The sequence below is a fragment of the Quercus lobata genome, chromosome 5 (genome assembly GCF_001633185.2).
Source record: "Quercus lobata isolate SW786 chromosome 5, ValleyOak3.0 Primary Assembly, whole genome shotgun sequence".
Classification (NCBI taxonomy): Eukaryota; Viridiplantae; Streptophyta; class Magnoliopsida; order Fagales; family Fagaceae; genus Quercus; species Quercus lobata.
Genome location: NC_044908.1, coordinates 63,694,466 through 63,766,554, shown reverse-complemented (window position 1 = coordinate 63,766,554; position 72,089 = coordinate 63,694,466). Strand labels below are relative to the sequence as shown.

Here is a 72,089-nt window from a genome sequence, read left to right as displayed (position 1 = left end):
CAGGTGTTATTGATCAACTTTGCTCTTTAATGAAATTGGTGGCATCTCCAGAATCAGTTTTTGTTAGGGGTTCTGCAATGAGAAAAATGGCAGGATCAATTAGCAGGATTCTTACTTATGGTCCACAATCTGTTGTTGACCATGTTTACAAGTCCATTACTGGTGATGACAGATCTCAATTATCATCAGTTATGTGTGTAGCCCTGTTCATGGAAGGCTTTCCACTGAATTTGCTTTCAGATAGGATGAGAAGTATTGCTACTCAGAGAATCTTTACTGATTACTTTGGCTTCTTAGAGGGTTTTGATGACAAATCAATGAGAGCTTGTAATTCTGGTGTATATGGGGTTCCAGTCTTTGCTCTTTCTGCCTCCTTGCAGTCTCTGTAAGTAATCAAATTCCTAGAAGCTTGAGCATGAGCTGTTTTAGTCCAGTGATAATAACCAAGTACCATTTGGGAATTTTGACTTTATTAGCAAGACTTTTTTAAAGGCCCCAAATTTTAGGACTACCAGTTTCGGTGTTCAAACTTTTTATAATTCATGAATAGTATTAGTATTTGAATAGATTTTCCAGAAGCTTTGAGATGATGTGTATAAATTCTGGGTCACTAAGTCATTATTTTCTCCTGCATGCATTGCTTTGAGTTCCATTACTTTTTTGCTTGGGATGGATTCTTTTAACTTAATTTCAGATTTCTTTCATTAATTAATGATTCTTTTTTCATGTCCTGTAGCCAGGTCAGTATGCCTAATATTGACGCAAAGATGCTGAAATTTCTAGGTTCTATTATTCATAACTACAGAAATACCTTGGATCAACTAACAAAGGACCATTACTGTAAACTCTTAAGTGAAACATTAGGAATCATCTCAAATATGAAGCATCTATATGCAGCTGTTGAGATGGAAGAAGTCATCTTGGGGCTTAAAAGCTTATTTATCTCAGGGTCAACAGCCTTAGATACTCAATTGTATCAGTGCAAACCAAATCTAGCTCTTTTCATGGCAGGACTCGGTCACATGGAAATTACTGAAAGTGATGAAAGTGCGAAGTGTTCCGCCATCTGGGAATTGTATCACATGCTACTAAGAGAGCAGCATTGGGCATTAATTCATTTGGCAATAACAGCATTTGGATATTTTGCTGCCCGCACTTCTTGCAATCAACTATGGAGATTTGTGCCCCAGACTGCAGCTCTTTCATATGATCTATCAGGAGATGAGGCAAATGAAGAGAGATTTATGTCTGAATTGAAGGCATTTCTTGAGAAGGAAACGGCTCTTCTTACAATTACACCAAGCTCTGAGCAGCTTGGGTTGCTCGTAAGGGATGGTCTAATGCTGAAAGAAGTGGTTCGAAAGTTTTCAGAAATTGATGCAAAGGCTATGGGATGTGAAAGCATGGTGATTGATGAGGAGAAGCAACTCAACAAGAAAAGGAAGCTTCCAGATGGCATTAGTGAGGGAGTGGAATTGCTGCAGAGCGGATTAAAGGTTATTGATGATGGTCTTTTCGAGTGGCAGCAAAATCACAGTGCCATTGCACTTAATGCCAAGTTCTTGACTCACATTTCTCGCCTTAAAGATGCAGTCGCTCAGTTAGTGGGCTTGGCTGGTAGTGGTTAACTTCCTGCGATTACAGTCGTCTTCTGGAAAATTGATGGTGGCCGAATAACCAAGGTACCGAATTCAAATTTGTGTAGTAAGTGGAGGAATAGAGACAAGTACAATTGAATGGTAAGCTGGGAGTAGTTCTTTTTTCACTGGTTTTGAGGCATGCTTGAGGTTTCATGTATCGAAATAAACAATTGACTTCTCTCGAGAAGATACTATTACAGTATTATGTACATACATAGCTTGTAGTTGTAACATCAGCCGATCACTAGAAATTTCTGAACTGTATCTTGCTTATTCTAGGATTTCTTCCATTGTGATTAATTTACCTTGTACCACATAGTGATAAAAATCTTAATTCATTTTCACTTGAATTTTTTGTTTCCTTTTGAAGAAGTGAACTTCTGATGATGACAGTCAATATATATACTCTGATTTAAAAAAAAAACAAAAGGAAAAGAAATTATAATAAATTATGAAAAATATTATTTAAAATAAACTATAAAATTTGTATTTGGAATTTTAATAATAGAGTATAATCATAATAGTCTTTGGATGAGTGTCATTGAGGCAAAATGTGGGGACGAATTGGGTGGTTGGTGTACAAAATTGGTGTCAAAGACCTATGGTGTTGGTATGTGGAAATCAATTAAAAGTAGTTAGTTGGATTTTTCAAAAAATTTTCAGTATGATGCGGGTGATGGTACTAGTGTGAAGGTTTGGGAGGATGTATGGTGTAGCCGTGTAGGGATTGTTCTCTTAAAGAACTGTTTCCAGCATTGTATAGTACTAGGTGGGTAAGGGAGTCTTCTGTGTCAGAAGTTATGTGTTTCTCTAATTGGAGGCTTCATTGTTACATTCTATTCTGTTGTTCAGTGCAAGATTGGGAGTTAGAAGCGTTGGCTTTGTTTTTGGATATGCTTTATTCCTTGGATGTGTGGGGTGTTGGTGCTGGCAAAGTTTGTTGGAAGCTAGCAATGAAAAGAGATTTTGAGGTTCGAGGTTTTTATCACTTTTTATATTATATCCTTCTTCTGCCCATTCTTTTCCTTTAGAAAATGGTGTGGGAATCGAAGATTCCTCCTAGAGTAGTGTTCTTTTTTTGGATTGCTACTTTAAGTAATATTTTAACTACAGATAACGTTTAGAAAAGGCATATTGTAGTGCTAGATTGGTGCTATATGTGCAAAAGGTGTTGGAGTCAGTAGATCACCTTCTTCTTCATTGTCTTATAGCATATGAGATGTATTGTATGATATTCTGTTTGTTTAATATCCATTGGGTTATGTTGTGTAAAGTTATTGAACTATTAGCTTCTTGGGAGGGCAAATTTGGTAGACACTGAAATATAGATTTCTGGAAGTTTGTGATGCATTGGTAATTGTTTTGGTGCTTATGGTAGGAGCAGAATGCTAGATGCTTTAAGAATTACAATAGAATATTTTACTTAAACATATTTTTATACATTAACATGTTGTTAAACATAGATTTTTTTATACAAATGACAATTTTTTAAGATAAAGATGGCATCTATTTGTTTTTTATATTTACCTGTTAATCTTCAATTTTGTATATTATTGTTTGTCCTTCATATGCAACCTCATTCTTCGGGCATCAACTTTGCATATTCATGTAATGATGTGAAAGACTGCAACCTCGATGAGATTGTGGTAATCCCCCTCAATAGTAGAAAGCCCACACAAAACTTATTTTCCCCCTAAATTGAGAGTGTACAATGGAGTTGTCACTTATTCTATTTACAACCAAAAAAAAAAAAAATCAAAATTGAATTAAACACTTGAATTTCATTGAATAATTGGACAAACATATGTTTAAATGCAAATACAACAATAAAATTATTAATATAATTTTAAGCACTTCAATGGAATGAATTGATAATTCAATTCCACTATTTTTTTTCAAAAGAAAAAAATTTATTAACATTTATTAATTAAAGTATCAAATTGAGTTAGAACATAATAAAAAAAAAAAAAAAATTGTGATTAAGGGTATCTATTCATATATCTTATTTATCCTGAAAATAGAAAGTCCACATAGATCGAAATTGCGTGACGTTATCCGATAATTATTCCTAATACTGTAATCAGTATAACGCTTAGATGCTGTTATCATGATCTATGAAGATATATAGTGATGAGTATATAAAATGTCTGTTGTTACCAATCTTTAAGAAAAAGAAGATTGTTTGTATTTAATTCCAAAATTACAAATTAAATTTGTGAGACAAAGTACTTTGTATCATAAATTCTTTCGTAAATGTTTTGTTTATTTCTTTAAGAGAGAGGATTTATGATACATACGCCAACATTTTTTAAATTATATAATTATTAATAACTTCTTAAATTTATATTAGATGATTAGAATTTTGGAATGTCACGATTGAACCTAATTACTTTCATTTTTGTGTTATAAATGCAGATACTAAAAAGAGTCCTATAAGTAATTGGCTAAATTAATCTTTGCCTAAGTTATATTAATTGTATCTAGTGTTCTTTCCATACACAATAAAAAAAAAAAAAAAAAAAACTATAAAAATGTTAAATATATAACGTTTAGAATTATGTTTCTAAGATCTAAGGTTCTATCCTCATTTACATCAAAAACCAATTAGTGTCTTAGTCTAATGATAAATAGCTATTATCAAGAGCAGATTCCATAGGTTGAAACTCTCATAATTTTTTTTTTTTTAATGGATAACATTTAAATAAAATAACATAAACATAAACATAACGATATACAAGTTAATAAATTTTTACTCATAAACATTTTTTTAAGTAAAAAAATACAAACATTAGACAATATGGAATTTATTCTATCAATATTTGAATTTATTAGGGGTTTTACAAATCATTTTATTGCTTACTTGATCACAATATGATAACTTTCTCCTACATATTGAACAAACCTAGAGTATGGTGTTGGATGCTCAAGATAGGATTTTTGTCAAATTTTCTTTAATTTGTTATATTGAAAGGATGTTCAGAATCGGAATGGTAGTTTTCAATTATAATTTATAATAATAGAAAATATAAATAAGAAGCCAAAAATTCAAAGGTATATATATATATATATATATATATATATATAGAATATATTAAGGTACAGTACCTAAATTTTATTCTATATTAATCATTTTACTTCTTTTGATATTTCATTTAACTGTATATATATATATATATATATATATATATTGTGTGTGTCTTCCAGCTCAAAAATCAATTTTATTATTCGAAATTTTCCTGTAATTGTTTTGTAAAATTTAATATAATATACAGAATCATTTATATTTGAAATGCTATCTTGCGTTGTTACGTCGACTATTTTGAAGGAGTGGAATGATCAGACCTTTAATGCCTAATGGGGTCGACTTTTCTTGGACCGGGCTAAAATCACTATCCCCAGTGTCATTGTTTGATTGGATGATTGGCATCTTTCTTCTTTTTTAGATTTTTCTGTGTATCGTATCTCTAGATGGAGACCATGTTTCATTTGATTTTTTAAACTTTACCAAGTCCTGTCATTACTCATTGGTTTGATAAACTCTCAGTTGATGTTATGTGCCAACTACCTTCTTGCTACGAAACATTGACATTGCAGCTGCTTTTGGATTTGTTGAGCTTCTCTGCTGCTAGCTTGGGTTATTGCTCGTTAGGGACGATTTAATGCTGTAAGAAGTGGTACGAAAGTTGCCAGAAATTGATGTGAAGGCTATGGGATGTGAAAGTAAAAGCTTGGAGATTGATGAGGAGAAACTCAACAAGAAAAGGAAGTTTTTAGATGGCATTGGTGAGAGAGTGGAGTTGCTGCGGAGTGGATTAAAGGTTAATCACAATGCCATTGAACTTAATACCAAGTTCTTGACTCACATTCATAACATTGCTCTGACAAAGTACAATTGAATGGTAAGCTCGGAATAGTTCTTTTTTCACTGATTTTGAGGCATGTTTTAGGTTTCATGTATTGAAAATAAACAGTCGACTTCTCTTGAGGAGATACATACGTGCATGAAAATTTTGTGCATACATAGCTTGTAGTCAACTTCTCTTGTAGTTCACTTGAAATTTTTGTTTCCTTTTGAAGAATTGGATATGTAATGATGGCAATCGATATCTATACTCTGATTTTTTATAATTAATAAAAAGGAAAAAAAATTATAATAAAATATTACTATAAAATATTTTTAAAAATGAACTAGAAAATTTGTATTTGGAAATTTTAATAACAGAGTTTATTCATAATAGCCTTTTAAATTAAATAGAATTTTTAGTCATAGGTATCATCTAAAGAAAATATTTCAATAAATTTGGGGGTGGGTAGTATATATGGTGGTAAATAAAACACCAATAATGTTTAGAATGAGATAGTATCAACGGGAGGCTCTACTATGGCCACCCTAACTTGAAATTTTTTTATATACCTTAGAAAAATTTAATTTTAAATTAATATGGGTTGTTGACCACCTTATAAAAAAATCTTGACCACCATAAAAAATAAAATTAATCACCCTAAATAAAAATTTGAGCCCATTAAAAATAAAATTTGACTTTTCTAAAATTTTGGTTCATTGAAGGTTGAACCAAAAAATTGAGAAATGTTTTGTTCACAACATTTTCACTAATTAATCCTAAGTGGTAAGTTGTTACTGGCTATTATTAATAGACAAAAAAATAATTTCAGTTATAGGTTCAAATTAGAACTAGTGACAACTTACCATTTAGGATTTATTATGAAACACTTTAATAATAAATCCTAAATGGTAAGTTGTCACCGTTTCTAATTTGAATCTATCACTGAAATTATTTTTTTGTGGACATAACACTTCTAAAAAATTTCCCAAACAAATACAAATTAGCCCAAAAACCAAATCAAATGTTTAAATGTGATTATTTTAAAATTGTGTTTTCAAAAAGCATATTTTAAAATCGCTATTTTTTTTCCTTCTAATAAACACACATTTTCAAATAACTACCATTGAAATTATTTTTTTGTGGACATAACACTTCTCAAAAATTGCCCAAACAAATACAAATTAGCCCAAAAACCAAATCAAATGTTTAAATGTGATTATTTTAAAATTGTGTTTTCAAAAAGCATATTTTAAACTCGCTATTTTTTTTTCTTCTAATAAACACACATTTTCAAATAACTAGTCTGTTAGTGCTTGCCTTAATCTTTTGCAGACTTTGATGGATTTATGTGATGCATTTTGTACATTCGCATAAGCACTAAAGTCATGTCTAACTACTTTATTGAACATGATTAATGTAACGATTGAATGCCTAAGTTGAAAATATTGAATGAATTTATAGTTTACCCTTTATTTTTTTGCTAGACTATGGACAAATTTCTTATAAGGAAATCACTTGTATTGCAAAATTCATCTTCTAAGCACATTCGTATTGACTTGAATAATATTCTTTTAGATACTAAGCTATGAAATAATTTCTCATCTTTTAATCCAAATGATTAGGATGAAATAAGAATAGCATATTTACAAAAAGGTTCTTGTCAGCCTCTTAACCATGATTTACCTAAAAAAGAAATTAGTAGAGCATTGCATCAATTTAATCCAAATTAGTTTAAAGAATACAAAAATTGGTTGAAACGAGCCATAAAAAATGATAATACATTTTATTTATATTACTACTTATTTAGACAAGATGTTGGTAATTTAATTGGAGATCAGTAGTTTAATGATTGCTTTGTTTTGTACGTTGAAAAAGATGTAACTAATAGTATTGATAATAAAGTTATTGTATAATAATTTCAAAATATGAAAGACTCATAAAAGAAAATTTTAAAATTTAATGTATTTGTATTTTTTTTTTGGTGATGTCAGCATATTCAAGTTTTATTTTTATTAAATTTTGTTTAATTCAAATTTTTTAATGAACACCTTAAAATAAATTCTTGGAGCCTTTGGTACGCGGAACATGGGGCCACAACATTAATGAAAGCGATTCTGTTCAGATATTCATTTGTTTTTTCCTTTTTTGAGAATCTGTTCAGATTTTCTATGTATAGTATAGCACTGCGTGACTTCACTTTATATCCAATATCTAGTCGCAACTTGCTCTATACTGTGAGTATAAAACTACACTTTACAGGCTCAAAATTGCACTATCAGAGAGTATGAAGATTTCTATCAGACTTTTGCTTACTCTCTCTGTAGCCATTGTATTGTTAGTTATTTTTATGTCAATGTTACGACCTGCAGAGCCCTTAAATGGTGGTTCTGAATATGAAGTTCGCGTGGTCAATGGGTTCACAAACAACTCCTCATTGCCTCTGGTCATTTGGTGTGCTTCAAAAGACAGTGAATTGGGAGGACGTGCACTTCAAGAGCATGACGATTTCAGCTGGAGACTCAAGACCAACATATGGGGCACCACTCATTTTTGGTGCACCATGAAATGGGACCAAATGAGGAAGAGTTTTGATGCGTTTAAGGCTTCCAGAGATGCTTATCGATGTGGGACTGCTAGGAAGTGCTCTTGGTTGGTCAAAGAGGATGGGTTTTATTTCAGCAACGATGAAGTGAATTGGCAAAAGGACTTTCCATGGTACTAGGTTTTGCAATGGTACTTTGTTCATGAGAATGTAGCAAGAAGTTATGGTTTCAGAGACTGTAGCGGCTAACTGAGGACTTAATATTGAAATAGAGAAGAAATGGCATTCGTACTTCTTTGCTACCTGTACTTGTTTTTAGATATGATATTATAATTATAATATAGAATAAAGGACTTGTTGGAAAGCTTTTCTACAATCCCTGTATTGGATTGTGAGTGAGTGTGAGAAGCACTATATTTCATAGGCACAGAATCAATTTTTTTTCGGCTGAATGAGGCACAAAGTCAATAGAATTAATATTCAACTAAGAGCCTGAGAATCTGAGAAATCAAAAAGATTATGTAAAGGTAGAGTTCTTTTTCCCCTGTTTATGATAAGATAGTGTTTCTTAAGCATGCATATGATTAGAAAACTTGATAAGATAATCCTAAATTCATAATGTCCAATTATTTGAAAGATTGATGTTACGTATTTATTGTGGGTCAATCATATCTAGCTTTATCAAAAAAAAAAAAAAATTGTGGGCTAAGCACTTGAATATGATCTACGTGATTTGACAATTGCAATAATTTTGTTTCCCTAAAAAAATTCAGTAATTATATTAAAATTTTAATAAATAAATAGTAAACAAAATATTTTTTTCCTTCGAAAAAATAGAATTACATAAAAAAAAAAATATATATATATTTTAAATAGAGTTGTGTAAAGAAAATTATCTTATTAGATGATCTCATGAGACCTCCTCTTATAACATGTATGAATCTCATATATTGTGAGTGACACTATCTCATTAAATACTTATATTTATAAGAATAATCTAATTTAAAAGATATTGTATTTTACAATATTCATTACTATCAATGTTGTATTTATCTACAATAATGTAGTGAAAATTTCAATTTAGAAGATCGAAAGGGGAATACTCTAACCAGGCAATTTGAAAACTCAATATTTACAAACATCAGTTTGTTATTATAGAATGAATCACAAATGTGTTGTCCAATTTATATATATATATGTATATAATTTAAATTCGATAGTTACAACAAAGATCAAAGAATAGGGATTTGAATTACCTTAGTTATCTTAGAAACATCAGAAAATACCAAGTTAAGGTACAAAGTTCTTAGTACTCAACTCATTAATTTGACAACCCTTCGCACATGACATGATGATATGAGCTTCAATATCCCTTATAAGTCAAGTTCTTTTTTGCTTATAACAATGAGGAAGGATTTTTTTTCCCTTTTTTTGAGAGAGGAGAGAGGAAGGATGAACTTGAATCCAAAATCTCAAGATCTAGAAAGTGTCACCATGAATTTTTACTGCGAGCCAAATTCTTCACTCACTACTTATGTTCCTCGATCTAAAATCAGCTACAACTAGAGAATAATAAGAAGAGAGAATATTTACTTGGTAACTGACTTTTTGTATGTTCTATGAAACGATGGCCTATTTGGCCTCTTAGCCACGAATTGATAGTGTCTTTGAATTTTTTATTTTTTATTCTTTATTTGCCAACTACCCTCAGCACCTCCCCCAAATGGAAAAAGTGGACCTCTATTGAGTCTTGTCCCTATCTAGCCTGCCCCAGACAAATCAACTCGTTCCATTCCTTCCTTTTTTGTGTGAAGATTATATTATTATGTTATCTCCATGAGAGAGTATTTTAATATATTTTTTGAGGAACTAATATTACTTTTAATAGATTTTTTTTAAAAGAGTATTTCTTTTAAAAATTAACAAATCTATCAATTAGTAATGTTAATAAGTTATTATTCTCTTGTCAACTCACTATACAACATGTTAATCTTTCTTTCCAGAATTATGTAATTTAATTTTATTCATACTTTATCAATTACAGTTCCTTCTCTTTTTTCTTACTTATTTATGTCTAAATATGAAATTGATAATTATGATAGTTATTGATTGACATTAATTTATTACTACTTTTTTTATATATGAACTATCTATTCTAACATTTAATATAGAGTTTTAAAAGAATTTGAACTCAGTTATATATATATATATATGAGATAGGTTCAAGTTACACCTAATATAACTTCATAAGAGTTACACATTTTTTGAACCATTGTTTTGTATTAGATCTAAGGGTGGAAAAAAAAAAAAAAAACTCATGGTCATGTCATTATTGTTCTCTAGAAATTAGTAATTAAATCATTAACTCTTCTTATTAAAAATAGAAAAATAAAAAACAACATTAACTCTCTACTCTCCATCATTAGCATCATCCTCTCTCCCTCTCTCACACGGTCTTTGTGTTTTATGTACTTTCAGGCAACCTTTAATTATACAATTGTTAAATTGTATACCCAACTAAGATCTAACCCCAAATATCTTTACATAAACTGCATATAAAGCAGTAGAAGCACTCCAAAAAGGTATCAGGTTCAATGAATTTGTTTTATTTAATAGATCAATCACCATCTCAACCATAGAGCTAGAGCATATATGCTACCTTTAAGAACTTATTTCTAATTAAAATCAAAGGAATTTCACTAATTTCGTATACAAGCTACAATTATATAAGAAATAAAGGTTAAAAACAAAAGATTTGTCATACTAATTATTTTATAAGATCTGAAATTGACAAGAGGCTTATATCTATAAGAGTGGGAGGAAGGGAAGAATGGATATAATATAATAATAAATGAATGAAGCAATCAAACACTATGTCACTGGTGGTGCAACACGGAAAGCATCGCCCCATGAAAGAACAGCTTCATAGGTGGTAGCAAATGAACGAAGCAATCAAACACTCCAAAACATAATCCAATAATTAAAATTTCACCTGTTTCCTAAACTTGCCCTTAATTTCCATTGTTGAGGGTGAAAGCACATAGAACACGAGACCATGTGAGAGAGGGAGAAAAGATGAAGATGATGATGGAGAGTAGAGAGTTAATGCTATTTTTTATTTTTCTATTTTTGATAAGAAGAATTAATGACTTAGTTAATAGTTTCTAGGGAACAAAAATAACATGACTATGAGTGTTTTTTTCACCCTTGGATCTGATAAAAATCAATGGTCCAAAAAAGGTATAACTCTTGTGAAATTATACCAAGTATAACTTAAACCCATCTCTCTCTCTCTCTCTCTCTCTCTCTCTCTCTCTCTCTCTCTCTCTCTCTCTCTCTCTCTCTCTCTCTCTCTCTCTCTATGTGTGTGTGTGTGTGTATATATATATATGTTAAATCAATGACATAAAATTGTAATGCCTAAAAAACTTATGCGGTCAAAAGTCTTGTAACTTAGTCGACACATCCTTATATGTATTTCCAATAGAAATGTCCATCATTTAAATCTGTCATATTTTATTATAACTAAAAAAAAAAAAAAAAACTGACGTGGCAAGAAATTATACGATCAACAAATACTTAAATATCTTCTGTCTTTTATATAATATAGCTTATAGATTAGGTAGCAACCTATGCAATGTACATGAGAGTTCAATATGATTTTATCTAAAATAAGTGATTTTCTCTCTTTTGTTTGTATATAAATATGAAATTTGATATTTAAGATAGTTATTAATAGATATTTATTATAATTGTGTTTTAAAATAAATATAAAATCTGAAATATGAAATTTGATAATTATGATAGTTATTAATATGTATTTATTATGATTGTGTTTTTTAAATGAAATATTAAATATGAAATTTGATAATTATGATAGTCATTAAAAAGTATTTATTATGATTGTTTTCTTAAAGAATAATGCTAGAGATACAAAGTACAAACTGCTGATGTGGTGAGTGAATATTGGTAAATCAAAAAGTGATATTAATGGTAATATTAAATATATAATTTTGGTAATCATTAATAGATATTTATTGTGATTGTGTTTATATATGGAATTATCTATTCTATCATTTAAAAAATATATGATGTGGCAAAATTATAATCGAGGATTTAAATATAGAATGGATTTAAACTAAATTATATATATATATATATATATATAGAGAGAGAGAGAGAGAGAGAGAGAGAGAGAGAGAGAGAGAGAGAGAGAGAGAGAGAGAGAGAGAAGCAATTCCAAATTACAATGAATGAAAATTATTAACCTTTACAAATAAATAGAAGAGCCTCAAAACAGGCGCATGAGTGTATGCTCAGAGGTAATAAATAATTATTTTTCTTGTATTAGAAAAATAGATGTTCTAATTTTAAGGTATTAACGTATAATTAGAGCTTATAGGACAGGAAGCTTAAAGATTTTTTAAAATATAAACAATTATAGATTAATAATAAAAGTTAAAACAAAAGTAAAGAACTAATTCATATCACAAAAACTATCACTATATATGATTTAAGTTGCCATTTATTGCAATGAACTATAATTGATAATTTTTTTTTTCGAGGGGGAACTATAATTGATAAATTAGTTAGGTGATATCTACAAAACCAAAGTTATCAAATCATAATTATTTATTTAATTTTTAATTTTCAATTGAAAAGATATGTTAGCTTACTTTGTAGAAATTATTAGAATCACCAAGTTATGAATAGAATTGTGAAGTGAAGCCTTAATCATCATCAAATTATTAACTTGGAGGAGTAACGAAAGTTACATTTTTTTTTTTTCAGTATATATATACTTAAATTATTTTATTAGATTACTAAAATATGTTATTAATTTTTTATGGGGAAATATGTTATATATTAATATTCAATTTTATCCTTCAAAATTGAAATGAAGTGAAATCTTAATAATAAATCTATATTATTAGTTTTTATCAATATTGTCTGTTGGTAGCTTGAGTCCGGTACTCTTGTACATTGGACCCAATCTTTGTTCTCGTATAGTTTGACTCTGGTCTTGAGGCTCTTGGGTGAGCTCTTCCATCTATTGTTCCAATGTGGTTATCCACTTGCTATTTGGATTTAGGGGTGGCAAAGTAAGCTCAAACCCATTTGCCCACCCAAACCTGCCCACTTTAATTGAATCCAAACTCACCCAATTATTAGTTGGGTTAAATGGGCATCAACCTAATTAGACCCAGTGATTATTGGGTTTTAACTAAAAACCCATTGAACCCCATTTAACCCAAAAACAACATACCCAAATTCAACCTAGCCCTTCCCATAAAAAATAATAATAATTTCTCAATTTTAAAATCCATTCATTTTCCTGTCCTTTCTTGCCTTTTCTCGAAAACCACAAAGAAAATTTGTCATTTCCTTTCCCCTCACTTTCCTAGCAACCAAACAACAGCACTCAAATACTCTCTCTAAAAATCTAGAAAAATTCCCAGCAAAATAGAGTAAATGTCTTAGAAAATCTCGATACATCTTTTTATATTCAACCTCAAGCTAAAATCTAAAACTCCTCTGTAAACCCATACCCACATCAAGCACTCTCTAAAATACTGTCAAAGAATTCATTGCTCGCATCGTCATCAAGTGTACCCACCTTCCCAACACCAATCAGTTCAGCCCGAAGGTCTCCCCTCTCTCTTGATTTCTTAATTTCTTCTTTATTTCAATTAATCTCTATCTCTTTGTCCTGTTTCAATGGCAATGGTAGACAAATCAGTGATACCCACTTTCCAACACCAAATCCTCCAATCCTGCAGCGGCAACTGGCAAAGCCGGTTACCCGTTTCCATTGAAGCAAGCCGTCACGGCTCGCTCGCTCGCTCTCGCCGAAGACACCATCGCTTAGCTTGGGGAGCTATGGACTAAGTGAGAGCCCTTGAACTCTAATTCCAATGCTCTCACTAAGGTCAATGGAAACTCAAAGCTGCTCCTTTTTCTTCGTTTCCCCTTCTTCTTCTTTTTGTTATGCTATGTTTGGTTGCTGAGAAAATGAGGGGAAAAAGAAGTGTGAAGTTTGACAGTTTTGAGAGTTATGTGTTTGTTGTCCTCTGTTTGGGTGCCAATGGAAGTGTTTATCTGAAAGTAGAAATAATTAACAATTTTCTGAATTTTTATTAATTGAATTTTTTTTTGTTTGGAGTTCTCTTTGCCCTTTTGGTAATTTTGATAATTGGGTAATTTGGTGGGTTGGGGTTTACCCATTATAATTGGGTTGGGTTAGATTTTGGTTAGAAACAATTAGTTAAATAGGTTTTAATGGGTGAATGGGTTTTATATACCCAACCCAATTATACTCACCCCAAACCCACCCATTTGACACCCCTATCTGGATTAGAAGGACCCTATTTGGCTACCTAGTCCATGGAAGCGAAAGGAACTGCCAGCAGAACTATGCCAACTGTTGGTACCACTAGTAATATAGATTATAGACTTGACTCTAGTCCTAAAATGCTTGCGCAAAGATAAAGATGAAGTGAAGAGTCGTCATGTTGAGCCAACATGGGGGATTCTCTAATACTTAAGTTAATCAAGATTGGATTTAGCTAGATTCTTATTTCCCATAGTAACGGCTAGAATTTCTCTTTAATTTGTTTTTACCCTCAATTAATATCAATATGATCCTTATGCATGGAGTTCATACACAAATTAGGTTCCACAATGTTTGTATACCATTAAAATTTGAATCGGGAAGAGGTTTTCAGAAATTTTGAGGCTTTTTCTTTATATTAATCTTGAGATTCATAGGATTGCCTTCCAACATAAGAGCCCGACTTACTTGACCTCGATCTTCATTGAAGTCAAACTAGAAGATGAGTCCAAGCTCATCCATTTCGTTCTTAATATAAAATTAAAGTGTATGGACAAGGATTGATACTCTCCAATTGAATTCTCCCCATTTTCATATAGATAAAAAATACACATAAGAGGCCTGCTAATAAATAATATTCATATTGAACCTTATATTTGAATGCTATACAAAATTGTAGTGGTACTCAATTAGTCCATTCACTATCAATGAACACGACAAAACACTTCATCAAATTTGTATGTCACGCATGCCTAATTTACTCCTGCATATGATTAAGGATAAGAATTAGAAAAGGGGAAACTACGTCAGGTGACAAGTGAACTTGCCATAAAAGCAGAAGGGCCACATGCACTACAAAACCAAGAGACATGTTCAATCTAAAAAGCACCTTTGCACTATAGCAATTAGCACTTAGCAGCTAGTCTCTTTTTTTTTTGTTAGAGATATATTACACATATTATCCTAATTTAATAGGCCCAATCTTACTCCTACTTGTACTAGTAGTCTCTTTTTTGTTAGAGATATATTAGACATATTATCCTAATTTAATAGGCCCAATCTTACTTTTACTTGTACTAGTAGCCTAAGGTTTAGTTGTCTATATATACAATGTTACGGTTCATTGTAACACAGGTTATTGTATTACACTCTTATACAATAAGGATATAGTCCTTAAGGGATTCCTCTGTGGACGTAGGCCGACAAGGTTGAACCATGTGACCCTTTTGTTCCTATTCTATGCTTCTCTTTCCACATCCACTCTAGCATATACAAAATGGTATAACACATCTCGTTGCTATATTTAATATTTCTATTGCCAATAAAGAACGAAAATGGAGTCTGGGAAAGAGTTCCTTATTATGAGATAGATCCATTAACACAAAGCATACCAATATTTTCTAAGATATCTTTTTATCTTTGCACTGTTTCCTTAACAGTGTTCTTCCTTCTTGACATGGTTAGAGTCTGCCATTTACTCATTTAAAATAGCGTTAGTGCCCTTCCGACCCTAGTGTATTTGATTGGGCCAACTTAGTGCATCAATTATATTTGCATGTTTTCATTGCCACAAAAGTTTGCTCAAATGTTGAGAATTTCAAATTTTGAGATCAATAAATATAATTCTTGATAGTTTAAATTTTCATGAAAATTAAAATTCCTAAAAGTTGATATTTATGTTGTTTGGATATAATTAGAATTTAAATTCATATCATATTATAAAACCTATATTTAAAAATATAAATTTAGTTGTTTAAAATAATCGCACATATTCTTTCATTCACCAAAGAATAGTTTTTTAACTATTAATATTATTTATTTAAATAAAAAAATGCTTTAAACATTAATAAATATCAAATTTGAAAAATACATACTTTGGTTGTATAATTAAATAAACTGAATTAGTATTTTTTTTTTAAGTTGAATTTAAGTGTCACGTTATTAATTCTTAAAATTTGCTAGAAATAACATATTTTTTACATAAGTGGTGATCGAGAGTTATAATTATCACATTTCTTAGGAATTGAAATATCCAAACAAATTATAATTCTTGAGATTATTTTTCAAGCGAACCACATTTTTTAAAATTAACAATTTCATCTCAAATTCCTACAAAACGAATATGCCCAGAAAGAAATACAAAAGTATTATCGTTTGTGTTCATACTATCGTTTATATTTTGTTTGGATGAGAAAGGATTTTACTTTGAGTTGTAATCTACGAATTTATTCAAATATTAATTTCCTTGGAGATTCTATAATATCTTTGTGTTTTTTGAAGATATGGCAAATATTATGATCATAATAATGTATTTTTCAAGTGTTTTTAGCTCCACCATTCCTCCATGAGTATAATAAAATGTTAAGATCAAAAAAAATTGAAATTAACAATTCTGGTCATAGTGGGTAGGGTACCATATCCAAAGGCACCATAAAAGAATTTCCCATGTTTGGTTTAACTTCTTCTTCTTTTTTTTTTTTCATGGAATTTTAACTTAGATATTTTGAGCATTTTGAGTCATAAAATTAAATTATATAGGGAAAGTAACATTTACAAATTTTACTAGCATTATTATTCCCATACTCACTATTATCATTTTTCATATTGTCACTACCACGTCTGTAGCCATCTTGATGTCACCACAACCACACCACATTGTTATTGCTACAATTTCCATCAACAATAACACTATTTGGCACCGTTGTTATGATGATTGTCATCACCACAACCTCCTACAAAACCACCACCACCACTTCCATCACTGCTACTACCTCTACCACTAGGGGTGTGTTGTGTCCATTCAACCTACTAATTCGACGCCTCAAGTTGATTTTTGTGATTTGGTGAGTTAGGTTCAGTTGTTTTTTTAGACTTAGTTTAGGTTAAGTTCAGATGGTTAGTATTTTAAACTCATCTAGCTCAACATATATATAAGTATTTTATCACCCTTATTTACTTATTTATTTTTAGTTTTTTGAGAATTAGTTGTGATGCATTTAGATATTTGAAATATAATTTAGACATATTATGTGAATTGTAATAATTTATTGAGGAAAAAAGTACTTAAATGATACACTATATAATAAAAGTTGGTCCTAGATAATTAAATGGTATTTATGTCTATCTTTGTTGATAGATAATTACACTTGATTTATTATTTTTTTGATACAAGATAAAATTCTACTCTAATCTAATTTAAAAATATATGTATGTAAATTTCTTTCCTGGATACTTGAACCCTTGGCCTTTGCCCCCATCACTTCATAAGCACTTATACTTATGGAGTGACTATCACACCAAAAGTGCATAGTGATTTCACTTGATTTATTTGAAATGTTATTAGAAATGAAAGGATTGTTTTGTAGATTTCTAAAAAAGAGGGGGGCTTAGAAGAAGAATAAAAAGAAAAGAAGCAGTTGAGACCTTTGTAAATCTTTGAAAAATTAATTAGCTCACCACTAGTAGTTTTCGTTGCATATTGACATTTGACAAAGCCACTGCTTGTTCTCAGTTCTCAGTTTCCCACCGCACGCACGTTCTTCTCCTTTTTTTCTTTTTCTGTTTCACCTTTTGGCTTTTGCTTTCGGCCTATTTTCCTAGATTTATCTGCCATGAATCTCTATGCAAATTTTGAAATCTGTGGACTGTGATCAGTAATCAGTAATGGGAAGTGAAATAGACTAATCTTTATGTTCACTTTTCACCCATCTACAAGTCATGTGACCACAGTGATAGCTCCAGGAATTTTTTTCAGGATGTTCATCAACAAGTTTAAATTATACAATCTAATAAAAAGAAAATTTTGTATATTGACAACAACAACAATCAAAAAACACGCAAATACATAAAGTTTACAATTGTTTTCTACGAGTTTTTATATTTTGAAATCGTTGCATGATAGTCTCATTATCAATGCTATAAGCTACATCTCTTTCAAATATTTGTCCATAATATTAGCAAAAGAATAAACAATAAACTATAAGTTCATTTGAAATATTAATAAAATTATTAATTATTGTTGTTTAGTTGTTTCATTAATTTGTTTGTCTTTTATAAACTATAATTTGTTATATTATTGTTTCATTAATTATAAAATTATTAATTGTTGTTTAGCCTGACATAATTTAATTTGTTTGTCTTTTATAATGTATTATTTAATTAAATTATTAATTATTGTTTATTAGTTGCTCCCCCCAATTAATTATTGGTTAATTAAATTATTATTTATTAGTTGCACTAGCTCACACCCCATGTGCATTTACTTCCTCCAATTCAAATATCCCATCCCAGCCCTATATCCCCATCTACCCCCCACTCAACAGACAAGCCCCATGGCCCCCAATCACAAGACCCAATCAAATAAATTCACAATCACAAATCACAATACACTAAATGCACTAAAAGAAAATTAATTGTATCTCACCAACACCAATACCAATAGTCACCAACACCAATGGATAAAGCCAAAAATAGGGGCAAATATTAATAAAGTGATAAGGTAAAGGCTTACGGATAGAGCCAAAAACAGGGGCAAATATTAAACAGGTGTAAATGCACTAAGCAATCAGATAAAGTCTCAAAGAGAGAGAGTGACTCTCATTTGCTTCCTTTCAGTCTTCGGATAAAGAGAGAGAGACAGAGAGTCTAAGAGAGAAACCCATACCCATTAACCCATTGATTAACCCATATATGTAAGAGACTAAAGAGAGAAAAAGATGAAATACCTTGATGTTGAGGGAGTAGGGAGGCCTGAGGCTGAGGGGCCGACGCTGTCAGGTAGCACGTCGAGGCGAGGAAGATTGATCTCCGATGCCCGATGTGTTCTGGTTTTGAAGCTCGAGTTTGAGGCCCGATGTGATGACCGATGTGCTCTGTTGCAGCGTTGATTGAGGCAGAGGCACCGTCCGTTGGTTGTTGTCGTTGATGTGCTCTGTTCTGGTTTTGCTTTACTTGATGAATTTGTTGCTCTTTTTTTTTTTTTTTTTTTTTTTTTTTTGAGAAACAATATGTTGCTCTAGGTTGGTTAAGTTGTAATTGCGTATATTGAAATTTGGTTTTTTTTTTTTTTTTTTTGTTTTGTGAATCGTGAGTTTGCTACCATGTTGGGTTTGCTTTACCTTTTTTTTTTTTTCTTTAGATTGGATTTGTAATCTGTTGTTTAGGATTGATGTGGCTTTTTTTCCCTGTGGCTTGCTCTGTTACATTTTTTTTTTTTTTTTGCTTGAAAGTAGAACAAATAAATTTTTTTTTTTTGAGGGTGTTCCTAAATTTTTTTTAAGGGCAAACAAATAATTTTTTTTAATTATTATATATAAATTTTGTTTTTTTTAGGTCAGGGTGTTCCTGAGAACACCCTGGACTAAACATGGCACCGCTGTTGCGTGACCTCTTGTGTTGTATTTTTATTTATTTTTTCTTTAACTAGATGCAAACTGCAAATTATACTATTACTACAATTTATCTTCAACTCAAAAAAAAAAAAAACAATAGTATATATATATAGTAATTATACTATATATTCTGCACATTTGTCCAGTAATATAGTACTTTTTGTTCATCCAAAAAAAAAATATATATATATATATATAGTACTTTTTATTTTTTAAATGTACACTTATCATGGTGAGTATTATTATTATTATTATTATTATTATTTTTGGGACTGAATTTTATATAAACAATTAGGGGTCCCTTGATTGTAATGCATTATGAAATAATCATTTTTGTATCTTTATCTTTGTTGATAGTTTCTTAATACTAGAAGGTTGTTTATTTGGAATTTCACAATTTTTTTTTTAATTTATACTCATCCCCCTAACTCGAAATCTTGGGTCCATCCCTCTTAGCAACAATGATAAAATTGAAATGACCCAATAGAATATTGTTGGACTAGGGATCATGTTTTGTGTTAATCACTTTATCTCAATTAAGAGTGAAAGTTCAAAAACGTGTACAAAAACACCTTTGAACGTTTAGACCCCCAAATTACAACTTAATCAATTCAAGCAATATGTCAAACAACTAGTGTGCGGAAACTTAACATATGCTATCATACGAAATTGATTAAACACTATCTAAGCCATAACAGATTAAAATCCACAGCAGATAAATAAAAAGGCAAAGATAGAGAGGAAGGAAGATGCAAGCACAAAGACAACACGCGATGTGTTATCGAAGAGGAAACCGAAGCCCTCGGCGAAAAACCTCTCCGCCGCCCTCCAAGCGGTAATCAATCCACTAGAAAAGATAGTTGGGATACAAGGACAGCAATAGACCCTCCAAGCCTAATCTACCCAGTGCACCTAAGCCCTCCAAGCTTCTTGCTCCAACGAGGTTGCGCTGAACCTTTTTCTTTTCTAGCTTTCCGGATTCCGCTACTAGACCGTAGCATCAACCAATGTAGATTGGCTCCTTCCTAACTGCTTCCCAGAAATCCAAACAGCAGTCTCACAATGATGATGATGGTGAGAACCTGGTTTGGTATAAAGCCTCTCAAGGATTTGACAATGGAGAGGAAGAGAGTTGAGGAATTTGAAGAGTCTCTAAGGTATAGATTGTGTGTGAATCAATCTAGTTTTTCTCTAGGGTTTCTCTCTCAAAATTCTCTCTGGAAGCTCTCTTTCAATCGTGGGTAATAGGGGTATTTATACTGGAGTAGAGAGGAATATGAAACGTCAGGTTTTTACAAAACAGGGGTGGCTCGCAGCTTGACCTCGCGGCTTGACCAAGTCGCGAGATCCAGTCGCGAGATAACCGTATAGCCAGTTATCCTATTTTGTCCTGTAGTGCTCCAGCTAGCATGACTGTTCATCTTCCAGCATGCTTGGCACGTGTGCAGCTTCTGGCGGCTTGCAGCCGCGAGTCACCCGCGAGTCCCAGCCGCGACACTCTGTTTTCTTGCACACTCTTGAGCAAACTTCACTCTAACTCACTCACTACCCTTACATCAAACCCACCTAAATACAGGGTTACTAAATGCTGAATTACAAGCAAATTTGGCACGGAATAAAGCCAATAAGATGGTTGAATAAATTCAACCTTACAGAGAGAGAAATAATATAAGAAACTTTTGTTACTCACAAAAAACATATATATAAGGTTTTTTTTCCCTTCTGTTTGACTTTATATCTAGCTCCACTTCTTGGGGAGAATCTGAATAACCTTGCAACCATATAGCACACGAATATGCACATTTTTTTTGGGGATGGATTTTGGTGCACAAGTATATTTATAATTTGTTTTTATTTTTATTTTTTATTGAGGTTTAAGATTAGGATTTCAATTCTATAAATGTAATTATCTGACACAACAATTTTTTTTTTTTTTTTTGAATGCAGGTAGATTTATACTAAACATAGTCGTAACATAGTCCTAATTAATACTTATTGGATAATTGGATAGTAAAGGAACGGTGCCTTATAATAACTCCTAATATAAATTGATGAATCGCTAGAAAATTAGGGAATATAATTTGACCTATAATAGATTATCTTAAAATTAATAAATCACTTATTATTTTGATAATAGATTTTCATATAAACTAAATTATTTTAAGAAACATTGCAAAAGATAAATTATTTTAATAAACATCACAAAAATAACGACGTCTAATACATACATAGACACCCTTGATGCAATCACAGCTTTTTATTATCTATACTATATATTAGGACATATGTGAATCATGTTAGGAACATATGTCAATATAGAATTGGCTAATCCTTTGACAAAACGTACGTTACTTGTAATTGGTTAGTTCTAGGATGTGTTTAATACTTCAAGGAACAATGTTTCAAGTTCAAGTGTTAAAACCATGCAAGTCTGTCCAAGAATCAAGTGAAGAAGTGCTAGATTTTAAAGCTCGACAGCTAGCTCGATAACTAGTATCTATCGAGATTTAAAAGGCTATTTAAACCCGATGCTCAACAGCTGCTCAATAGATAGGGTATCTATTGAGATTTAAGAAAATCAAATTTTCAGTTTTGATTTTCATTCAATCCATGTATAGATGTTTGGATTTTCTTTTCTCACAACCCTAAACATATATAAGGATTGTTTTAAGAGCCGTCACAGCTGATGCACCTCGATGCAAAAGTTTTTCACAAGCATATTGTGAATCGGAGACATATGCCCTAGTTTATTTTTCTCTCCAAGAAGTTGCTGTGTTAAGGAGTTACAAAACTAAGGAGTTTCACGACCTTCATCATGTCATCCTTCTCAAGTTGGTGAGTAAGTCGTGTACTGGGATCAGCGCATCGAATGGGTTAGTCACGTACTGAGAACCGTGCATTGAAAGGAGAGATTGTCACTATAGAACAAGTCTAATTGCGTATTGGGGTAAGGGTTCAACTGTACGTTGGTATAAGGTACTGAGATTCTTTTACTTGTAACTGTTTGTTGTGATAATAGTGGATTCTCAGGAGTGGTGACCTTAAAATCACCTGGTGGGATTTTTGCTGTGTAGATTTTTCCCATTCATAAACAAATTACCATGTCAATTTATTTTCCACTGCATATTAACTTAGTTGGTAATTTGTTTGTGTTACCACGCTTATTGCATACAAATTGAATTAATTAATTAACTTGGCTAATTAATTGGTTAATTCATCACAATGGGTCAATACATTCTTAGTCTATCACTATATATAAGAGGATTCCCTTCTTTTGAACTGAACTTTTATATGGTTCAAAAATACTCTTATTAATGAAAGGTAATTTTTTTTAGAAATAGGGTCATAAATGTCAAGTAACAAATTTCAGTTTGAATTCAAAAAGAAAACTCCTAATTCATAAAATAAAAAAAATAAAAACTCCTAAAATTTAGGATTTTTTCCCCTTCACGTTCATCTTTTTATTCCCCAAATTTAGTTTTTTTGTATTTCTTTTTTATAATAGATGCAAATTTTTAATCTTTACCCAAAAAAATGGAAGAGCCTCAACGTGCGTACTTAGAGGTTAGTTATTGATAAAAGGATAGCATAATTTAATTGATAATACCAAAAAAATTATACATTCGATACATCATAAAATACAAGGGCGACAATGAAGGATGGAGGAGATTAGGGGTGTGTATGGGTTGGGTTGAGAGATTTTTTCAACTGAACCCACCATGGTAGGTTAGAAAAAATTCAACCCATCACAAGGGTCCAACCCAACCCACATGGATTGGGTTGGACCCATAGGTGGGTTGGGTCGTGTTAGGCGGGTCTATGAAACTTATGACTCGAACGCAACCCAACCCACTGTAAAAACAAATTTCACAACTAACCCAACCCACCAACCCCTAAAAACTGACCCAACTCGGCATGTTGAGTTAGATCAGATCGGTTTTAGCAGGTTGGCTAAACACCCCTACAAGAGACAATGAAAGATGTAGTTTCCTCCATCCATACATCTTTTGTAACATGACTCAAACCAAATCTTGCCAAAGAAAGAGCTATCCTATTATATCTTTCATCTGGAGGGAAAAAAAAAGGATAAATTCCAGAAACCTCCCCTAAGGTTTGAGGAAATACCAAATACGTCCAAAAGTTGTTTAAAATGACCAATTTGCTCCTTAAAAACAGACGGCATGTAACGCCATTTGAGCACTATATATCAAACCAAATTTTCTTCTCTCTCTTCTTTATGAATCAAGCCAGAAAATCTCTCTCTCTCTCTCTTCTTCACGCCAAAAAAATATCTCTCTCTCAAGCTCAAAGCTAAAATTTCAGACTAGAGGCCAACAACTCCTCCACCAAAATGATTTCAAAGCCCGTTTAACCACAAATCTCACGCCATACTCCACTGTTAAAAGCATTGTGGTTGGATAGTGAATCATGATGAATTGTAGATGGCAATTGCTGGGTCACGATGAATGGAGACGATGGTTGCAAGGTCAGTTCAAAGACGGTGGTTGTAAAGTTGTGATTTACAACTATGTGTTTTGTTGGCTTTAATTCCGTACCAAATTTGATTGTAATTTTATTCAATCTTTTGTACCCTATATTTATTGTGGGATTTGACTGTAAGGGTTGTGTGATAAAGAGAGAGTATGAAGACTCAAGCAATTGAAGACTGAAGAGTTTTCGCGGGTATCTCGCGACTAAGCATTCTGCAAAGTGACTCATGTGACTTGCACATGCTGGAATGCGAAGAGTCAGGACAGGGTGGAGACAGCTATGTCTCACAAGTATCTCGCGGGTAAGGCCTTCCCGTGAGACACCCGCGAGATATTCTGTTTTGCCAGACTGTCAATTCTAATACACACTTTCTGTGCCTACACTATTTATACCCACATTACCCACAAATGTTAAGGAGTGCTTCTGAGAGAAAACCCTAGCCAAACACCTTGAGAGTTAGAGATTGCTATACTCACAATTCTCTACACAATTGCTTGTGGATTTTCCTCAACTCTTACCTCTCAATTTCCATACCATTGAGAGGTTGATAGCCCAAACACTTGCCACACCCTTTCAGAGTGTCAAGTGATAGTTTGGCACTGCTGGGAAGCATTGGAAGAAGCCAAGGATGGCAGATGCAACATGGAGCTTGTTGCGGAATCCGGAGAGCTAGACAAGACACGGTTCTGAGAAGCCTTGTTGGAGTAGGAGCTTGGAGGGCTTAAGTACAGCAGGTAGATTAGGCTTGGAGGGTCTCTTGCTAACCCATGTATCCCAATTGATTGTCTAGTGGATCGATTACTGCTTGGAGGGCGGTGGAGAGGTTTTTCGCCAAATTCTTCAGTTTCCTCTTCGATAACACATCGGCGTGTTATCTATATTTGCATTTTTCTTCCCTACTCTTTTACATTTCATTTTGCTGCTGTGATTATATGAATATGTGTTAGAGTAGGCTGTTTGTTTATCCGCTCGCATTTACACTATTCCACACTTAGAATTAAGTTAGTGTAAAATCTATCGAGCCGTAACTTTAACTTAGGGGTCTAAACAGCTCTTGTGTTTTAACACATTTTCGAGCTTTCAGTTTTTATTATCAGGTTGACACTAATTGATTTTTTGTGTAAATGAGATTCGAATCTCAAATCTTTTATTCTATAATATGAAACTTTACAAGTTGAGTTATTGAGTTAACTATAACCCTTTTTTTTTTAGGTAAAAGATAGAATTGTTATTGATAAGTCCAAACGTATACAATGTATAAACCCTATTCAAGCAGCCCGAAATAGGGGAGAAAATAGAAATTAATACAAGTTGAAAAAACTGCAAAATTTTCAAAGACTCCCTATACTCCGTGTGCTCCCACTCCACCCAAAGCTCCAAGTAGCCATCCCCGTGCCTCAGGTGTGTTATTGTGCTACCATTAGTGTCTGATACTCCTGTAGGAATCCGAGAACCCTACTCAAAATTTCTTTTGGATGGGTTTGGGATTTTTCAAAGTAGTATTTGTTCCCTGCATTCCAGATTGCCCATGTCGTTACTACCCACCTTTCCAACTCCACCAGAGGCAGTTTTTCAACCAACATCTGAAAAAGTAGAAAGAAGTCACAACAACTGTTTGCGCATTTTTGGAGTCCACCTTGGCAGAGTGCCCACACATTCCTTGCAAGAGCACATTCCCACAACAAATGGCCTACTGATTCTAGTTGCTGGTAGCAAATTACACAATGAGAATCCACTTGCACTCTTCACTTATGAAGGTTTTCCCTAGTTGGCAATACATTTGAACATGCACGCCAGAGGAACATGTGGACTTTGGGGGGGACATTTAGCTACCAAATCTTCCTCCATAGGGGCCTTTCTGTGCTTACTGTGGAGTGTTCAGTTTGTGTGTTTGCCTTCATTCTAAGGGCCACTCAATAGGCAAATTTAACTATGAACGAGTGTGACTTATTTTCCTTCCAAACCAGCATATCCTGAGTGGTATTTGGTCGCAGTGGAATAGACATAATTTCCATGCGTGTCCTATATGCAAAGAGATCAAAAATCTTCTCTCTATCCCACTGTCCCGTATCACCATCTATTAAGTCCCTTACCATCAAATTCGGCTGCTATTCTCCCAGGAAAATTGGCTTATGGGATAACCACTTATGTGTGGTCACACCAATGGTTCTGCCATCACCTACACCCCATTTCGATCCTTCACAAATTATCTCCTTGGCTGCCAATAAACTCCTCCATACATATGATGGGTTACTCCCCAATTCAGCATCCATAAAAGAATAGTTTGGAAAATACCTTGACTTGTACACCCGGAAAAATAATGAGTGAGGATTGAGAAGGAGTCTCCATGCTTGCTTTGCCAACAAAGCCAAGTTAAAATCTTGGATATCCCTAAAACCCATATCTCCTCTTCCCTTTGGACTGCAAAGTTTCTTCCAGTTGATCTAGTGAATTTTCTTCTCATCCTTTGTCTGGCCCAACCAATATTTGGCTAGTGTAGAGTTTAGTGTGTCATATAAGGCCTTTGGGATTTTAAAAATCCCCATCGTGTACGTAGGGATGGCTTAAGCAACTATTTTAATAAGAATCTCCCTTCCCACCTTTGAGATAAATTTTTCCTTCCAACCCATCACTTTCTCTGTTATTCTCTAATGTAGGCCTTTAAAAGTGTTCACCTTTGATTTTCCACCAACCACAGGCAAGCCAAGATAAGTTTCACAATCCTCCATAATGCTAGCCCTAAAGAGTGCCTGGATATCCATTTTAACCATTTGCATTTTGTTACGGCTAAAGAAAATAGATGTTTTCTGTCTATTGATGGCTTGACTGAAAGCAGCTTCATATTTTCCAAGAAGATCGAGTAGGTGTTGAATCTCCTCCACCGTTGCTTGGCAGAAAATGAAGCTCTCATCTACAAATAATAGGTGGGATATACACACTCCATTGGTACAAAATAGGATGCCATGCAACTGCTTCCTCTCCACGGCATTCCTTATTAGAGAAGAAAGGCCTTCTGCACAAAAAAGGAATAGATATGGAGAAAGGGGATCTCCTTGTTTTATCCCACTTGATGGAGTGATGTACCCCTTTGGTTCTCCATTGATGAGCATCGAGTATGTAGCTATATGTACCGTCTCCATGGCTAAGTGAACCCACTGTTCATCAAATCCTAGTTTCAACAAGATTTTCTATAGGAAAATCCACTCCACTCAGTCATAGGCCTTGCTCATGTCTAGTTTAATTGCCATCTGCCCCTTCTTCCCTGTTCTTTTATTCCTCATCCTGTGTAAAACCTCAAAAGCTACAGTTGTATTATAAGTAATCAACCAATTAGGAACAAAAGCACTCTATGAGTCCAATATTACATTAGGAAGAATTAGTTTTAACTTGTTCGCTAAAACTTTGGATACAATTCTTGATACCACATTTCCTAGACTAATAGGCCGGTAATCAGAAACGGATTTAGGTTCCTTTATTTTTGGAATGAGTGCAATATGGTATAGCTCATCTTGTGCAAAAAGTGGCCAAATTGCAATACATATAATATAGCATTTGTAATATCAGTGCCTACAATATGCCAATATTTTTGAAAAAAGAAAGGGGACATACCATCAGGCCCAGGCGATTTGGATGGATGCATACTAAACAATGTTGTTTTCACCTCTTCTGGAGTGAATTGTTGTAGTAGCGTATGGTTCATATCCAGAGTTACCACCCTATCCACCAAATCCAAAACCTCTTCCATGTTTGTTGGATTAGATGAGGTAAACAAATTCTGAAAAAAGGATTTTGCCAGCCTCTCAATGTCAGGTTCAAATGTGCACCACCTACCCATATTATCCATAAAACCATGTATATGATTCTTTCATCGTCTTTGGCTCGCTCTTTGGTGGAAATATTTCGTGTTTTTATCCCCCGCAGGTAGCCAAATGGATCATGACCTTTGCCTCCAAAACAGTTCATCTTGGAATAATAGGGAATTGATCTCATCCCTCACCCTTTGAATCACCTCTTGATTTTCGGCCAAGTTCATGGAAGACAAAGCTTCCAATTCTTTGTGTTTTTCCTCAAGCTTATCCTTTATGTTACCCAAATTTCTACTCCATGCCACCAAGGCCCTTCGGCAATTTTTTATTTTCAAACAAGTGATACATAGGGCTACCCATGGGAGCCACTGCATTCTATGCTGCTCAGATGACCCCTTCACATTCTGGATGTGCGGCCCATCTCTCTTCAAATCGCCTTGGCTTTCTTTTCCTTCTGTCAACTATTCCATCTACTTGAGTGGTTAGTAATATTGGGTCATGATCAGAATAAGAAACTTTAAGACGGTGTACCTTTGCGTGTGGGAATATGTCTCGCCATCCCATATTTGCACAAGCTCGGTCTAGCCTCTCTTGAATGAAGGCACTCCTCGGTCTACCATTTCTCCAAGTAAAAATATTTCTTGTGAGGCCATGTCTATTAACCCACAATGTAGTAGTGCACTCTGGAACTCCTCCATTCACCGAAGTGATCTTGGGATTCACCCTTGTTTTTTATCTGATGATAGAATTTCATTGTAGTCACTTATACATATGCAAGGCAAAAGGTCTCATGAGTGAAGATGTCTCAAAAACTCCTAAGACTCATGTTTTCGATGCTCCTCCGATTGCCCATAAAATCCCGTTAGTCTCCATGGTGAAGAGGGATCAGTCATTATTCGTACATCAATATAGTTTTGAGAGTACATTTGCATATGTACTTCTATTGCCTTCCATAGCATAGCAAGACCACAAGCTCTACGGACACATGGAACTGCTATCATGGAATCATAGTGTAAGTCTGCTTGAATCTTCTTCATCTCGTCCACCGTTTTTTTTTTTTTTTTTTTTTTTTTTTGGTCTCCATGAGAAACAAAACTTTGGGCACTTTTTCCCTCACCAAGTGAGAGAGTACAGTGCCTACACGGAGGTTCCCAAGTCCCCAACAATTCTAACTTAGGACAATCATTGTGCTCGGCGGGGCTGGGTATCAGCCTCCACCATTGAGTTTGTTATGTTTTTGGTCTCCCCCTTTGAGCGTTTTCTATCACCACCCTCTTCCTTCTTCTTCCCATGTCCACGTTTTTTCCCAACAGCCCCACTGTTTTTTTCTGTTTCCTTGCTTGCCGTGACCTCCCTAATTTTTTTGGTCCACTTTGGAACCTTTGCACGTGTGCCTTTAGTTTGTTCACGTGACTTCCCATCAGGCTTTAGGCGAGCTAGGGTTTCAGTTTCAAGAGATTGCACCTGGCTGACCTCCTTGTCCACATACATGATTGGTACGTTAACAAACAGCCCAGCATGATTTTTGGGATTTATTTCAGCAGTTAATTCTGATATTTGCTCCTCATTAATCCCAATCCCATTAAATTCCCTTCGTTCAACAATCTCCATAATGTTTGGATTTCCTTCCTCAGTTATTATCGTTGAATGATAGGAGTGTCCGTTACCCTCATTAACGTTCTGCTGGGGATCTGTTTCTGCACCATCAATGCCATGACTGTTAGGCTTTCCGCTCTTGTGAGCTTGCGCCGTTGGAGAGTCACTGAACTGTTGATGAACTCCTTCCAGCACCTGCTGCTGTGGTGGACGTGGTGTATTGCTGCCTAGCGTTGCTTTCGGCTTCCGAAAACTAGCTCATAACCATTTGCTGTATGGACTTTCCTCCCCCTCCTTCAATGTTGTGTTTTTGCAATTTTTTGCGTCATGCCCAAGGCGGCCACAATGGAAACATAGGCCTAATAAGCGTTCATACTGGAAGGCCACCCACACCTTATCACCCTCCGGACTGAGTATTGGGGCACGCTGGCGTATCGGTTTGTCTAAAGGCATGTCCACTCTAACTCAGAGAAACCTCGCCTGGTTCGAAGAAATGGATTTGCAATCAACCTCAATGACCCTTCCAATTCCTTGTCCAATATCTCTCCCTGCTTCCTTGTTGATCAAATCAAAGGGTGGACCCCAAACTTGCACCCATATCGGAATGGTTAGGAACTTGACCGAAAAAGCCATCATTCCTTTCTCCCACCGTCTTAGTAGTAGGATATAATTATCGAAACTCCGAGGACCATTGTTAATAACCCACTTTAATTGGCTTTCCATCGCGAATTTAAACTGGAACAATCCGTCGCCAACATCCATAATTTTTAGATCGTTTCCCATCTTCCAAACAGAGCGTAAGAGGTTTTTAGCTGCTCTGAAGTTGATGAGTTTGGTCGTATGGAACCTTCCTAGTAAACTGAGGGAGCATTCTTCTAAAGTTTTCGCACGATGCTCCAGCCGAACCATGATCACCTCATCCTCCTCCGCCGTCAAACTGACCCTCTGTAGCCGTTCTATAAAATCTGAGTCCATGCTGACAAGTAGTTATCTGAGAAAAGTAGGATACCTACACCTAAGGATGACACAAAAAGCTCCTGGGAGTCAACAGCAGAGTAGGAAAAAGAAAGAAAGAAAGTTTCACCTCAATGTGAGAAAAAAGACCCCCAAAATTATTATTATTATTATTATTGGAAAAGAGATTTATGGAAATTCTATGTTGTAATTTTATTTTTTTTTCATAAATAAACATTCTTTTTCGCAGTAAAAAAAATATATTTTTTGAAAAGTTATCTAGTGATTATCATCTGTATATGAAATTGGAGGAATCCACATATGTCCGAAAACAACTTAGGATTAGGAGATTTTCTCGACTAAATTGTTTAACGTACAATGGCATATTTTATTCACTCGTTTGACTTCACTGTTATTGTGCCCGTTTAAATTGACGTTGAAAGTAGAGTTTAGCAGTAGAATTTTAATAATAGAGCTTGTGATATAGACCATTTGGTATTTTATAGAGGTTTAACTAGAGAAACTGTTTTGGTATTTTATAGAGGTTTAACAAGAGAAACTCTTTTGGTATTTTGAGTGCTTGACAAATTATAGTGAGTAGTATTTTATAAAATGAGTAATATTAAGTATACAATAATTTTATAACAAATTCTTGGTGATAAATAGTTATTTGTGAATATAAAAGTGGTGTTAGTTATGGGTCTAAATAAGAACTAGTAATTACTTATCACATAAGATTTGTTAGGCAAATGTTGTGAATCTAATATTACTCTTTTAAAATTATGATTTTTTTTTTCTTTTTAAACCATAAACACTGAATTGTGAAAAAAAAAATTAAGTAAAAAAAAAAAACATAAAAGAGTAATTGGAATAAAAATAAAAAGGTAAGGGGTAATGAATTGAAAAAAAAAAAAAAACTCTTATATACAGACACATTCATATATATAGTTTCATACCCCATGTTTAAATATATTTGTAATTGTTAATAATTTAAATTTATTATAAAACTAAAACGCTTTAAAGTTTGAACTTACAAATCCAAACAGTTTTTTATTTTTATTTTTTTAGCAGCAACCAATATCTCCTATGGATTTTTTTTTTTTTAAATCTTATAATTAATATATAATAGGACTCGGTTGTCATCTCTCAATTGGAGTTTGTATGAGAAGTGGGTAACCCCCTCTCTCTCTCTCTCTCTCTCTCTCTCTCTCTCTCTAAAAAGAAAAACAATATTAGCAAAGAAATATTGATTTTTTTCAATGATTCTTTGATTAAGAAAAGAAGATTAACTGGACATGCACGTGGCATGTGTTAAAAATTACTAGTAATAGTTTATTCAAATCATAGTTAGTAATATAAGGAATATATAAAATACAAAATAAGTATGCATTTATTTGATTCATAGTTTTGAAGAAAATTTAAAAATTCGAATGAAAAAAGGTGTAAGGATATGTGGGTACAGGTGCAATTGAAAGAAACACGATTGTCAATTGGTGTTCTTAAGGATTCCAGATAAGGATATTCAAGTGGAATCTTGATAAGAAAAAAGGGGGAATTAGCTTGAGGTTTTGGTTATGGATTGTAAATGAGAGAGAATTGATGTTGATGTAAGATTTTGGTGAGTTGAAGGCTAGGGTTAAGTGTTTAAGGGCTGGCCAATTCGGATATGATTTGGGTTCCTAGGAGTGGTGCCAATTGAGGATGGTTCTTGATTGGAAATGCAACAAGGGTTGGTATTTGTGAGAAAGAAAATGAGCAATGATGAATTTAATGGATGGATTGCATGTAATTGATGAACGATGGAAATGGTTGTGACTTCTTTGAGAGAGTCACCTTCTCCAAGATGAGATTGTTTCGACAAAATCTCTAACTACAAAGAGAATTAACAAGAGAGGAACAAGACTAAACATATATATGAGTATTTTATATTCAATGAGAGAAATGAGCGTTACAAGACCTTATTTATACAATAATATCCCTAATGTTATTGGCCTACAACATGACTCCACATTATTGGTTTACTAATCCTCTATGTGCACTTACTAATTTAGCATGTGATCCTGTAGATTTACAAATGTGATTAATTGATACATGAGCTTAAACAATTTAACTAACTTAAGCTAGTCTAACTCCTAGTAATTAACTTGAAACAACCCCTAAAATGTGCAACCCTTGAAATCTCATCCAACTTAGCTCCAATATGAAACCTTAGGGTTGAATCATGTGCATAGAAGTGAGAGGGAGCTACCACACAACTTCCATACCAACAAATACTGATTTGAATAAAAATTCCAAGCACTAAAATATGGCTACATATATGTCAAATTATTTATTTTATTTATTTCAATTTAGTATAATACTTACATTATCACAGTATAATTTCGTATTCAACTAATTAAGTATCATATGTATAAATAAATTTTCAACCATGTTTTCAAGCAAAATAAACAACAATAGCACAATAAACATGCGCCGATTTCAAGACAACTACTGCTAGCTATGTTTAACTTTTGTCACACAAAAACAATATCTTCTGTTCTTAACAAAGAGTGGAATTACTTTTTTTTTTTTTGTTTTTTTTGTTTGGTTTGTGGATCTATTGTGGAAGTTCTTGCGAGAAAGGCTATGGGGGAAAGACGATTTCCGCTATTTTGAGTTTTTATAGAGCATAGCGTAATCAAGGTTTATGCTAAAGTTACCGAATATTTTATCATGTTTTACCTTTTCGTAGGCTCCACGGATATATTTCATATTTTATTAAATGATAAAATATATAGTTTCATATACAAAGTACAAACACAATTATAATAATTAGCTATTAATAACTATCAAAATAATTAAATTTAGAAGAAATTGCATTTTTGGTCCCTACATTTTGGGTCAATCCTCATTTTGGTCCCAAAATTGATTTCGTTACTAATGTCGTCCCTAAAAAAAGAAAATCTACTCTATTTTGGTCCTTGCCATCAACCTACTAACGGAAATCTCCTACGTGGCAGACGGAGGCACAAGTGGCACACAAAATGCTGATGTGGCTATTAAAATAATATTAAAAAATACCACGTCAACATCCACATCAGCATCTTATTTTGAAAAATTAATTTATCAATTTTAGCAAAATTAAAAAACAGAAAAACAAAATTAAAAACGTAAAAACACATAAATTCAAATCATGTTGAAGAACATGAATAAACAAGAACTTAAACCCAGATTACAAGAACACAATCCCAAATCACAAGAACGAAGAACATAGTATTCAAAGATTTTATTTTCTAACATTTCTCATAACACAAATTCAACTAAATATATAGAATTTACAACAAAATGTATTTTCAGTGACGAAAATCGTCACTAAAAGTCCAGTTTTTCGTCACTAAGGACCTTTGGTGACGAAATTGGACTTTCAGTGACGAAACTCATTTCGTCACTGTAGCCCCATCACTAAAAGTCCCGATGACGAAAAATTTTGTCACTAAAAGTCTGATTTGATTTTTTTTTTTTTTTTTTAACTTTTTGTGACGAAAACATTTCGTCACTAAATGTTTTCCTCACTAAAAACACTATTCAGTAACGAAAATATTTCGTCACTAAAAACACTTTAGTTTACTAAATCATATTTAGTGACGAATAATTTTGTCACTAAAACTATTTTTAAGAAAATCCAGGCACATATAGTGACGAAAATTTTCGTCACTAAAACCATTTCTTACAAAATTTTTCTATATTTAGTGACGAAATTTTCGTCACTAAAACAATATTTTGTTGCTATATTTGTGACGAAAAAATTCGTCACTAAAACTTATTTTCTGTTTTTATTTTTTTCATGGCTTTGATATTAACTTGTAACCTGTCATTACATTATTAAAACCTCATATTTGAATAACACATTTATTTCAACAACACATTTATAAAAAAAAGATCCATACATTCCACAAGTAAAAAATAAAACAAGTATCCAATTCAAACTCCTTCCATACAATAATTGTTTGCAATACATACAATAACTCTACCTAAACCCTATTTTAGAACTAACAGAAGATGTCCTCATATGTCTTCAAGTAATGCCAAAAGTAAATCCCCTAAAAGCCACCAATAAGAAATCTGCACAAATATAAAAACAATACTTCATTAAAATCGTAAAGTAAAAACATTAACTATGTTATAAGAAACATTTCTAACAATGCATTAAGAGTAACCACACCAATAAATTAAAATCACAACTCCTAATGTATAAATTGTAGAAAGCAAATAAAGTACTAACCAAAAAGTGTTTTAACTTGAAGTTGAATCACCCCCATAAGTAAGAGCATCATCATAACCCTTACTCCTCAAAAAGTTAAGAATATTCTTTTGGACCACACCATGCAAGCCATCCGCTTGCTCCAACACAACAACCCACCACAAAACCAATCACAAACATCACAAGTATAATGCTTATAAGTATTGAAATAAAATAAAATACTACTCATCACATCTAATCAACAATACTCATTCACGTTTGCAAGAAATGAAAAACACTCTCAATATGTATTTACTATTCATCACATCTAATCAACAATACTCATTCACATTTGCAAGAAATAAAAAAACACTCTCAATATGTATTTAAACCACCTTATAACACCATGCAAGCCACCCGCTTGCTCTAACATAACCCAACACAAAACCAATTTCCAATATCACAAGTATATATAGAGTTTTATAAGTTTTTAACTAGAATTTACTTACTTTGCTCAAACTAAGTTTACAACTTTCAGAAAAAATCCAAAGTTAATTGGTGTTCTTCACCTTGTTCCACACAATTTCTTCAGCCACAAAAGAGAAAGAGAGCTGGAGATAAAAGAAAGATAACTTTTAGTGAACAGTTAAGTAGACCCAAATTTAAAATACATATTCTTTATTCTTTTTCCCATTTCTAAACAGTGGTATAGCTTAGAATTCAATATTGAAAAAATTGAAACCCCACTTTGTGGTATCAAGCCCCCACATTTCACTTTGTTCATATTGCTAGTAACCAAACCCAATCATACCTCAAAAATATTCCTAATGTTTAATTAGTCAACATAAAACATGGAGTTAAGTTGCCAAAGGCCCACACCCAACATTTGATAAGCCTCCCAATGATCTAATGGCTGCAGTCATCAACACATTCTAAGTATCAATAGGATTTCACCTACATGCAACACATAGAACAGTGAAGCTTTACCTCTTGATGGAGACAGTGCAAGAATTTCAATAAAAAGATGACTCTCAATCTAGAATACCATAGATTCACATAATAAATAATAAGTAGATAATTGACATAAAGTCATTAGAATTAGGTAACAAAGTTTACACCTTCACTTGTACACTACTTATATCTAACACTGGTATCAATGTGGAAACCAAACCAATGATCAAAGAGATAATGAAAAATATGTGCTCAAAACAATGATCAAAGAGATTCAAAGAAGCCTTGGTGACTATCCTAATCGATCATCAATGTGAAATGTATGTGATGGGGATTTCCTTATTGGTTGGTTATGGATTTTAATGGTTTAAAAATATTGAGATCACATTCTCATATGCTCAAAATGGACCTGGATTTGAACCAGCTACAGTGATAACCCAATTTGACTTAATGGAAGATAAATACAAAATTATGCTCAAAGAAGTTCCTCACAGCATTTAAAACACCTTCTTTAGCAAATTTCAATAATTCCAACTCTCTTTTGCAGTCTGACAAATCCATACAACAAACAAAGACCAATCATAGAAAAAGGTATGTAATGTGGTTGATTTCCATCGAATAAATTTGCAATCAGAATCAATTTCCACCTAATAGACATAAACTCGCCAACCAACCATGCCCATTTTGCAATGATCACCATCCACCCATCAACAACCATGAATTTCCAAAACAAAACCAACCCATATATAAAAATCAAAACCCAAATCTCCAAAATGCTTTAAAACAATCAATACTTGTTTAACCAATCCAAAATCAAAATGCTTTAAAACCCATATATACCTGTTTTCTTCTAGCAAGATTCTTGAACTCTTAAATCTGCAAAACCATCCATTATCCATACAAATCAAAACCCAGTTCTTTAACATAGTTCAAGTCTATTATAGTTCAAAAATAATTGAAAATCAGTTATCATAGCAGGAAATCAAGAACTTCAACATTCACAAAACGTACATAAAATTTAAAGCAAAAGTTGAGAGAGATTGTCTGACCTTGAAGGCTTGGAGTGAAACTCATAAAGCTTTACACTAAAAAACTAGAGCCTCAAAGTCAAAGATGCTGAAACTAAGATTGAATGTTGAACATTTCATTTAAAAAAAGATTGAATGTTGAAACTAAAAAAGAAAGGTTTAACTTTTTAAGTCGGAATATTTGAAAAAGAAAACTCAACGTCGCGAAGGGCCGTCGAGCTGAACCGTCGCGAATAGCTGACAAGTTAACCCGTCGCGAATGGCTGGCGAGCTTCACAACGAGCTAAATCGTGGCAAACGGTCGGCAAGTTGAACCATCACGAACCGTTGCGAACCGTCGCAAGCTGAAGCAAGGATCTGCGACAGTGAGACTGGGTTTGGCGAGGGTACGATTGGGTTTGGCGACGGTGCGGCTGGGTTTTGCGACAGTGAGGCTGGGTTTGGCGACATTGAGGCTAGGTTTGGCGATGGTAAGGCTGGGTTTGCGACGGTGAGGTGAGGATCGGCGATGGTGAGGTGAGGAATGGTGTGAGGCTGGGTTTGCAATGGTGAGGCGAGGATCGGCAATGGTGAGGCGAGGAATGGCGACGGTTAGACAAGGATAGGCGACGGTGAGGCTGGGTTTGTGACAGTGAGGTTGGGTTTGCGACAATGAGGTTGGGTTTGCAACAGTGATTGCGACGGTGAGGCTGGGTTTGGCGGCGGTGAAGTTGGGTTTGTAATGGTGAGGCTGGGTTTGGCAACAGTGAGAGTGAGAATTGGCGACGGTGAGAGAGTGAATCAGCAACGGTTAGAGAGTGAATCGGCGACTGTGAGAAGTGGTTTCAATTTATTTGCTATTTGGAAATATAGGGAGTAGAGTTTTTTGTGAGAATCGGGTGAGTGTGGGAAGTTTAACAAAACAAAAAATGGCTGAATTACATTTTTAGTGTAAAACTTATTGTGACGACTTATATTTCGTCACTATTGGCTACCTTTAACGACGAAAATTAGCTTCGTCGCTGATAATGATACCCATTTTTGTGATTTTGTTTTTAGTGACGACTTATTTTCGTCACTATTTATGACTTTCAGTGACGAAATGGGTTTCGTCACTAATAGTATTCTTATCAGCACCTTTAGTGATGAAATTTTTCGTCACAAAAAACTTAAACTTTTAGCGACAAAATAATTCGTTGCTATAGATGAATTTAGTTTGGCGCCTACATATTCGTTTGGCGCCTTTAGTTCAACTCAACATTTAGTGACGAAATTTATTTTTCGTCACTAAATGTTACTAATTTTTTTTATATTTAGTGACAAAATATAAATTTCGTCACTAAATGGTACTTTTTAGTGACGAAAAAATTTTCCTCACTAAAATTCATCACTGAAAATACATTTTGTTGTAGTGGAATTTCATCCAACATCAACAACAAGACCCAGTAAATCAGTAAATCAAAACCCAACCAAATCAACAACAAAACATCTATATCATCCAACATCAACAACAAGAGCAAACCTAGAACGTAAAAACTTGTTCTTCATGTTCTTCCCAAATCCCAGAACAAGAGCAAACCCATAATCAAACTTCACATTCTCACAATCAATATACCCAGCAAAATTCACGTTCTCACAATCAAACCCACCATCACCATCAATTAAGAGCAAGTCGAACCCAACCAAACAAACCTAGAACAAGAGCAAACCCTGAACAAGAGCAACCAAGCAAACTTCACGTTCTCACAATCAAAGCCACCACCACCATTGATAAAGAGCAAGTCGATCCCAACCAAACAAACCCATCTCTTAGCAACCAAACACAGCAACAAGTAATAACAAACACAAAGAAGAAGAAAAAAAAAAAAAACACATCTCCTTCAATTTCGTGCCCAACACCAACCCAAATCCAACTGAGATATCTTTCCCTCTCTCAAAAATGTTAGCTTTGAGAAGAAATTTCTAGGGTTTGCTTCCCACACTTTACCTTCTCAGCACATTCTATCATTTTTGGGTTTGGAGCAGATCTGAGTTTTTGGGTTTGGAGTAGATCCAACGGCACCATTTCTGCCTCCTCAAATCCAACGACCCCATCAAACCCCATCGAATCTGCCTCCTCGGCCACTCCATCAAACTACGCCATCCCGACAAATGACTACCTCCTCGTCATCGTCGTCCTCATCAATCGAAGAGAGAGTGTTTGGCCTCATCGTTGTTGTCCTCATCAATCGAAGAAATCTGCCTCCTCAGCTCGTGATCGTGAGAGGCAAAGCTTGGGTCTTTAGCCATGGGTTCTTGGGGTTTTTGGCCATGGGTTTCTAGGTTTAGAGCTTGCTGTCTTTGGCCATGGGTGTCTAGGTTTGGAGCAGATCAAAGAGAAATTAGAGAGATAGATCGAGAGTGAGAGAACAATGGGCAGAGAGAGGGATTAAATTGATGTTGTGATGTTGGTGAGTAACACTGTGTTTGGTTGGAGTGATTTTAGGGAGGATGGAAAACTAAAGGAGGAAAATAGGGTGGAAAACAGTGTTTTCCACTGTTTGGCAAAAGAAGGAAAACACTGAGGAAGGAAAACCCAGGAGAAAATTTTCTCTTCTGGGTCCACAATTCTCATCCTCCCAAATCGAGAGGAAAATTGTGGGGAGAAAAGTGGACTTATGGCATTTTTACACAAATGCCCTCTCCCACCTACCCTCATTCATGACCTGATGGCCTTCTCACCTACATTTTTCTTCTTAAAAAAAAAAAAAATAGAGAGTGAGAGCTGGAGGAAAAAAAAAAGAAAAAAAAAAAGAATGAGAGCTGCTAAAAAAAAGAAAGAAAGATGTTTACAATAAAGAATTGAACAGTTGATGAAATAAATGGCAGGTTCAAAAGAGGAAAGGCACATAGAACATGACAACAGAGAGTGAGAGCTGGAGAAAAAGAAAAAAAAGAATGAATGAGAGCTGCTAAGTGCTGGAACGTTCTTGAATGAGGAAGAAAAAGAAAGAAAAGAAGGGGGATAGAGATAAGGACAATGTGTGTGGAGGAGAAAAAGAAGAAGGAAAAAAAAAAACGTATGGATGAAATGAAATGAGAGAAAGCAGAAATAATATAAATAATAAAAAATCCTAATTGTGAAATATTATCATAATATTTTCACAATATTTTTACAATAAATTTTAAGTAACAGATTGTTATTAGTTAATATTGGTGAGTAAAAAAATAATTTCAGTGGTAGATTCAAACTAGAACTAGTAACAACTTTCCACATAAATTTGTTGTGAAAGTATTGCGAAAAATGTTGTTGACGTAACATTTCTCATTAAAAAATATAATTGTTGGTAAATTTTATATTATTTAATGAGTACAAATAAATCTATTTCTTACCTATTACATAACAAGGGTATAATAGTTAATTTATATAAACTACATTTTCTATCCTCCCACTTTTCTTTTCAACCAAATAAAAGAGTTTTCCACCCTCCTACTTTTTCATCCCTCCAACCAAACACACACGAGGGAAAACTAAATATTTTCTATCCTCCCACTTTTCCATCCTCCCACTAATTTTCCATCCTCCCACTTTTCCATTCCTCCAACCAAACGGCTCCTAAGAAAATTTGATGTTGGGTTGGGTAACTTGGGTTCGTGGGGTTGGGATTGGGGTTTAGTTTGGAGGATTGTGAAAAAATAATTTTAAACTGAGAATTGAGAAATTAAATTTTCAGTTTAAAATTAAGAAATTAAAGGCTTGTTTTTTAATAAAATTTAAGTTTTTTTTTTATTTATTTTCTTTTTTGGTTTAAATTTTCTGATATGGCTTTTTCAAAACAATTAAAATGCTGACTAGGTATATAAAAATGCCAAACATTTTTTTAATAATATTTTAATCGCTACATCAGCGCCATGTTAGCATCACATCAGCAAGTAGGGTGTTCCATCTGCCACGTAGGAGGTTTTTGTTAGTAGGTTGACGGCAGGGACCAAAATAAAATCGATTTTCTTTTTTTGGGACGACATTAGTAACTAAATCAATTTTGGGACCAAAATGGGAATTGACCCAAAATGTAGGGACCAAAAGTATATTTTCGCCTTAAATTTATGTTTAAAAATATCATATTTTATTTAATCTTCTGCACAAGGGTTACTGACTAATTAAATAAAATCGTAGACCCACAAAAAAAAAAAAAAAAAAAAAAAAAAAAGAAGTGTGCTCAATCGATTTAAAAGGATATAAGCTAAACATAAAGATAAGCCGCACTTAACATACCTTGAAAATATCTTTACAGCTGAGCTGACGTATCTATCCGTGGTGGATCGTATTCTAATTTGTTTTTATATATCATTGATACAATCCTCAAAACAATAGGGAAACACCACTGTCATCTATCACTCAGGCTCAGCCCCACGACATGAAAGAATATAATATTGCCATCGGCCTTTTCTGCTCACTTTCTCTGTTGCAACTTCCACTTCCACTTGCGTTCTTTTCATTTTCAATATTACAATCTGGTTTATAGCTTCCCCACTTTCTAGTTTATTTATTTTACTCAAAGTGATATAAAAATGTTGTAAATAATAATAATAATAATAATAATAATAAGCTATTTAAAACAGACACAAAATACCATAAACATTTAGGAGGAGTTTTTAGGGATGTTGTCGAGAACTTTGTAATTCAACTGATATTTCTTAATATATGTCTCGTCATATACTCATTTAGCTGGTTTGGTTAAGTGAGTGATGTGCAATGCACATGACAAAAATTAATATCATTTTTCTATTGGTAATTGAAGCCCAATGCCAAACTTTGTTCATTAAATATATCAAGAATTAAAAAAAAAAAAATTTAAGTATAGTTTTTTTTTATTATATATAACTATACATAAAGTATTTTTTCACATGGTTCAACATTTTTTTTCTCAAGTCAATTCCTACATAACTCAAAAATAAATATTTTATTTCAATTAATTAGTCTATGAATTATTGATTATATTTTATATTATATTGATTACAATACATATATATTTTTTTTTTTAAAGGTTTTTGATAAAAAAAAAAAAAAAAAAAAAAAGACTTTCAATAAATAGAGCATTATTGAAAATAATTTTTTAATTATGCACCCTCCCTCTCACATTCATGGAAGGGTTCACTCATTAAATTCATTATAAGATCTATTATGAATGTAAGAGAAGAGAGTACCATTTATCCTCTTTTGAGACATACTTTGAATGTACCTTATTTTAATGAGTTACGCATAATTCACAATGAATGTATCTTATTTTAATGAGTTCTATATAATACAAAAAAGAGTAAAAAAATACACGCTGATCATTTTTTTTTTTTTTGACACAGTACTGATCATTTCAATGGGTGTAATACATCTTAAAAAACGGTAAATAAAATTATATTAGATAAATTTTTAAATTTGATTCAAATATTTGATGCATTCGAAAAAAATGTTTAACACGAAAGTAAAGAGAGGGGATGGGAAATTGTAAAATAGGGTATCCTCTCCCATCCCTTCAAATAATTATCGCTTGTTTCAAATACATGCAACAAGTTCTCTCAAGATAGGTGAACCGAACCCACAAATGTGTGAAACCTACCTATTGTGAGAAACCCGATAGTTATATCGGTAACAAGAGATACCGTCTTCATTTCTTCTAATCTTCTCCCGTTGCCCCAAAACGGAAAGAAAATACCCTACCACATTATCTCTACATAAATGGGATAATGTGGCCAACATAAAAGAAGTGTGATTGGAAATGCAATGATGGCCAAAGTATTTGAGGATTACATTTACAAATCATGATATCGATCTCTCTGTATTAAATAAAAGATAGCTGGCGATGATACCGTAAGGGGAATAAAAGGGATGTGCAATCTATTGAGATTACACAATCTTAGAGATCACATTTTGTCTCACTTTTTTTTTTCTTCCCTGAACGATAACACCCCTCTTTAACACTGTTTGAACCTTAATATGCCAAAAACCTTATAGTTCAACTACTTGACACCTTCTAGTATTTCTAACGAAAACATTCAAAGTTTAAATCTCCTCACTAATTATTGAACTATAAAAAATAAAAATAAATAATAAAGAATAAAGAATTTCTTTTTTTTTTAAGAATCAAATAATAAAGAATTTCAATCCTAATAAATAAAGACATTCAAATATGAGTTATGGTTTATCACTTTATGGTTGATGGTGGTTTTAACTTTTAATCAAAGATAAAAGAAAGCTAATATGAAGAAAGATTATCGTTTTAACGGCAAATATTGCAATGACGTATGTCACAAAAAACTTAAAAATAGTCTTTTCACTTTTACTATTCCACTTATGCTCCATCATAACATACTTATTTTTTTTAATCTATTATATGACAAATTGTAATTTTTTTTTTTTTTTGACAGGAGACAAATTGTAATTGATAAAACATAAAGTGTATGTTTGGGATTAGCTTATAATCTAAATTTTTATTTTTTTAGATATGTACAACTTGTTAAAAGTTTTTTTTTTCTTGTTTTTTTCTTTTCTTTTTTTAAAAGTACAAGTATAATTTAACATATTTTCTTCAAAAATTTAAATAAGCTGTTTTCAAACTAGTACAAAATGAAACACAAAAGGATATTTTTATTAGTCATAACATATATTTTTCTAGAAACGCATAGCACTTGTTGAAGTAATAAAATTGTTTGTTTGGCGACTAGCATTTGATGGACTACTCTCCTTAACATAGGATGGAAAATAATAAGTGATTTCTAGGGAAAAGACAAATTTTCTATGGTTTCTGGAAATGGGATCACACTCATCATTCACAACGTGTAGAACGTGCGGTCTATGCATTTCGAAAAAAGGAAAGTTATTTTTCAATTTCAGATACGATGTGCTGTAGTAGTAGTATCATGTATTCATGTGCATGTCACAGCTATCACATCTTTGTAAAAACTTTGAGCTTCAATTATCCAAAAAAAAAAAAACATTTGAGCTTCTTCTAAAAGATAATCGGTGCTTTAAAAAAAAAGTAGTTATTTTAAAAATAGGATATTTTGCAGCAGTTGCAACTCTGTAGAAGTATGAGATTTTTCTAAAAAATTATGTGTGCTTCCGAAAATGGGAAGTTATATATATATTAATAAAAGTTAAAATTAGTGGTTAAGAGTGTGTTTGGGAAGCAATGAAACCCACAGCATTTTAGAGTTTTTAACTTATTTTTGTTATTATTTATGAGTTCCATTACAATTTTTAGTACTATTCATGAATTCCACTATACTATTCAGTTAGCTTTTAGCCTTTTTTTTATAGTACTTTCAGCAAAAAGTTTTCAGTTTCTGTTATATAAGTTGTTCCTAAATGAACCCTAAATGTGGTGAATTAAGAGTCACTTTATGGTTTTTTTTCAAATTTGATTTGGTAACCTTGTTTTACTGGAATAAGATCCTTATCATTTCACATGAAATGAAGTCTATTTTATGATTAAGATCATTTTTAATATAACAATGTATAGAGTATTACATCATTTAAATTTTTAAATAACGTAGTATTCAATATATTTTTAATTAGTAATATTTAATATGAATCATAAAGTGTGTCCATTACAAATGCATGATCCTAATATTGCCTAACAGTGGTTAATGGGACTTGATAGTTGATAGGATTGTATTTAGTGTGAATAATGAAGTTACCTAGTGTAAACTTTTAAAAATTAGATGTGTCAAAAGATTTTTTTTTTAAACAAAATTTATAGTTATATTAGGATTTGAATCCATGACATTCTTTTTATAATGATTGCTCTTATTATCAAGCCAAGATACTAAATAAATTTTTTGTGTAGGCAAGTTTTGAGCTCAGGTCTCTTTTTCAATACGATAACTATAGTATTTTTGTGTCGGGTCGCCTCATTATCGACAATGTTCTAATTGCATTTGAGCTCTTACCCTCGATGCAAAGTAGAAACAAAGGAAAAAGTCTCCAAGCTCGAAATGAGAAAGATATGTGACTGTGTGGAGTGGTCTTTCTTAGAGGTCATTATTAGGATTTCACTCAAGTTGAGTGCATTTAGTCATGTAGTGCATTTCCACATAGCCTCTTACACTATTCTTATCAATGGAATGCCCAGGACGGAAGTACACTATGGTTGGGGAGGGGGGCCATGATTTTAAATTTTTATTTAAATTAAATATATAAATAAAATTTTTAAATTAAAATTAATTATACTTGGCCTCCCTCAAAATGTTTAAAAAAAAAAAAAAAAAGAGGCCACAAAAGCCAATAAACACATAAGTCATCTCATTCTTGTGACTCTGCACAATGAGATCAAGTGTATCTGTGTGGTGTATGTATTGTTTTTGGTTTTTTGTAAACTTCAAAATTGTTAAGTTGTTTGGCTTTGGTTGTTGTAGTTTGAGACTCAGAGTTAAAAGTGTGGATATTAATTTTTCTTTCCTTGGAAATGCTAATTAATTTTTTAGTTCAACAAATTATTAGATATATAATTAGATGTTAAATATGATATGACTATATTTGAATTATGTCAAATTAATCTAACTACGTACAATATTTGATTTTTTTTAATGCAAATAATTCAAAAAAAATTATTTTGTGTCTTTTCTTTTATTGATTGGTCAAAAAATTTATTTAGAATGGTGGCACAACTATTATAAATCTTACTACATAAGTCTTAGAAATTGATGTATTAATAATTAAAGCACAAAATATATGTAATTAAGAAATTTATTTATTATGTTGTTGATGTAGCACCAATCGTATTTATTATCATATTAGTTTGTAAATATTTTGTAGTAAAATTGGCAATAGTTTTGATATTTTATTTATCTATATATTTATTATGTTATTAATGTGACATTGATCATGTTCAATTCATTGTCAAATTAGTATATAATTTTCCCTTTAGTAAAATTAATAGCAACTTTAACATTTTCCTCGTCGATATTTTATTTATACTAAAAAAAAATACCAGTTTGTATTGGAAAAAAAAAAAAATCATTTGTGCTTTGGCCTCGCCCCAAAAGTAAAATCCTGACTCCAGCCCTAGGAATAGTGGAATACTGAGAGGTTTTATCCACTACTCAAGACACATTAGACATAGCTTCGCCTTATCCCCTTATATGTTCATACTTTATATAGTAGGATTCAATGCTCTACTTAAATAGATAAATCTTCCTTATTATTTAGCAAAACAACACTCAGCCAAAGATTAAAAAGCATGATCTAAATTTTGATTATTGGAGTCCCAGATAAGGAGCCACAAGAAGTACCTTGGCTTGCCTAGTATGACAACACACAAGCTTTTTGAAAGATCAAAGATAGACTGTGGAAGAAGCCTATTGGCAGGAAAGAAAACTTTTGTATCCATTGTAGGCAAAGAATTTTGATTAAAACTATAGCTCATACCCAGATATGCCATGAGTTGTTTCAAGCCCCCAAGCAGCTTCTATCGGGTTACTTGAATGGTAAGCTAATTCTAGTAGGGACATCGTACACTCTGGAAGGAAGATACACTTGCTGAGATGTGATAAGCTGTGTCAAGCTAAACATCATTGTGAATAACTTTTTGAGATCTTCAATCTTCTGTTGGCTAATTAAGATTGGGAACTCCTGCAGACACCCCACAATTTGCCATACAGAGTGCTTAAAGCCAAATACTTTCCTACCTGTAGTTCTTGAAGCTAAGACCAGACAAAAACCTTTTTATTTATGAGGAAGCTTGTTGGCAGTGAAGGGAGTACTAAAACTTGGTTTATAATGGAGATCGATACACAATGGCATGAAGGTCAAAATATGGATTTATAAGTGGTTGCTTACTTATAAGTTCACTCACGAGGTGGTTAAACCTGTCAATACTCTGGATAAGTCCTAATAAAATCTAATATATTCTCAAAGATAATACCTAAATTTATTTATAAACAAATTCAAATATATTATTGGCCTCTACTTTAACCTCTCAATAATTCTAGTGTTTGGAATTATAGAAATCTCTTTTAGTTCCTAATATATTTGATGGAGTGATGATGTGTCTCTTTTTAGTTTGATTACGTCATTTAAGGAAAAACAATCACCTTCAATTTCAATGGATATAATTGTTTATGAGTTAAAAGTTTAAAGACTAACAATATATAAACCTAAAATAAAATATTATATTTTTTTATTAAATTTAATTTCATACAAAATGATTTGAAACTCTTTCAAATTGTTTGGTTGCATGGAAGGAGAAGGAAAGGAAGAGAAAGGAAGGGGTTTCCTTTGTATGGTTAGAAAGGGGAAAAAATGAAAGAAAGTAGAATGGGAGGGAAAAGTTTTTTGTGGGATATATCATTTTTTGAATCCTAAAATAACTCTTATATGGTTATACCCTTGAAAAGTTTCAATTTTTTTTTATGCAAAATTATTTCTGTAACCTTATTAATTTTTAGTTTAAAGAGAATTATTAATTACACAGGTTTGTGTGCCATATCAGCTAAAATTGTGAAATCTTTTTTTTTTTTTTTTTTAAGAAACAAACACACACACACAAGGGAGAGGGAAATAGGTTAAAATTGTGAAATCTTGAAATTATGTTTTCAACACACCATTTCTAAAATTGTATGTACATACAGGTGCAATATTAACCTAATTTAAAATGATAAAAGTGTAAGATGCATTCCCTCTCTTCTCTTTCTCTTCATCTTTACATCCAAACACACAAGTTTTGTTTTGTTTTTTTTTTTTTTTTTTTTTTTTTTTTTTTTTTTTAACTTTCTTTTCCCTTTTCCTTTTGAGTTATTCTAGGATCAGTTTGGTTAGCTAAAAAAAGAAGTGTTTTTTGTTTTCATTTTGAGTTTTCAGTGGGACCCATCACAAAAAAACAAATAAAAACTTGTACTTAGTTTTCATTTTCAGTATACTAAAAGTTGAATTTGAATACAAAAAATGAAAACACATTTTTAGCGTTTTCATTTTCATAAAAAATGAATACAATGGAAGTTCTGTAAATATTGTAAAAATGCAAAGGGCCCCACCTGATTGGTGTGAGTGTGTGTAAGTGAAAAAAGTGACTTTGAAAAAAAAAATTAGAAAACAATGTCAAACCGTGTATGGTGAATTTTATACTCAAATTATGTATTCAAAAAAATTTATCTTTTATACTCAAATTATGTATTCAAAATAATTTATCAAACACCCTTACATATAAAAATGGGTGCTTTATTCTATATTCAATTTTAGAATTTGAATACAGAAAAGAAAAAAATGAAAAGTGAATACAGCACTTTTTAGAACCAAACAAGGCCTTACCACATTATTTTCACAATTATTCTATATAGTAGATTGTAATTATCTACTTATCATACTCACATGAACTCACTGTTAGGTTCTAAAAGTTTTAAACAATTGACAAATCGTGAACACAAACTTGTCTAGATATAGATCTTAGAGTCTATAGGTATTATTAGATAATGCTCAATATGATTCAAGTCAAGATTCAAGAACATACAAGTTGTAGAAAGAAGAATTTAGAATTTTCCTAGTTCGATCGATCGAGAGTCGTATTTGTAGAATTTTAATTAAGCCCAAGCAACAGTTTAAGCCCAAAAAGGATTAGGTTTTTTGATCTACTTCTTCTAATATATAAAGGAAACTCTAAGTATGTTTTTGTAAGGCCTTCAGAGAGAGAAAAGTGTGCATCTTTTGTATCTAGGGTTTTGTACCCAAAAAGCTCTCTCATATCTTCTATCGGTGCTATTCCTTGAAGAATCCCAAAATTCGATGTTGAAGAAGTTGCTGCCTTCTCTAGTCATCAAAGGTGTTGATGATCTAAACCTTCAATGGTGGTCTTGGATTCACAAACAGGAGAATTTATGTTGATAAACCCTTGAATGAAGTCTCAAAGTCACAAGTGTAGGTGCTTGTGTTGCAAAGGCCTAATAGAGAAGAAGTCTGAGGATTTGGAGCTTGCACGTAATTGTGTCAGTAAGTTTTACATGTGGTAGCAATAGGATGTTAGTGGTCTAAGTCTTATTATAAACTTCGATTCTCTATAGTGGATTTGTTTTTTACTTTGAAAATAGTTAGGTTAAATCTTCCGCAGGTTTTTTACCGGTTTGGTTTTCCTGGGCAATCATATCATTGTATTCTTTATTTTTTGCTACTTTACATGATATGACTTTGTTGTTTTAACCTAGATCTAAATAATAAACCTAAGTATCACTTTGTTAATTAATTAGGTTAAAAAATCTAGTTTATAGGGATCTAAAACCTAACACTCACTATTTTTTCTCCATAGATAATGGCCAACCACATAAAGTGATAAAACAATTGTGGAAAATTATATAGTAAAAGTTGTGATCTAGAATTATTGCTTAGTACTTTTCTCTTCCCTTTCCTTCTATTAATCTCTACTCTCTATCGTCCATATTTGGTATGTGGAGCATGGGGCCACAACATTAATGAAAGCGATTATGTTCAGATATTCATTTGTTTTTTCCTTTTTTGAGAATCTGTTCAGATTTTCTGTGTATAGTATAGCACTGCGCTGCACTGCGCGACTTTACTTTATATCCAATATCTATAGGCAACTTGCTCTATACTGTGAGTATAAAACTACACTTTACAGGCTGACAATTGCACTATCAGAGAGTATGAAGATTTCTATCCGTCTTTTGCTTACTCTCTCTGTAGCCATTGTATTGTTCGTTGTTTTTATGTCAATGTTACGAACTGCAGAGCCCTTAAATGGTGGTTCTAAATATGAAGTTCGTGTGGTCAATGGGTTCACAAACAACTCGTCATTGCCTCTGGTCATTTGGTGTGCTTCAAAAGACAGTGAATTGGGAGGACGTGCACTTCAAGAGCATGACGATTTCAGCTGGAGACTCAAGACCAACATATGGGGCACCACTCATTTTTGGTGCACCATGAAATGGGACCAAATGAGGAAGAGTTTTGATGCATTTAAGGCTTCCAGAGATGCTTATCGATGTGGGACTGCTAGGAAGTGCTCTTGGTTGGTCAAAGAGGATGGGTTTTATTTCAGCAACGATGAAGTGAATTGGCAAAAGGACTTTCCATGGTACTAGGTTTTGCAATGGTACTTTGTTCATGAGAATGTAGCAAGAAGTTATGGTTTCAGAGAGTACTGTAGCGGCTAACTGAGGACTTACTATTGAAATAGAGAAGAAATGGCACTCGTACTTCTTTGCTACCTCTACTTGTTTTTAGATATTATATTATAATCATAATAGGACTTACTATTGAAATAGAGAAGAAATGGCACTCGTACTTCTTTGCTACCTCTACTTGTTTTTAGATATTATATTATAATCATAATATAGAATAAAGGGCTTGTTGGGAAGCTTTTCTACAATCCCTGTATTGGATTGTGAGTGAGTGTGAGAAGCACTATATTTCAGAGGCACAGTGTCAAAAAAATTTTTTTGGCTGAATGAGGCACAATGTCAATTGAATATTCAACTAATTAGAGCCTGAGAATCTGAGAAATCAAAAAGATTATGTAAAGGTAGAGTTTTTTTTCCCCTGTTTATGATAAGATAGTGGTTCTTAAGCATGCATATGATTAGAAAACTTGATAAGATAATCGTATAGTCCAATTATTTGAAAGATTGATGTTACGTATTTATTGTGGGCTAATCATATCTAGCTTTATCAAAAAAAAATTGTGGGCTAATCACTTGAATATGATCTACGTGATTTGACAATTGCAATAATTTTGTTTCCCAAAAAAAGAAATCAATAATTATATTAAAATTTTAATAAATAAATAGTAAACAAAATATTTTTTCGTTTGAAAAAATAGAATTACATTAAAAAAATTATACCTTTCAAATAGAGTTCTGCAAAGAAAACTATCTTATTAAATGATCTCATGACACCTCTCTCTTAACATGTATGAATCTCTATATTGTGAGTAGTGACACTATCTCATGAAATACTTATAAATATAAGAATAATCTAATTTAAAAGATATTGTATTTTACAATATTCATTACTGTCAATGTTGTATTTATCTACAATAATATCTATAATAGCGAAAATTCCAATTTAGAAGATCGAAAGGGGAATACTCTAACCAGGCAATTTGAAAACTCAATATTTACAAACATCAGTTTGTTATTATTTTATAGTAAATAAATAGTAACCTAAATATTTTTCAATTTCAAAGGGTTGAATAGAATGAATCACAAATGTGTTGTCCAGTTTATAATTTTTTTTTTTTTTTTAATAATTCGATAGTTACGACAAAGATCAAAGGATAAGGACTTGAATTACCTTGGTTATCTTAGAAACATTAGAATATATCAAGTTAAACCACAAGGTTCTTTGCACTCAACTTATTAACTTGACAACTCTTCACACATGACATGATCATATGAGGTTCAATATCCCTTATAAGTCAAATTCTCTTTTGCTTATAATAATGAGGAAGGATTTTTTTTTTCCCCCTTTTTTTGAGAGAGAAGAGAGGAAGGATGAACTTGAATCCAAAATCTCAAGATCTAGAAAGTGTCACCATGAATTTTTACTGCGAGCCAAATTCTTCACTCACTACTTATGTTCCTCTAAAATCAGCTACAACTAGAGAATAATAAAGAGAGAGAATATTTACTTCGTAACTGACTTTTTGTATGTTCTATGAAAAGATGGCCCATTTGGCCTCTTACCAACGAATTGATAGTGTCTTTGAATTTTTTATTTTTTATTCCGTATTTGCCAACTATACCCTCAGCCCCTCCTGCAAATGGAAAAAGTGGACCTCTATTGAGTCTTGTCCCTATCTAGCCTGCCCCAGACAAATCAACTCGTTCCATTCCTTCCTTTTTTTTTGTGAAGATTATATTATTATGTTATCTCCATGAAAGAGTATTTAAATTTTTTTTTTTTTTTGAGGAACTAATATTACTTTTAATAGATATATTTTTTGAAGAGTATTTGTAGGGGCCGGTTAATCAATAATTATTAAAACCATGTTAACTGGGCCTGTGGCTCATTCGAGGAGGTTAAGCCATCTGAGGAGGCTCATATAAGGTTATAAGGGGAACCAAATGAAAAGATGAGTAAATATCACATGAGATGGGTCCAGTATTCGTCCGAGGACAAAATCCTTCTCAACAATATGTGTCCGAGGACGACCTAAACGTCATATTGTTACAAACACACTTCAAAGCTACATTACCACTAAAGGTAGGACATGGTACCAAGGGTAAGAAAGAAAAGATAAACAAATATCTTTAACAACTGCTGTCTCCGCATTAATTGCCTCTCAACCAACTCTCTTGCCACATTAATGTAGAGGTGATGCCTGAACAGTGATGAAGCAGCCTTACAGCTGCTGGATGAAGGTTTCAGGAAGTGTTGGATGGGACAGGAAGGGATCCTCCTAATCCAACCTACACGTGTGTGGTGAAAATAACACCAAGAGGGCAGTATATAATATGGAAGAATGCATTGAGAGAAATGATCGAAACTTCAAAACAAGTGACGCCTAGAGGAAAACCTTATGAAATAAAGAACTTAGCTTATTTCAAGAAGAAATTGATCGTAATATTTGTGTTAATCCATCTAAAAACGTGAAATTTAATCGTTTTTCTTTTGAAGTTAATCTAATTCTTTTATATCCACGCTCTACAAATTTATTGTTTGGACCTTTAGCGTTCAAACCCAATACGAGTTTGGGATCATTACAAATTGAGTCCTTACAATTGGCGCCGTCTGTGGGAAGAGCTTGATTTAGATTAAAAGAAATCTAGTTCAACGTTCATGATGGAGGAAGTAGGTCCACATCACTACACAGCAGGACCACATTAGGTAGATGCCAACCTACACCAAGCAGAGTCAAGAGGCTCCCAGTATGGTAATCCGCACCGGAGTCCCGAACAGAGAGAAGGCCGTGAGGGGAATGTGCGCAGAACTCATACCACCAAAAGTTGCTCTTGTGGGAAGACTCATGTTTCCCATGCAAAAAAATGACAGGAACCTGCAACGTGAGATTGACGAGTTGAAAAGAGATTCGCGCCATGCCCGGCTGGACCATTCCCCACCTTGCTCCGAACCATCATCCGAGGAGACGGATGGAGCTAGTTATAGGCGAAGATCCAGAACTCCGCTTAGTGAGACATTTTCCTATGAAGAGGAGCACAGCCATCGACATAGGTACAAAAGCCTGTCTAGCAGGCGCTTGGGGAACAACGCCATGAACAAAGCGTTAAGACAAGTTTCCAAATCACCCTTCACAAGGAATATAGAAGATGCAATTCTTCCTCGGTGATTCCACCAGCCTACATTCACCCTATATGATGGCCGGTCAGACCCAGTTGAACACGTTAGCCATTTTAGCCAAAAGATGGCTATTTACTCTAGGGATAAGGCCTTGATGTGCAAGGTCTTTCCATCAAGTTTGGGTCCGGTAGTGATGAGATGGTTTAACAGTTTAAGGGCCAACTCTATTGAGTCCTTCAAAAAGCTTACCCGGGCTTTTCGCGCTCGATTTATCACTTGCAGTAGGTTTCCTCAGCCTTTGGGATCCTTGCTGTCTATGTCCATGTGAGAGGGCGAGACTTTCAAAACTTATTCAGATAGATACTGGAAAATGTTTAATGAAATAGAGGGAAAGTATGATGATGTGGCCATAAGTACTTTCAAGGCTGGTCTTTCAACCGAGCATGATTTAAGGAAATCTCTAACTGGTAAACCTGTTACCAATGTACACCAATTGATGGATAGGATTGACAAGTACAGAAGAGTAGAAGAAGACCAACTTCAGGGAAAAAGAAAGGCTAAGGTAATCCCTCAGGAGAGGAGAGATTTCAGGTCGGACCGTTACAATAGTAACCGACCTCAGAAAGACTTCGCTGGGCAATCAGGTTCTGCTAATACCCAGGTGGTTAATGCAGTGTTTCAGGAGCCAGTACAGCAGGTATTAGAGAAGATAAAGAATAAGCCCTTTTTTAAATGGCCAAACAAGATGGCAGGAGAACCTAAGAGACGCAACCCGAACCTTTATTGTCACTATCATCAGGATCATGGGCACACGCGACGAAGGATTGCAGGAATTTATGGGACCATTTGGAGTAGCTGGTCTGAGAGGAGAAATTGAAGCAACTCTTGCATCATTCCAGTGGTAGGGTAGGCCAGGTAGGCTCAGAGATGCGTGGGGACGCTTCTTCAAGAGTCCCCTTTGGTACAATAAACGTTATTTTTGCTACCCCAAGGAGGACTGGATCTTGTCCTTCCAAAGGTACTGTCGGTGTTCCGACCTCCGGCCGAGGATCATTGCTAAGCGTCAAAAAGAGCCAAGGTGGACATCCCCCTGATTTTGGGCTTTTCGGATGAGGACAAAGTTAGAACCATACAGCCCCATGATGATGCTCTGGTGGTCACGCTGAGAATTGGTGGGTACAATGTAAAAAGGGTGATGATTAATCAAGGTAGTGCTGCTGATATAATGTACCCAGATTTGTATAAAGGGTTAGGATTGAAGCCTGAGGACTTAGCAGCCTACAGTTCCCCTCTGGTGAGTTTTAAGGGAAGGATGGTTGTTCCAAAAGGACAGATCAAACTACCTGTGTAAACCGGTATGGATGTGGTAGAGGTGGACTTCATTGTTGTAGATGTTTTCTCTCCATACATGGCTATTATGGGCAGACCTTGGCTTCACACCCTGGGAGCAGTCTCATCTCCTCTACATTAGAAAGTGAAGTACCCATTTGGGGGTCAAGTATTGGAGATAGTGGGAAGCCAGGTTGCAGCTCAGCAATGCCTGGTAGCGGCTATACAACATCGGCCAGAGACAGAGACCTCGGCTACCGCCAATAATGGATTATAGCAATTAAAACCCCCAGCATTACCCTTAGATGGACCAGCCGACGAGGTAAAGTGTGAAGATTTGGAGAGGGTAGTTGTTGCTGATGATCTGGAAAGATTTTTCCAAGTTAGGGCTAAGCTGCCTTTGCAAGAGAATGAGTGATTGCTGGAATTCCTCAGAGAAAATGTAGATGTGTTCGCATGGAGCCCATATGAAGCCCTAAGTGTAGATCCGAACTTCATTTGTCATCAACTCAACATGAATCCTTCCGTTATTTCCAAAAGACAGCCACCTCGGCGACCATCGAAAGAGCACGCCGAAGCTGTCAGAAATGAGGTGGCCAAGCCCAAGCATGCTGGGGCTATCAAAGAAGTTTTTTACCCTCAATGGTTAGCCAATACAGTGGTGGTGAAGAAAAAGACAGGAAAGTGGCGAGTGTGCGTGGACTTCACGGATCTCAATAAAATTTGTCCCAAGGATCCTTTTCCCATGCCGAAGATAAACTAGTTAGTGGATACAACCGTTGATCATCCTCGAATGAGTTTTTTGGATGCCTTTCAAGGATACCACCAAATACCGCTAGCGTTGGATGATTAAGAGAAGATGGCATTTGTCACCCCTATTGGAAACTATCATTATAAAGTAATGCCCTTTGATTTGAAAAATGCAAGATCTACCTATCAACAGATGATGACTAAAATGTTCGAACCGCAACTGGGCAGAAACATTGAAGTCTATATCGATGATATGTTAGTGAAGAGTAAAGTGGTGTCTAAGCATGTGGAAGATCTTACGAACATCTTTGGAATACTGAGAAAGCATAAGCTATGTCTGAATGCTTCAAAGTGTTCCTTTGGTGTAGGCTCCGAGAGGTTCTTGGGATACATGGTAACTCATAGAGGAATTGAAGTGAACCCAGATCAGATTAAGGCTATCAATGATTTACAAGTACCTCGGAATCCAAAAGAAGTGCAGAAACTGACTGGAATGACTGTTGCTTTGAACCGATTTATCTCCAGGTCGGCCGAGAGGTGTCGTCCCTTTTTCTTTCTACTGCATAAGTGGAAAGGATTTGAATAGACCAAGGAGTGTGCTGTGGCGTTTCAGCAATTGAAGGAGTACCTGTCCAGGCCACTTATCATGTCTAGTCCTGAGGTGGGTAAGGTGTTGTTTGCTTATCTAGCAGTTGCCCCTCATGCAGTTAGTTTTGTCTTAATACGAGAGGACAACGGCATCCAAAGACCAGTTTATTACATAAGTAAGTCCCTTCATGAAGCCGAGGTGAGATACTTATCATTGGAAAAGGTCATCTTGGCGGTGGTCCATGCAACACGCAAACTTCCACGTTACTTTCAGGCCCATACTGTGGTTGTCTTGACTCAGTTACCTCTCAAGTCCATACTTAGAAGTGCAGATTACACTAGAAGAATTGCTAAGTGGGGCACAATCCTAGGTGCTTTCGACATCAAGTATATGCCTCGCACCTTTGTGAAAGGCCAAGTCCTTGTCGATCTGGTAGCTGAGTTCGCCAAGTGTCCAGAAGAAGCTAACATGAAGCAAAGTGATATGGATGAAAAATCGGTTGGTCTGATATCCACACAAGGTGGTTCCTCCTGGAGGGTATATGTGGACGGAGTAGCAAACCAACGGGGGGCAAGATTGGGGCTAGTTTTGATATCCCCTGAAGAGATCATCATTGAGAAATTCTTGAGGTTTGGATTCTTGGCTACTAACAACGAAGCAGAATACGAAGATTTGTTGAAAGAAATGAGTATGGTCTAGAAAATGGGTGGGAAGATAGCAGAATTATTCTCGGATTCAAGATTGGTAGTCGGCCAAGCGAAAGGAGAACTGGAAGCCCGAGATCCAAGAATGCAGGGGTATTTGAGTCAAGTTAGGCGTATGCAAACGAAATTTGAATCTTTCGTCTTGTCGCATATCCCGCAAGGTGAAAATACCCATGTCGATTCCCTGGCAACCCTTGCCACCTCTTCACCATAGAATTTTCCTCGGGTGATAATCGTCAAAGATTTGTATACACTCATCTCACTAGAAAAGGACGTACGATAGGTTCATCAAGTCAATCTAGCGCCGAATTAGATGGATCCCATATTGAAATTCCTCGAAAGTGACATCTTACCCGAAGAGAAAATAGAAGCTGATAAAATACAGAGGAAAGCTCCTCGGTTTTGGTTATCCGAGGACAAAAAGCTATATAAACGGTCCTTTTCTGGGCCGTACCTACTTTGTGTACATCCCGAGATGTCAGAGTCACTCCTAAAGGAGCTACATGAAGGCATTTGTGGAAGTCATAAAGGGGGAAGGTCCCTATCACACCGGGCCATTACTCAAGGATATTGGTGGCCAAATATGCAGAAGGAAGCGCAGGAGTATGTTAGAAAATGCGATCAATGTCAAAGGTTCGCTCCAAACATCCACCAACCTGGAGGAATTCTTAACCCTCTGTCCAGCCCTTGGCCTTTTGCTCAATGGGGGCTACATATTGTCAGTCCTTTTTCTAAAGCCTTAGGAAACAAAAAGTATCTGCTAGTCGACATGGATTATTTTACTAAATGGGTCGAAACTGAACTTTTGGCTAACATCAGAGACGTAGATGTTAAGAAGTTTATTAGAAAGAATATTGTTACGCAATTTGGAACACCGCGCACTCTTGTCTCGGATAATGGCCTTCAATTTGATAGTAAGGCCTTTAGGCAATACTGTTCAGACTTAGATATAAAGAATAGATATTCCACTCCGGCCTATCCTCAAGGGAATGGGCAAGCTGAAACTGTTAACAAAGTAATAGTCAATGGACTTAAGAAGAGACTGGATGATGCAAAAGGAAAATGGGTAGAGGAATTGCCACATGTTCTCTAGACCTATCGAACAACGCCTCGATGATCAACAGGAGAGACTCCTTTTTCCATGACCTATGGAGCCAAGGCCGTCATCCTTCTGGAAACTGGATTCCCAACGTTAAAGACTAGTACATTTTCCTTGGATAGTAACGATGAGCTGTTGGGGAAAAGTTTAGACTTGATTGAAGAGCGAAGGGAGAGTGCAATGGTCCAATTGACTTACTACCAGCATAAACTCAAGCAAGGCTATGATACTAATGTAAAGCTGAGACCGTTAGCGGTAGGAGATCTGATGCTGAGGAAAGTTCTGGGAACCACCAAGAATCCAGCTTAGGGAAAATTGGGGTCTAATTGGGAAGGGCCTTATCGGATTACTTCAGTAGCCGGAATAGAAGCCTATTATTTGGAAGACCTGGATGAAAAAGCTGTACTCCATCCTTGGAATGTAAATAATCTCAAGAGGTATTATTATTAATAAAAGTAATCTAGTTTGGGTTTTCTTTTAATTTATGCTGATCATGCATCTTGTGTTTCCACATCCAATGACATCTATTGAAGTATTAAATAGAAACTAAGTTATGTCAGGTCCTCGGACCACAAATTTAGTGGAAATTAATACCCTATGGCATCTTGTGAAGTATTAAAATGCTAGTGCCACTCGGGCTTATGCATTCCAGGAAAAAAAAATTCTCAAATATCGTCCTAAGATCACAGGATTTTTAATTATCTGTTGAAGATATAAACCCCAATAAGTCTATGAACATCATCTAATGTACAATTGAAGTACTGTAGACCCAACTTTATTCAACTTTTGAACATTCCCTTAAATTTCAATTGATTAGAAAGAATGCATATGTATCCAAAATGTCTCCCTGAGACCTCATAGTATTAATATTTATCACCCATTTTTAATCGCCAATTGTTAATGTTTATAAGTTATTTTTTCTCTTGCAAACGAAAGATAGTCAAAATGAATCCATTCAAATTAAGATAACGCAGTGAACAAGTACAAAAATAAGATAAAACGGCAACAACAATAAGCAAATAAACATAAATATCCTTACAAAATTCCTAATCAAATTAAAAAATAAGTCCTATTTTTTCAACTTAATTTGGAGCTTGGGAGCTTGGTTGGCTGATTTATCTGCCTCCGAGATAGTGACTCCCTCTTTATCCTTAGTAGCTCCCCCAGCTAGCATGACTGTGGAGGGCAAATCCTGTTGAAAGCCCTGAAAGGCCACCTCTGCCTCAGAAGCTGCTGCAGTCTTGTCCAATGAGGCTTCTGAAGGGGCATTATTCTCTTTAGCTGGTTCTGGTTGGCCAGGAGGAGGAAGATTTGGAGGCAAAACCTCCTCATTAGGATTAATGGTTGAGGGAGTGTCTTCAACTTGACTGGATGGAGGAGCTGAGATGCGGATTGCTGTAGGGTAGAACACATTCTCTGCCTTCCTTAACTCGGATGAAACCTCAACCCCAGCTCAGTTAAGGGCTTCATCACAAGTTTGGGCGCAGTAGATGCGACACACCATTGGCACCTCTGTCCTTAGTGTCTCCTCCGTCTCAGCCACACCGATTTCATAGCCTTTCTGTTCGGCCTCATTCGTTGCGTGTTCGGCCTCGACCTTTGCTCTCTCAGCTTCCTTCCTGGACTTTTCAGCTTGCTCCCTCAACTTTTGGGTTTCCTCCAAGTGCTTCTTAAGGATTGTAACTTGCTCTCGGGCAGCCTTTAATTCTGTATTTGCTTCACGCAAGCGCTTTCCCTGGTCCTCGGCTTTCTTTTGGAAGCCTTCCAAGGCCGAGTCAGCGTTCTTGCGAGCTTGCTCCTCAGCAAGTAATTTCTTCTTCGCAGTCGCCAAGTCTTGCTCGGATATTGTCAAAGTCTATACAGCCGACGCCTGTTTCTTCCTTTCATCGTCTAGCTGATTGTAGCAGTTATTAAGCATCTCATCCAGCTTAAAAGTGTTTTGGATAACCTAAAAGGAAGAAATTATCACTATAGTCAGTAAAAAGTACACATCAGTGAGTAATGATCACAAAAAGAAAAAGAAGAGAGTTAGCACTATATCATTCCAAAATATCTTTTATTATTGAGGATGAGCTCATTCTTCCTTGCGTTCTTTATTTCGGCCATGTCTTTTGGGAGTAACAAAGCCTCCTCTATAGCTGAGGCTATGTGACACCCAACGCCACCGTTGAAGTCCCTAATAGATGCATCATCTCGTAGGGGCTCCCCACCGTGCATGGGTGCTGGCAACCATGCCTGTGGCTCAGGAGGTTGAATGTCAGACCTCTCCCGGCCTCACTGAACGTGGTGGCTAGTTTTCTGCTGCTTTGCAGCTCGTTGGGCATCCTCCTCGCGGGTCGGACAGGACTTTCCAGCATCCACCACATCCTTCCTTTTCTGCTCCTTGCGCCTTTTCAACTCAGCAGCATCAGCTCTGATCGACTGGGAAGGTTGATGAGAAGGTTGATGAGGAGCAGGAGGAGGAGACCTGGGATTGCGTTGATTTCCCCGGCGCATTCTTCCCAGGCTGATTTTCAATCAACTCAATTAGACTTCTTTTGGGTTTCCTTTGTATTCCCATCTCGTCAGGATCTTCCTCGGAGCGTATAGGTTGATAAAAAATATCAAAGTCATCCAAGGAGTCTAAGAGTTCTACAACTTCTTCTTCTTCCTCCTCTTCTTCTTCTTCTTACTCTTTATCTTCTACTTCCTCTTCCCTGAGGACAGGCTGGGATGAAGAGGTTCTTGTTGAGATGGCGGCCACAAAATGGGGCTTAGTGCTGGAGGTATCCTTAGGAAGTGGAATACCTTCTGGAACGACGAACCCCTTATAGGCAACGCTAATACGGTAAAGCCGAGGATCGTGAGCTCTGATCACGCACTTCGGCACCTGGAAAGCAAATGAGAGGGGAGTGTATCCGAGAATTAAATGGGTTGCCTAGAGTTGGCCGTTAGCTTCGTTCACGTATATCTCGGCTTTCAATACCCTGTCCAAACTTGCTTTGTTGACTAAACTAAGTCTGGGCTTGGTAGAACGTCTATCTGTGGAATCATTGAAATAAAATGAAGCGTCGTTAGAGATAAGAATACTGAGACTCAAAACCAAAAAAAAAAAAAAGCAAAAAAAAAAAACAAAAAAAACAAAAAAAGAAGAAAGGGGAAAATATGTATGTATAAACTGAACGTTACGAATCTATGACTACATTCCCACCTGGTTCTCCTTCCTTCATGGGGCATGGTAGACCATCATGCCATTCCCTAGAAAAGATAAGGAAATCCTTCTTTAAATTCTTGTTTGAAGTGGGAAGGTACTGAATTAGCCTCACCGCGGGATACCTCGACTTGAGATAATATCCCTACCCCTTCAAATGGTGGAGGTTGTACACCCAATTCACGTCATAATGGGTCAAGTTTAGGTCCATTCTCTCATTCAAGGCTTCTATACTTCCCAGGACCCTAAACATGTTTGGGGCACACTGAGTTAGGGATAACCTAAAGAACCTAAGGTAGTTCCTAGTAATCTTATCCATGGGGATGGTCATCCCGCCTTCTATGAAGGCAATCATGGGAATAACCACTTCCCCGGTTCTTCTAGCACCGGCCCATTCCCCCTAGGCTGCATACCTTACACCCATTGTTGAAGGGATCCTATACTTAGTACAGAAACTTCTCATACCTTCCTTGGACTCAACCAGACATCGAAACTTACCCTCCTTTTTCGCCATTTTCCTAAAGGGTTTAGTAGAGAAATTAACGAGTTTAAGATGAAAGCTGTAAAGGTTTTGAGAAGACTTACAAGTTTGAAAGAGGGTCCTCGGACAAGATTTTAGTATTTGTAGATGCCTAGGAAAACGACGAAAAAGGAGAAAGACAGGTTCAGTGTATGAGCTCTAGAATTGTGTGATTGCTGAAGGTAAGAGAGAGAATTGATTTGAAAATTCCTTTATAGTCGTGTAAAAGTTATGAGCGGGAAATTTCCCGCTTGCAAAACGAGACAGACCCCCCACCGTTTGATTTACATCTTACCGTTGAACGTGGGGGATAGGAGCGTCGCCAAAATTTAATGCTGTCGTGCTCGGGACGCTGAAGCGTCAGGAGCGTGCCCAAAACGTAAAAGGATATAGGCTTATAACATCAAAATCAGTCTTTTCTCCTGAGGAGTCAAAAAGCAAGATTTTGAGGGGCTATTGTGGGGGCCGGTTAATCAATAATTATTAAAACCGTGTTAACTAGGCCTATGGCCCATCTGAGGATGTTAAGCCATCCGAGGAGGCCCATATAAGGTTATAAGGGGAACCAAATGAAAAGAGGAGTAGATATCACATGAGATGGGTCCAGTATTCGTTTGAGGACAAAATCCTTCTCGGAAATATATGTCTAAGGACGACCTGAACGCCATATTATGACAAACACACTTCAGAGCTACATTACCACTAAAGGTGGGACATGGGACCAAGGGTAAGAAAGAAAAGATAAACAAATATCTTTAACAATTACTGCCTTCGTATTAATTGTCTCTCAACCAACTCTCTAGCCGCATTAATGTGGAGGTGATACCTAAACAATGATGAAGCAGCCTTACAGCTGCTGGATGAAGGTTCCAGGAAGTGTTGGATGGGACAGGAAGGGATCTTCCGAATCCAACCTACACGTGTGTGGTGAAGATGACACTAAGAGGGCAGTATATAACATGAAAGAATGCATTGAGAGAAAGGATCGAAACTTCTAAACAAGTGACGCCTAGAGGAAAACCTTATGAAATAAAGAACTTAGCTTGTTTCAAGGAGAAATTGATCGTAATATTTGTGTTAATCCATCTAAAAACGTGAAGTTTAATCGTTTTTCTTTTGAAGTTAATTTAGTTCTTTTATATCCACGTTCTACAAATTTATTGTTTGGGCCTTTAGCATTCGAACCCAATACGAGTTTGGGATCGTTACAAATTGAGTCCTTATAGTATTTCTTTTAAAGAATTAACAAATCTATCAATTAGTAATGTTAATAAGTTAAAATTCTCTTGCCAACTCACTATACAACATGTTAATCTTTCTTTCCAGAATTATGTAATTTAATTTTATTCATACTTTATCAATTACAGTTCCTTCTCTTTTTTCTTAACTAGTCAATGATTTTTTTTTTTTACTTATTTATGTCTATATATGAAATTTGATGATGAATTGATCGTCAGTTGATTATGATCGTCCAGATGGAAGCCGTTCCTCGCCAAATCAATCTTCTGCAATCCGTGGACGAACGAAAGGAAGTAGTTCACCGGCGTTGTGCCTGCAAAAAGGTCTCTGATGCCAAAGTCAGAAAGATTGACAAAGGAGAGCAATGAGAGTAGTATGCTCGAGTGTTTTCTTACCCCACCCCTTTTGGGGTTTAGTCTTTATATATGTGTGCTTGCAGGTCATTTCTTCTAGCCGTTGGTGGAGTCTTGATGAAGGCTTTAATCTAGCCTTGTAACGTCCTTGCTGGGTGTTAATGATGAGCTGCCATTTCCAACGGTCTGAAGGTTGATTAATGTCTCGTAACCGTTCCGCGAAGAGTGGGAACGAGTGTTCAGGTCTTTGAGCGACGACCTTCTCTCTCTGGACGATTTTAGTAAGGTCGTCCCTATCTTGCATTGTATGGACGATTACCATTTTGGTCGGGCGTATCAAAATTGATAATTATGATAGTTATTAATTGACATTAATTTATAACTACTTTTTTTTATATGAAACTATCTATTCTAACATTTAATATAGAGTTTTAAAAGAATTTGAACTCAATTTTATATATATATATATATATATATAATCAATGAACTATAATTGATAAATTAGTTAGGTGATATCTACCAAACCAAAGTTATCAAATCATAATTATTTATTTAATTTTTAATTTTCAATTGAAAAGATATGTTAGCTTACTTTGAAGAAATTATTAGAATCACCGAGTTATGAATAGAATTGTGAAGTGAAGCCTTAATCATTATCAAATTATTAACTTGGAGGAGTAACAAAAGTTACTTTTTTTTAAGTATATATATACTTAAATTATTTTATTAGATTAGTCAAATATGTTATTAATTTTTTTATGGGAAGATATGTTATTAATTAATATTCAATTTTATCCTTCAAAATTGAAATGAAGTGAAATCTTAATAATAAATCTATATTATAAATTTTTATCGATATTGTTTGTTGGTGGCTTGAGTCCAGTACTCAAGTACATTGAACCCAATTTTTGTTCTCTTATGGTTTGACTCTAGTCTTGAGACACCTGGGTGAGCTCTTGCATAGTTGCATCTATTGTTCCAACGTGGTTATGCACTTGCTATCTGGATTAGAAGGACCCTATTTGGCTACCTAGTCCATGGAAACGAAAGGAACCGCCGGCAGAATTATGCGAATTATTGGTACCACTAGTAATATAGATTATAGATTTGACTCTAGTGACCTAGTCCTGAAATGCTTGCGCAAAGATAAAGATGAAGTGAAGAGTCGTCATGTTGAGCCAACATGGGGGATTCTCTAATACTTAAGTTAATCGAGATTAGATTTAGCTACATTCTTATTTCCCATAGTAACGGCTAGAATTTCTCTTTAATTTGTTTTTACCTTCAATTAATATCAATATGATCCTTATGCATGGAGTTCATACACAAATTAGGTTCCACGATGTTTGTATACCATTAAAATTTGAATTAGGAAGAGGTTTTCAGAAATTTTGAGGCTCTTCCTTTATATTAATCTTGAGATTCATAGGATTGCCTTCCAACATAATAGCCCGACTAACTTGACCTCGATCTTCATTGAAGTCAAGCTAGAAGATGAGTCCAAGCTCATCCATGTCGTCGTTAATTTTAAATTAAAGTGTATGGATAAGGATTGATACTCTTCAATTGAATTCTCCAGTTCCTTCCCATTTTCATATATATAAAAAATACACATAAGAGGTCTGCTAATAAATAATATTCATATTGAACCTTATATTTGAATGCTGTACAAAATTGTAGTGGTACTCAATTAGTCCATTCATTATCAATATTGAACACGAGTTACACGACACAACACTTCATCAAATTTGTATGTCACGCATGACTAATTTTCTGCTGCGTATGATTAACGATAAGAATTAGAAAAGGGGAAACTATTTCAGGTGTCAAGTGAACTTGCCATAAAAGTAAGGGCCACATGCACTACAAAACCAAGAGACATGTTCAATCTAAAACGCACTTTTGCACTATAGCAATTAGCACTTAGCAGCTCGTCTCTTTCTTGTTAGAGATATAATAGACATATTAGCCTAATTTAATAGGCCCAAGCTCACTCCTACTTATACTAGTAGTCTAAGGTTTAGTTGTCTATGTATACTCATGTTACGGTTCATTGTAACACAGGTTATTATACTATACTCTTATACAATAAGGATGTAACCCTTAAGGCATTCCTTCATAGACATAAGCCGACAAGGTTGAACCACGTAACCCTCATGTTCCTATTCTATGCTTCTCCTTCCACATCTACTCTAGCATATACAAAATGGTATAACACATCTCGTTACTATATTTAACATTTCTATTGCCAATAAAGAACGAAAATGGAGTCTGGGAAAGAGTTCCTTACTATGAGATAGATCCTTTAACACAAAGCATACCAATATTCTTCTAAGCTATCTTTTTATCTTTGCACTGTTTCCTTAACAGTGTTCTTCCTTCTTGACATGGTTAGAGTCTGCCATTTACTCATTTAAAATAGCGTTAGTGCCCTTCCGACCCTAGTGTATTTGATTGGGCCAACTTAGTGCGTCAATTATATTAGCATGTTTTCATTGCAACAAAAGTTTGCTCAAATGTTGAGAATTTCAAATCTTGAGATCATTAAATTCTTGATAGTTTAAATTTTCATGAAAATTAAAATTCCTAAAAGTTGATATTTATGTTGTTTGGATATAATTAGAATTTAAATTCATATCATATTATAAAACCTATATTTAAAAATATAAATTTATGTTTAAAATAATCGCACATATTCTTTCATTCACCAAAGAATAATTATTTAAATATTAAGATTATTTATTTAAATAAATAAAAATGCTTTAAACATTAATAAATATCAAATTTGAAAAATACATACTTTCGTTGTATAATTAAATAAACTGAATTAGTGTTTTTTTTTTTTTTAAGTTGAATTTAAGTGTCACGTTATTAATTCTTAAAATTTGCGAGAATTAACTTTTTTCTTACATAAGTGGTGAGAGTTATAATTATCACATTTCTTAAGAATTGAAATATCCATACAAATTATAATTCTTGAGATTATTTTTCAGGCGAACCACATTTTTTAAAATTAACAATTTCATCTCAAATTCCTACAAAACGAATATGTCCAGAAAGAAATACAAAAATATTATCGTTTGTGTTCATATTATCGTTTATATTTTGTTTGGATGAGAAAGGATTTTACTTTGAGTTGTAATCTACGAATTTCAAATATTAATTTCCTTGGAGATTCTATAATATCTTTATGTTTTTTGAAGATATTGCAAATATTATGATCATAATAATGTATTTTTCGAGTGTTTTTAGCTCCACCATTCCTCCATGCATGAATATAATAAAATGTTAAGATCAAAAAAATTGAAATTAACAATTCTGGTTATAGTGGGCACTGGGTACCATATCCAAAGGTACCATAAAAGAATTTCCCATGTTTGGTTTAACTCTTTTTTTCCATGGAATTTTAACTTAGATATTTTGAGCATTTTGAGTCATAAAATTAAATTATATAGGGAAAGTAACATTTACAAATTTTACTAGCATTATTATTCCCATACTCACTATTATTATTTTTCATATTGTCACTACCTCCTCTGTAGCCATCTTGATGTCACCACAACCACACTACATTGTTATTGCTACAATTTCCATCAACAATAACACTATTTGCCACCGTTGTTACGATGATTGTCATCACCACTACCTCCTACAAAACCACTACCACTTTCATCACTGCTACTACTCTACCTCTAGGGGTGTGTTGTGTGCATTCAACCTACCAATTCAACGCCTCAAGTTCATTTTTGTGATTTGGTGAGTTAGGTTCGGTTGTTTTTTTAGTCATAATTTAGGTTAAGTTCAGATAATTAGTTTTTTAAACTCATCTAGCTCAACATATATATAAGTATTTTATCACCCTCAATTTTTTATTTATTTTTTTTTTTTTTTAGTTTTTTGAGAATTAGTTGTGATGCATTTAGATATTTGAAATATAATTTAGACATATTATATGAATTGTAATAATTTATTGGGGAAAAAAGTACTTAAATGATACACTATATAACAAAAGTTGGTCTTAGAAACTATGGTTATGTTAAGTGGATACCCAACTTAATTGTCATGTGTATTGCTTTTGATAATGGTTTTACACTTTTACTAAAAAATTTTGTAACTAAGGACGGATCTTGGTGAGGCCCAAAGGTGCCAGCCCCTGACCTTAAGGAGAAAAAAAAAGTAAGTATATTCTCAGCCCAAAAATAGTCTTTATATATTTGGGTCCCTTCTTCCAAAAAATTTGGTCACCGTGCCCACCAAGATCATCAATCCAGCCCAGCCCAAACCCAAACATATCAATCCTTAGCCCAAAAACTTAACAAATCTTATTAAAAAACAAAACAAAAATATTTAACAAAATGAAAACCCAATCAACGACAAACCAAATAAAAAACAAAATACAAAATTTAAAGAGAGAGTCACGAGTTAAGAGAGGCCGAGAGATGATTTTATTGTAATGTATTGGGAAAAAAAAATGGTATTTATGTCTATCTTTGTTGATAGATATATAATTGCACTTGATTTATTATTTTTTTGATACAAAATAAAATTCTACTCTAATCTAATTTAAGAATATATGTGTGTGAATTTGCTTCTTAGAGACTTGAACCTTATATAATTGCACTTGATTTATTATTTTTTTGATACAAAATAAAATTCTACTCTAATCTAATTTAAGAATATATGTGTGCGAATTTGTTTCTTAGAGACTTGAACCTCTGGTTTTTGCTCCCATCACTTAACAAGCACTTATATTTATGGAATGATCATCGCACCAAAGTACACAGTGATTACACTTGATTTATTTAAAATGTTATTAGAAATGAAAGGATTGTTTTGCAGATTTCTAAGAAAGAGGAGGGGGGCTTAGAAGAAGAATAAAAAGAAAAGAAGCAGTTGAGACCTTTGTAAATCTTTTGAAAAATTAATTAGCTCACCACTAGTAGTTTTCGTTGCAGATTGACATTTGACAAAGCCACTGCTTGTTCTCAGTTCTCAGTTTCCCACCACACGCACGTTCTTCTCCTTCTTTTTTTCTTTTTCTATTTCACCTTTTGGCTTTTGCTTTCCGCCTATTTTCCTAGATTTATCTGCCTTGAATCTCCATGCAAATTTTGAAATCTATGGACTCTGTTCAGTAATCAGTAATGGGAAGTGAAAAAGACTAATCTTTATGTTCACTTTTCACCCATCTACAAGTCATGTGACCTCTTGTGTTGTATTTTTATTTATTTTTTCTTTAACTAGGTGCAAACTGCAAATTATACTATTACTACAATTAATCTTGAACTCCCCAAAAAAAAAAAAAAAAATAGTATATATATAGTAATTATACTATATATTCTGCACATTTGTCCAATAATATAGTACTTTTTGTTCATCAAAAAACAATAATATAGTACTTTTTATTTTTTAAATGTACAATTATCATGGTGAGTATTATTATTATTGTAAGGATAAAGGACCAGAATAATATGTTGGGCCTTGGGCTTTTGTCCGAGGACGCTGAATGATTCGAGGAGGGGCAAATAATTATTTAGGGTCCTAATTTAAAGTCTCATGAATAGAGAACAAATGGAAGGTGATCCGAGGAGGAATTCCTCCTCGAATGTGGCGTATGCAGCTTAAATATGTATTCCAACAATTAGAATGATCCTCCAAGAAACTATAATAATAGGAACATGCCTCATGAATATACAAGAAGGAAGTAAACCCAAAAATAGCTAGGGGAAAGCTGCTGTCACCGCATTAAATGCATTGCAGCCACTTTTCTGGCCGTATTTTGTGGAGAAAACCTCTGAACAGTGTTACCTTGGCTACCACAACTCACAGAAAGTCAGAGAGGATGTCTGATGAGACAGGTATTCAAGTGGAGGCTCAGATGAACAACAAATGTAAAATCAAGATATTCTATAGGGAGCTATATAATGTGAGAGACCCTCCATGAGAAAGGGATTAGAAAAATAGAGAGAGAACACTATAGCAATCTAAATTGTCTCTCTATCCAACTGTAATCAATATATACAAGTTTGACCTCCTCGGACTGAAAGTCCATTGATATGAAAACCTCTTAATTATGTTTGATTGTCATTCAATTTGGTACTAGCCATTGTTCAATTTATTATGGCCTAGTTCTTTGACCTACTCTCTACAAATTTATTGTATCGGACTCATTGGGCTGAGATCCCATACATTTTGGGCTTGGGCCGCAAATCGAGACCCTACAATTATTATTTTGGGACCAAATTATATATAAATAATTAGGGGTCCCTTGATTGTAATGCATTATGAAATAAACATTTTTGTATCTTTATCTTTGTTGATAGTTTCTTAATACTAGAGGGATGTTTATTTGGTATTTCACAATTTTTTTTATTTATACTCGTCCTCCTAACTCGAAATCTTAGGTCCATCCCTCTTAGTAACAATGATAAAATTTAAATGACCCAATAGAATATTGTTGGACTAGGGATCATGTTTTGTGTTAATCACTTTATCTCAATTTAGAGAGAAATAATATAAGAAACTTTTGTTACTCACAAAAAATATATATAAGGTTTTTTACTCTTTTTTTTCCCCTTCTGTTTGACATTATATGTAGCTCCACTTCTTGGGGAGAATCTGAATAACCTTGCGACCATATAGCACACGAATATGCACATTTTTTTGGGATGGATTTTGGTGCACAAGTATATTTATAATTTTTTTTATTGATATTTAAGATTAGGATTTCAATTCTATAAATGTAATTATCTGACACAACAATTTTATTTTTATTTTTTTGAATGCAGGTAGATTTATACTAAACATAGTCGTAACATAGTCCTAATTAATACTTATTAGATAATTGGATAGTACAGGAACGGTGCCTTATAATAACTCCTAATATAAATTGAATTGCTAGAAAATTAGGGAATATAATTTGACCTATAATAGATTATCTTAAAATTAATAAATCACTTATTATTTTGATAGTAGATTTTCATTTAAACTAAATTATTTTAAGAAACATCACAAAAGATAAATTATTTTAATAAACATAGCAAAAATTACGTTGTCTAATACATACATAGACACCCTTGACGTAGTCACAACTTTTTATTATCTATACTATATATAAGATGATTCCCTTCTTTTGAATCAGACTTTTATATGGTTCAAAAATACACTTATTAAATGAAGGGTAATTTTTTTAGAAATAAGGTCATAAATGTCAAATAACAAATTTCATTTTGAATTCAAAAAGAGAACTTCTAATTCATAAAATAAAAAATAAAAAGAAGAAGAAGAAGAGAACTCCTAAAATTTAGGATTTTTTTCCCCTTTACGTTCATTTTTTTATTCCCTAAATTTAGTTTTTTTGTATTTCTTTTTTATAACAGATGCAAATTTTTAACCTTTACTCAAAAAAATATAAGAGCCTCAACGCGCATGCTTAGAGACTAGTTATTGATAAAAGGATAGAATAATTTAATTGATAATACCAAAAAAAAAATTATACATTCGATACATCATCAACTACAAGGGCGGCAATGAAGGATGGAGGAGATTAGGGGTGTGTATGGGTTGGATTGAGAGATTTTTTCAACTCAACCCACCATGGTAGGTTAAAAAAAAAAACTCAACCCAACCCAACTTATCACAGGTGTCCAACCCAACCCACATGGATCGGGTTGGACCCATAGGTTGGTCATTTTTTTAATTACTATTATTAATATTAAATTCACAATTAGAACAACACCACCACAAATAAGGCAAATTTATAACAAAATAATTCTGAGCACAACATCAAACCAACATAAACTATATAAGGAGAACTTAAGATTTGGGTTTTATTTATGAAAAATGGCAAAAAATTAAATAACAAAATTGTATAATATTTTTTTAAATTTTAAATATATATTAAATATAGGTGGGTTGGGTCGTGTTAGGCAGATCTGTGAAACTTATGACTCGAACCCAACCCGACCCACTGTAAAAACAAATTTCCCAACTAACCAAACCCACCAACCCCTAAAAATTGACCCAACTCGGCATGTTGAGTTGGATCATGTCGGTTTTAGCAGGCTAAACACCCCTACAAGAGACAATGAAGGATGTAGTTTCCTCCATCCATACATCTTTTGTAACATGACTCAAAACAAATCTTGCCAAAGAAAGAGGTATCCTATTATATCTTTCATCGAAAAAAAAAAAGTCATCATCTCATTTGCCCCTTCTAATAGGTGAGTAGAAATAAGATTAGCACCTTTTTTTTTTTTTTTTTTAATAAAGATAGTTATAATATGTTGCTAACCCCTTACCTCAAATCATTTTTTCCCATAAACTCCCAAACAATTTTTGTATAAAAAAAATGACAATTAAGTAACAAGGCTCTTGGTAAATAAGTGCGGCTTTTGAACCTTCATATATCTCCCAATGTAAACAAGGCTCTTGGCACACAATAAAAGTTAGGCCAAAATAATAATTTTTTATGACATGTGACGGGAGGATAATGGGCCATGTGGCATGTAGGAATTATGATAGTTTTTTGACCCCTTAAAACACAATTGGATTAACCTAGGTAATTAGCCAAGTTGTTACTTAATTCAATTTAACAAATCTAGGTTATCACAATCACAAAGATCATATCATGCAAAGCAGCGGAAAGATAAATAACCCAAGATATGATCACCCAGGAAACCAAACCGGTAAAAACCTGGGGAGGATTTGACCTAGCTATCTTCAAGGTAAACTTGAATCCACTATCTTGAAAGAATCGAAGTTCATATAATAAGACTTACAAGCTCCCACGCTCAACTTCTTATTTCTACCAACCAGTAGAACTTACTGACATGACCACGTGCAAGCTCCGAATCCAAGGACTCCTTCTTTCTTAAATTCACCACCAGGTACAAGCACATCCGCTTGTGTTTTCTTTAAGCTTCAATGGCAGCAACCGAGTTGATCATCAAGGTGTAGATAACTTCTTCTCCTTGAAAACCCTAAGTTTGTGTAAAGAAAAGCTCCTCTAGATCTCACAAGAGATTTACACAAACAGCAATATGAGCAACACTAAAACGTGGCTAGGGTTTGCCTTTTATATTTAGGACAAATTAGAAAACCCTAAAACATTTTAAACAACTAGAGCTGAGTTGGAAATCTACAGAAAAAAAACATTCTGCCCGAGATTCGATCAATCGAGCCTAAGCTTCGATCGATCGAGCCAGGCCGAAATGCATAATACTTTCTGCATTAGCTCGATTCCAACTTTATATAAAATGTACAACTTTGAGCAAGACTAAAACACTTCTAAACACATTGTTTTGATCATGGTTTGCCAACAATA

At 34.1% G+C, this 72,089-nt stretch overlaps 3 protein-coding genes across 4 annotated transcripts in view; all 3 read left to right on the top strand.

The window, feature by feature from the left end:
• The window catches only part of LOC115993018, an 8,863-nt gene extending 6,914 nt beyond the window's left edge, over positions 1-1,949 (top strand). For both annotated transcript variants that reach the window (XM_031117287.1, XM_031117286.1), the window contains exons 6-7: positions 1-385; positions 737-1,949. The exon at positions 1-385 is cut by the window's left edge. In XM_031117287.1, coding sequence (XP_030973147.1) covers positions 1-385; positions 737-1,628 — 1,277 coding nt within the window. In that variant the 3' untranslated portion in view covers positions 1,629-1,949. The remainder of the gene's footprint in view (positions 386-736) is intronic.
• A 5,820-nt stretch (positions 1,950-7,769) lies between these two features.
• LOC115990930 (S-protein homolog 5-like) lies at positions 7,770-8,207 on the top strand. Its single transcript, XM_031114697.1, has one exon. It carries the CDS (start codon positions 7,770-7,772, stop codon positions 8,205-8,207), a length of 438 nt encoding a protein of 145 aa, XP_030970557.1.
• Positions 8,208-49,465: 41,258 nt separating this feature from the next.
• LOC115990929 (S-protein homolog 5-like) lies at positions 49,466-49,834 on the top strand. Its single transcript, XM_031114696.1, has one exon. It carries the CDS (start codon positions 49,466-49,468, stop codon positions 49,832-49,834), a length of 369 nt encoding a protein of 122 aa, XP_030970556.1.
• The last annotated feature ends 22,255 nt before the right edge of the window (positions 49,835-72,089 follow it).

What these genes read in the sequence shown, in the direction of transcription:
- LOC115990930 (XM_031114697.1), top strand. Translation starts at nt 7,770, where the DNA reads ATGAAGATTTCTATCAGACTTTTGCTTACTCTCTCTGTAGCCATTGTA.
- LOC115990929 (XM_031114696.1), top strand. Translation starts at nt 49,466, where the DNA reads ATGTTACGAACTGCAGAGCCCTTAAATGGTGGTTCTAAATATGAAGTT.